The sequence below is a fragment of the Oryza brachyantha genome, chromosome 2 (genome assembly GCF_000231095.2).
Source record: "Oryza brachyantha chromosome 2, ObraRS2, whole genome shotgun sequence".
In the NCBI taxonomy this organism is placed as follows: domain Eukaryota; kingdom Viridiplantae; phylum Streptophyta; class Magnoliopsida; order Poales; family Poaceae; genus Oryza; species Oryza brachyantha.
Window position 1 is genome coordinate 18,436,095 of NC_023164.2, and position 71,259 is coordinate 18,507,353.

Here is a 71,259-nt window from a genome sequence, read left to right on the forward strand (position 1 = left end):
TGCGCAGTATGCATGTGCATTAATTAGAATCATCTCTAGTTCCTTGCAAAAACAAAAACAAAAAGGGTCAGCTCTAAACTATTGAATACAAAATTTCGAATTCAGGAAACAATGGAATGAAACAATAGAATATTTTTGTGGGTCGTACTGTGCTCATCTTGACGTTACTGCTCAGTACATAATGACTAAAAAATTATACTAACGCAGAGGATGTAGGCCGCGTTCGCCTCCTCCGAACCTATTCCCTTCTATTCATTTTCCGAACTACTAAACTATATATTTTTAAAAAATTTCTATAGAAAAATTATTTTAAAAAATATATTAAATATTGTATATTTTATATAATTAATAATTAATTAGTTATGTACTAACACCCACTTTTACTCAACTGAACGCGGTCAACCGCATTAAGCAAGACCGGAAGTTAGTTATTCGATACGAAAAACGTAGTAATAAATTAGTACATAATTAATTAATTGTTAATTATTTAAAAATACATAATACATTAATATGATTTTTTTAAACAACTCTCATATAGAAAATTTTCGCAAAAAATACACCGTTTAGCATTTCGGTAAACGTGCGCGTGAAAAACGAGGGGATCTAAGTTATTTAGCTGAATTGTCAAACGGAAAAACGAGGGGATCTAAGTTATTTAGCTGAATTGCCAAACGGCCCAAACATGGCCTTGGTTGATTGAGTAGCTCAAATTGCAAATTAAATTGTGCTATTTTGGAAATAGGGTCTCCTTCCTTTGATATATATGAAGAGAGAGCGTTGATTGTACTTTCTACATATATGATAGATGTGTGACTTTCATAAATTCATGCAATTGTGTATGGTCCAATACTCCCTCCATCCAATTTAATTATTTTATCCATTTTCCCTACCACACATATACCAAAGTAAAAAGTTTCATGCAATAATTGTTTAAAAGTAAAGTATTTGCATATGGATCGAGGTATATACAGTAGAATATATTTATGCAAAGGTTACATGATTTTCACATATACGACCCTGTCAGCCCAATCATCGAATATACGCATGCTATGTTACCCAATGATTAATTTTCATCACCTAGGTTATTGGTTTAATTTCACCGCATGTATAGTGAAAATGTACTACTAGTGTAGGAATCATGCTAGGGCCAGCAAGCAAGCAATCAATCAACAAAGGAAATAATAAAAAGGATGCGATCAGGGTGCAGTTCGCAACTTGAGCACGAAAGACAAACTTAATTATTGGTGCCAAGAGCCTGGGTGCAATCGTTGGGCCACCCCACGTGCCGCTTGACCCATATTTTTCGACGAAATTGAAATGGTTGATTTAACCCTACCTCTGTTCATGGCGTTGCAATCGAATGATTCTTCAGCCGCTGATTTCACCAAAATAAAGTTCCAAAATGGACACATATTTAATACTGCAATAATCTATTATCTCAAAATAAATAATTCTAGGACTTAGTAGAATACATCCTATCTCCTACCACGAATCTGGTCGGACAGATATGCTAGATTTATAGCAATAGAATGTGTTAATATATTCCTAGGTTTGTTTATTTTAGCGCGGGAATTATCATATACACATGTGCTTGTCTTTTTGGAACATTTATGATTATTTTGCCTTTCAACTGCTATTTTTGTCCCTCCACTCCTATGACAGGTAACGGGGATATAAAACATTTTCGTCATCTTAAAAATAAAAAATAATCACCAAAATATTCTACTAGAAAAAAAGCGTTGAGTAAAATTTCTCGAGAAGCTGACTTTATTTTTTTAGTTTCTATGATCATCCGTCTTATTTAAAAAAATTATATATTTTTTAAAAAAGTTAGTGACATGTATAGTATAATTTATATTTTATTATCTAATAACAATAAAAAATATTAATTATAATTCTTTGAAAGATAAGACGAAGAGTTTGTATCTTAAAAGTAACGTCACGTTTAGTTCCTAAAAATTTTTTTAAAAAACATCGCATCGAATCTTTGGACACCTAAATAGAGCATTAAATATGATGAAATAAAAAAAAACTAATTACACAGTTACGTGAGAAACCGTGAGACGAATTTTTTGAGCCTAATTAGTCTATAATTAGCCATAAGTGCTATAGTACATACATGTGCTAATGACGACTTAATTAGGCTCAAAAGATTCATCTCGCGGTTTTTAAGCGAGTCGTGAAATTCGTTTTTTCATTTGTGTTCAAAAACTCATTGCGACATCCGGTCAAACGTCTAATATCACGTCCAAAAATTTTCGTTTCCGCGACTAAATACCCCTAAACAAATTATTTTGGAGACGAGAGAGAACGGAAGCAGGGCGGTGTACGGGCATTGACTCTGGGCGTGGCAGCAATAATTTCCAGGAGCAAGCTACTGCTAGTAGCTAGCTCCGACAAGAGTCTTGAGCTCGCATCTCGGCCTGACCGGCTAAAAGATTACGAGGTCGGGGAAAAGGCCGGAACACCTGCCACTTCGACTGGAGTTCATATATCACGAGCTTTTGGCTGCCTGCTGCTAGCTCGAACTCCATTGCGCAGTCAGCTTGACATGCGGTACACGGGCTACTCACTCGCTGCTCCTCCTCTCTGCATGCTGCCTCTCGCTGCAGCTAGCTGCTGCCCTGCCAGGATGATGTATGCATAGTCCGTGCACAGAGTTCCGAGCAGAAAAAGGTGGCTTCTTGCTGGCGAGCTTGGCGATCGAGACGACGACCCTCTTCGTTCTCGATCCCTTTCTCTCTTTTTTTTTTTTAAAGACGGACGACCATTTCAGTTTTTGACCACGTGCTGTAGCGACTGTTGCCGTCATGTTGTAGATGTCCATTTTTTAAAAATATGTTTCTTGTGAAGGTTTAAATGTTTGTTTCTTTGACGCTTTTCATCTAGTTCGATGCATAGTACGCGCAGCAACGAACATATTTTTAAAAGGGGTTTAGGGGGTGTTTAGTTGCGGAAATGAAATTTTTGGGTGTCACATCAGACATTTAACTAAATGTCGGATGGGTTTTCGGACTCGAATAAAAAAATAAATTTCACGGCTCGCCTAGAAACAGGAAGACGAATCTTTTAAGCCTAATTAATTCATCATTAGTGTATATGGGTTACTGTAGCACTTATGGCTAATCATGGACTAATTAATCTCAAAAAGATTCGTTTCACGATTTCTCACATAACTATGCAGTTTTTTATTTCATATATATTTAATGATCTATTTAGATTTAGATGTCTAAAGATTCGATGTGATATTTTTGAAAAAAAAATTTTATGAACTAAACAGGACCTAATAGTAGGTTTCGGGCAATTAAAATGATGATAAAGTAGACGCCGGCCTTCAACCAGGGAGGACGAGAGGAGACGTCCGGTTCCTACAGAGGACTGCAGAGGATTACTGTTTATACGAGAAGAACCCTAAATAGATACTGTGAATAGTACCATGATACTATATCTACAGTACTTTAAAACACTATTCACTAATACGATGAATCTCAACCTTCTGTTTTTGTCAGGGATATCTCAAATACTCCGTCTGTCCAAAAAGAACCAATTCTCTAGTTTCCGTGTGCAACGTTTGACCATTCATCTTATTTGAAAAATTTTTAAGAAATTAGAAAAAAATAGTCACACGTAAAATACTATTTATGATTTATCATCTAATAAAAACAAAAATATCAATCGCAAAAATATTGAATAAGACGAAGAGTCAAAAAATGTACTCCCTCTATCCCAAAAAAACCAATTCTCCGGTTTCCGTATCCAACGTTTGACCATCCGTCTTATTTGAAAAATTTTGAGAAAATTAGAAAAAAATTAGTCACACGTAAAGTACTATTCATGATTTATCATCTAATAAAAACAAAAATATCAATCGTAAAAAATTTTAAATAAGATGAAGAGTCAAAAATTGTAGGTAAAAAGTGAAAAAATGATTTATTTTAGGACGGAGCGAGTAGGTAAAAAGTGAAAATTTGGTTTATTTTGGGACGGCGGGAGTACATGGTAACGTAGCTAATGCGTTGGCAATAACAATGTCCTTGACAAGCCTTGTAACACATGAACTCAAGCGAGCCTCGCTAGATTAGGTTTTCAGGGCTTTAGAGGTATTGCAGTGGTAACAAGACATGGCGAGGCACTAGACCCATGAGGATGAAGGACAACAATAAATGGATGGGTCAGCAATAGGCGTGGGAAGTCAAGTTATTGCACATTATCTAAAGACAATTCATGGGGAGTAGAGCGGAGGAAGATAAAACGAATGTCGTTGAACTATTTGGGCCTTTCAATAGTAATTATTTTTATGTGATTGAAAACCCAACAATCATATTAAAAAATTTCCCACTCTGTACTTGCATTAGCCACTTTTATTCCCAGCAAAAAAATTAAAATTGCTACATGTACTATGATCATTCTTAAAAAATAATGGTACTCGCTGTTCTTATTATTTTGTGCACACCATACATGGAGTCAAATACTTGTACCTTTTCATCTCTATTAGAATTTTTAATGTGAAATACACTTAAGCCCTCAAAAGCTCAAACTATCCAGTTTTAGCAATCAAGGCTTTTTCCTACTTAATTAATTATTTGCGTCAATCGAGCTCCTTTAATTTTCAAACTCTTCCCAGTAACGAATTAAGATTTGTGTGAAACTAGTGCCTACAAACTGGGGTTACTTCAATCCATAAAGTGGCTGAAACTACTAGTGGGGTACTAGAGGTCACCTTGGATAGTATTTCTAGGAGTGAAAATAGTTCGGGTACAAGAAGAATTTAGGAAAATCACATTTGAAATCCTGATTAAAAATAAAAACAACTAATATTTAGAGCATATAGAAAAACAATTTTAGAATGACCTAAACTGAAAAGAGTCTGTGTGGAAATACCAATAAGAATTATCTAAAATTTAGATTAAAAATAAATCTTATGAAGAAAAGAGTTAACGTAGGAGTATAGTTTAAATAATAATTAAGGTCTTCTTTAGTTCCCAATTTTTTTCCAAAAATATCACATCGAATTTTTGGACACCTAAATAAAGCATTAAACATAGATGAACCAAAAAACTAATTGCACAGTTACGGAAGAAATGTTGAGACGAATCTTTTGAGCCTAATTAGTCTATGATTAGCTATAAGTGCTACAGTAACCAACATGTGCTAATGACGAATTAATTAAGCTTAAAAGATTCGTCTCGCAGTTTCCAGGCTAGCCGTAAAATTTGTTTTTTCATCTGTGTCCAAAAACCCCTTCCGAAATTCGGTCAAACATTTGATGTGACACTTCACCCAAAAATTTTCTCAATCTAAACACCCCCTAATATTAAGAGAAAGAGTTCACACAATACTACTTAGAATCCTGTTAAATTTGTGTTTAAAATAAATAATATTGAGAAATGATTCCGTGCACAAGTACAATTATATTAAATATGGATAAAAATAAATTCTTATCTTGTCAAAAAAATTTAAATTTTTATGGACTATTTAGGTGACAAGCATGTAAGAAAGGAGAGGAGATATTTAACCAAGTGATGAAAATACTCTCTCATATATGATACAATAAATGAAAAAGAAATTAAAGATATACAGTTTTTTATCTCATTTTGCATGTATACAAATGCTTGGATCTAATTGAGAAAATTATACATGAGCCAAGATAAGGATACTATAACACGGCCCCAACATGCGAAACCACACGGTGCCTCATGTTGGGCACCATTGGCACCACAGAGTCGATCCAGTCTTTGGGCTATACCATTGCCACACGGTGGTTGCGCGGCACCGGCCAACGGTGGTGACAGTGCTGGGAGATTTTTTTATTAAATAAACATTTTTAGCGAGTAATTTTATTACAAAACCACTAGACATTTTTTAAAAAAATTGAATCTTTTAGTACGCCAATGTTAATGGCGTGGCAAGATAATGCTGACACGCCGCCTGATCGGCATAGCATGGCATGATAGTCTTGCTGCCACGCCACCGAACAATAGCGTGGCAAGCCGTTTCTCTACGTTAATGTTGATAGCGTGGACAAAAGGTTCATAGAGTAAAAATATTTTCCACCGAGGTTTAGTAATAAAATTATTTATTAAAAATGTTTTAAAAAATAAAAAAAATCTAGTGTAGGCTAGTGTCATTGCGGTGACGCTAGATGAAAGAACGTCGTTATATATATATATATATATATATATATATATATATATATATATATATATATATATATAGGGAAGAGAAAAATAATGCGTAAGGTTTATATATCTTTGTCTTATTTTATTAGTAAGAGAATTAATTCTAAAGTATTTGTCATGTCAGTTTTTTTAGGTCGGACTTATTACATTAATTCGAATACTCGAATATAAGTTTGGTACTGCAGTTTAAATTTAATTTGTTGTTTTTAATTTTATTTTCATAATAATTTGTGAATTTTTTGTAGTGACCGAAAATTAAGAGATTAATTGACAGAGGACGTGGACTTGTGCACAATATTAAGAAATGCTGAGTTGCTGACTACCGAGGTCCCTACGCGCATGCAAATTTTGATACATCAATTTTAAGCTTTCAACATCTGGGGTTGATTTAGGATTTTTTTTCATCATAATTTATTTTTTAACATTTAATTTTAGATAACTAAAAACAGATATATAAAAATTTTATTAATAAATTTTAAGCTTTCAACATTAAATCCGGAGTCGACTACCGGAGATGCTAATATACAAACCAATAATCACAAAGCGATTTTATTCCGGACAGAATTGAAGGAGAGAGGACGCCTGCGGCAGCAGCTTTGTAACAGTTTCTTGTAGTCATCTTGAGCTGTAGCGTTTCCTGACTGATGATCACTAACCTACGTGAGCATTAATTAATCCATCCATCCATCCCTTAATGCCTGCGCAGTCCGTGCCGACACATTCCTTGCCTTTTGACATGGACCTGATCTGTATAATTAAGCATGATTGGGAGAGCATATATAGACGCTGCAGAGATGAGTTTCAGTTATAGTTTCAGGTTCTAGTCTATGTTTCTAATTAAGCTGCATGCGTTATTTCCTACTGAAAGACCGAAGACGTAACATTTTTTTTTCTATCATAGATATATGCAATGGTATAGAAAACGAAATTAACTATACTAAAATATTTAAAATCTAGTACTTTAGAAAGTTGAACGTACGGTATCCCCAGTTTGCACGACGAGATTAGCTGCTGGATCTCGTATGATCATCAGCTAAGGGGTGTTTAGTTGGAGAAATAAAAATATTTGGTTGTCTCGTTAGATGTTTGATCGGATGTCAGAAGGGGTATTTGGACACGAATGAGAAAACGAATTTCACGACTCGCCTAAAAACCGAGAGACGGAACTTTTGAGGCTAATTAATCTGTCATTAGCATACGTGGGCTACTGTAGTATTTATTACTAATCATGGATTAATTAGGCTTAAAAAATTCATCTCACGATTTCTCACGTAACTTAATTAGTTTTTTGTTTCATGAATCTATGTTTGGTACGTCTAAAGACTTGATGTGTGTGTGTGTGGGGGGGGGGGGGGGGGGGGAATTTGGGAAGTAGAGAGGGCCTAAGAAGAAACCGGCGACATTCTGAAATCAAACAAAGACGCATTGATCGCTGGGCCAAACAGGAAAAAAAAAACAACGGAACCATGCAAATTAACATGCGTGACCGGGTGGACCAGTGGAATCCAGAAACCCCACAAAGACAACACACGCATCTCAGGATGAAGATCAATCACCAGGGATTCCATCCGACGACTGCATGCATCGATCAACAGTGACGGCAAAGCTAGCTAGCTAGAGGGAGTCCACAGGCAGGGCCGGCCGGCCCGCAACGGCAGACTTATCCGAAGTTCGACTGATGGAGCTCGATCACAAGCTAGGGCCAGGCCAGTTCTTGTCCTCGTGCTCTTCTCTAATCACAGCAGTGAACGCTGTGCCCGGCTCTTCACTATTTCTTTTAAGATTTATATATCTTTTGCGGATTTATTTTGAGTGCTAGAGATAAGTAGTGGTTCCTGGATGGACGGATATATTTTTCTCCTTTTTCGTTAACATGTTTTTCAAACTATTTTTATATTTTTTTAGATGTTTTCTAAAAAAATAAATTTAATTTTCACATTTGCAATAGTTAATACTTAATGAATCATGTGCTAATGTCTCACCTTATTTCGTGTGTCATAAAAAAATCCATTTAATTGAACCTTAACTGAAGAACTGTGCCCAAGTGTTTTCTGAAAGGCTCAGACTTGATCCGAAGCTCATGAGCTTTGTTAAGTCAAGCTCAAGCTTCTGACGAGCTTAAGTTATGTATGTTTTTTTTATTTTTTATTTGGTGAGAAAGTAGATTAAATATAAGTTAGTATATATTTAAATAATAAATCAATATGTGTTGGCATTATGTATTAATCTTAAGTCCTACTTACCTTTTTATTTAACATAATTGACTTAAAATTATGTTTTTTAGGAAATTATTGTAAAAATATACTTCACCGCGTACTCGAGTTGAACTTGCGAGAGCTGAGATTGTGTCGAAGAGCTCGAAGGTTTGATAGGCTTGATTTAAGCACTACTCAAGCTTGTGTCAAGCTCAAATATAGACCGGTTGGCTTGCTCGAGCTCGGCTCATTGGCAGCCATACACACTAGTCACTAGTAGTAATTTTTTTTATTTGACATCATTAACTTTTTTATTTACGTTTAATATCATTCGTCTTATTCAAATTTTTATACAAATATATAAAGTGTATTAAATAATAAATTAAATTATAGAAAATAATTAATAACTAAGAAATTTCTTCGATAAGATGAATTATCAAACATCGATAAAAAAATCAACGGTATCGGAAAAAAAAAGTTAAACGAAAAGTTGAGCGAGCAGTAGCCAGGAGCTAGGCCCAGGATCAGCGGCGGCGCGATCCAGTAGCCATCAGGCGGTATTCAGGTGAGGCCGACGAGCCATGCATCATTGGACCCCGGCCCACCCAGCTGCGAATCTGCGGTCCCTTTCGCCCTGCCGCGCGCGCGCGGTTGCAGTCGGAGCGGTGGGTGGGTGACTGCACTGCCGCTGTTGCAACAACGGCGCCGCGCGTCGGCATCGACCGGCCGCCTGCGCGCGGTTGGATGCACCTGAAACGAGTGATCGGCGGCGTCGCGCGAGGGACGAGTTCGCCGAGGTGTCTTTCTGCGGCGGCAGACTAGCTAACAGTACACCGGACAGGATAAGGGCCGGGGCAGGGCAGTGGATAGGGGCAGCGGCAACGACAAAGAACGCCAGGAACATGCGCGACGGACGACGATCGACACGACCCCGGCCCCTGCAGCAGGCACACCACGGATCGATGGACATCGCTGTTGCGTGCGTGTGCCACAGTGCATATGATCAGGGCTGCTGGCTGTAGCTGCAAGATAAGGGAGACACGACAGTTTCGTGTGCGAGAGCATGCATGTGCTGCCGTGTCGATCACCTTGCACCTTAAGAGCAGTTAGACGAGGATAAACATATTTTAAAGAGATAAGTGGGAGAGAAGAAAAATGAGTTACTAATTTATAGCCAAGTGCAACACGTGCTCCAAGACACATCTTGTGTATGACATACAGGACCTATTAATATTTTATAGACAACTATTGTATGAATTAGCTATTGTTCTAATTGGTAGGACACGCATGGCAGAAACCATCGCTCTGAGGGAAGATCTAACAGCTTGCCGCCGTTTTCGGCTTAGAAATAGACGCATATTGCGGACGGCTTGGCTATTCTCAGTACATGTTTTATTGGAGTATCATGCATATTAAATATGATATTATATCAGCAAAATTGCTGGCTTAATAGGATTATTAAATGAGAAAGTTTTATAAGATGAGAGAGGAGTCTTATCCTTTTAAAACTTACGTTGTTCGGTTACATAGTTTACAGTCTTGGTAGCTATAGCTATGTTATAAAACTATGCATTAAGACTGGCCTTATAACTCCGTGAGTCCGTGCAGCGTGTAATACTTTATTATACCTTCGAAATGTAGCGGCAGTTCATTAGCCGAGGGTGGATGGAAACCTGGATGACGAACTATCTCCACTGCTTTAAAAGCGTAGCCATCGGTATACTTAATATTCAGTCCTCCCCACATCACAAGTGGCGCACTGCATGCGTGCGCTCGTGAGCAAACTATTTCTTACAAAAAAGAAGAAAAAACAAATAATTGGTTAAAAAATATTTTCTACTATAGACTCATGTTCAAGAAGCATTCATTTTTCCTATGGACCCGTGTAGCTAGTTCATATATACTTATTATCCTGGTTACAATGCACAGATTGATATGTTATCAGTTGTAAAAATAATTTAAATATAATGTCTATATTGCCTATATCTGATTGGACTTTCCACTTAGCATGCCATATAGTACCTCCTTTCCTAAATGTTTGACGCCATTAACTTTTTTATACATGTTTGACCATTCGTTTTATTTAAAAATTTACATAATTAATTAATTATTTTTATATCATTTTATTTATTATGAAATATAATTTTATGCATATATATATATATCTTTACATATTTGATAAAAAAATTTGAATAAAACGAATAGTCAAACGTGTATAAAAAATCAACGGCGTCAAACATTTAGAGACGGAGGGAGTATTCATTTAGATTCTACAAAGCGAGTAATGACTATAACTATACAATCTAGCTAACAACAAAAAAAAAGATGATGGCGTGATATAATTTGGTTCAAATTAACAACCATATAATGCTAGGTGCAGTGCTAGCGGTGATATTGGGTCAAATACCCATTTGCTTTTTTTAAACCCAATTCAGCTCTTATATATTTTTGGCTCAAAATCTATAAAATTTCAGCTCACTCTTCTTTTAACCCAACCCTTTAGTTTTATAGGCCAAAATGTTACTAACTCCATCACATAATAATTTCATTTTTCGTTTTTCCGCGTACAACGTTTGACCATTTGTATTATTTGACAAATTTGTAAAAAAATTTAAAAAATAGTCATTTATGTATTATCCATGTTTTATCATTTAGTAAGAATAAAAATATTAATCGCAAAAAAATTTAAATAAGACGTTGAGTCAAAAAACATTGTATCAAAAAACTGAAAAATGATTTTATTTCAGGACGAGACAGTAATTCTATTACCACTCCTAAGTCGAGAGCATCTCTTCCTGCAAAATATGTCGTCCCAGGGCTATATCTCTTACCCAAGCAGAAGTGATATTGCTGAACCTTGAAGACAGGAAAGGCGATAACACCCTTTTAATGCTCGCAAATTCTTGTGTTGCGATTAAAAATTACTTTAAGTAAATTTTTAAACAAGATAATGGTCTAATATAAATATGAAAATCAACGGTGTTAAATAAAAAAAATACACGAAGCGATGAAGTGGAACAGAAGTCGTGGAAATAACAAGGTGCTTTCCACATAACTCAAAACATTCTCTAGCACAGAATACTTTCAAAGAACCAAAGTTGATTGGTTAAATGGAGCTGCCGAATTCACGTACTTAATGGCATGGTGGCACCCACTGCTAATACCCGAATTTGTCAGCTTTGCCAACAGGGCCGTTCCTGGGCCACACCAAGAGGGATGGTGGCCTAGTAGGGCCGATGTACCCAGCATGAAGAATGCGAATTAACCTATGATATTAGGCCCATCAGTCCACTAGAATAGTAGGAACAAAGGTATCATTTTTTCTATGTAAATTTTGGTACTTCTGGGTATCTTAGGTATTAGGAAGTATCAAAATTTTAGTACTTCTGCATGTAAAATTTGGTACCTCCTAATACCTTCCCGAGGACTGTAAAATTGTTCATCCACAGAAGTGAGCGGTCCTCCTTAAAGCAAGATTGAAGCTTGTGAGTAATATCGGTTCGTATATACAGCTAGACTCCAAATCTCGAATTGACTCGAACTTATCGTCTTTAATGAGTTTGAGTCATGTGCCGTTAACTTATGAGCTTAATAAACCAGATCACGAGCTGTTCGTTTAGCTCGTCAGTATATATTACTTATAGTTACATGTATACATCGAAACTATATGTGAGTTCTAATGTTTATTATAATTAATGACAGTATATGAATTAATGAGATATAGCTCGTTAACCAGCCTCGCAAGCTTAACAAGTGAGCCAAACTAAGCTTTTATTTGCTAAGATTAATAAGACAAACCAAGTTGGCTTGTTAAGATAACAAGCTCAAACAAATGTAGATGTCTCGTTATTCACTCTACTTGAGAGGGAGAGACAAGCCAATAAGTCTTGATAAGCCAGCTAGGGATCAATTCAAATCAATAGACCATGAGAGACAACTATAAGCCCATACAACACAAATTCCACCAACCGGACATCGGACAAGACCGACAATACTGAGCCACTAACAACCTTTCGTGTTCCCATGTGACATAGCTGCAAACTAGATTATGGTTTCTTCTTGTATGTTGTACTGATATAAGATTAATATTTGACGATACCAACTACAATCGATATGAATAGGAATATTATCTTCTCGTTGCTAATGTCTCACGTGTACCATGCTAGCTGGCCAAAACTTATATCCTCGAATACCTTAATTCGTATCTCTATTTCACTATGTGACGATATAGATGCATAATTTTTCTAGAATTTTTGGTGATATTTGTTAGCTAATGTGCATGGAAAGCTCGTGTCACATGATATGTTTCCGTAATTTCAGGCAAAGTTAAGTATGACTTATCGAAACCAAATATAAGAGAGCCTTTTTAGTATCCTTGAAAAAGTACTTCGAGCAATCAAATTTTTCAGTGTAAAATGTTTAGTGCCTTGAGGTATCATATATCTTAAGGTACCAAAATTTTGAACTAATTTATTTTACCTCAAGCTACATTTCATGATAAAAAAACCTAATATAATATAAGTGGCTAATCCATAGCTTGTAGATCATGAAATCTCTAGTGTGTTTTAATTTGTGCTAGAGAGAAGTTGTAGGTTTGTCCTGTAGGTGCTGTAGATCATTGGACAATTCTTTTGTTCTAAACACCCATACTTAAGTTTTTCTTATACGCAACGATGACAGCCTACTCTAATTTGCAGAGATTGCACATTCTCTCTCAATGCATTTCTAGCATACACGTACTCCCAGTTCCGTTTACAAAACCTGCGATCGTGCAGTAATCCGGATCTAAAGTACAGGAGGATAAGTTGTCTAAGAGCAAATCCAACTGCTTATACATATTTGATCATCTAAATAGCCATTTGGATGACCATCCAAAAAAGATTTCTCATCTATATCATATTGCACTCCAAGAGATCATCAATAATACATCATCCATATTTATTTGATTAATATTTTATAACCATCTACTGTTGATATTGCTCTTTTCCCTTGTCATTAGATGTCGAAATATAGATTGAGCAGAGAGAACATCTAAATTTAGATGACATCTCTCCAATTTGAATTACTACCTATTTTGGCATAATGAGATGCATGATTTATTGGAGTCTGGTTTTCTTTTCATATCACTATAGACGATGGGATCCTGAGCTGCTGGATTTGCTCTAATGGCTGAGAAAACACCGCAATTATCTATCCGCAAAAATGTGCCGTCAACGTGGTGATCGAATCCCTATGTACGCCGTATCGCTGAAACTAATGTTTCTCGTGCTGGTGCTAAGTTCGATCTGATCGGAGTCCATGCTCGGCGATCCACCGAGCAATGCCGCGAGCTCCTCGGAGTTGTGCTGCCCCCATGGGTGGTGCATCGACAGCTTCCTCAGCCTGTCGAGCTCTTCCGCGACCTCCCGCATCGTCGGCCTCTTCTCGCCGGAGATCTCCAGGCACTGCTTCGCCAGCTCGGCGACCTGCTCGAGCAGCTCCATGCCCTGCTCGTCCTTGGCCTGCGCGTCCAGGATGTCGCCGAGGCGGTTCTCCCCGACGGCCAGGAGGAACTGCGACGAGAGGTACTTCTCCTCCTCCAGCTCCTCCTCGAGGCTGAGCGCCTTGCGGCAGGTGAGGAGCTCGAGGAGGACGACGCCGAAGCTGTACACGTCGCTCTTGTCGGTGAGCCTGCACGTCCGCATGTACTCCGGGTCGAGGTAGCCGCAGGTGCCCTGCACGAAGGTGACGAACTGCGCCGCGTCCGTCGGCGCCAGCGTCGACGCCCCGAAGTCGGACACCTTCGCCGTGTAGTCCTCGTCGAGCAGTATGTTGGACGTCTTGACGTCGCCGTGGATGATGGGCGGCGACGCCCAGGAGTGCAGGTACGCGAGCGCCTCGGCAGTCTGGTGCGCGATCCTCATCCGCGCCGCGAACGGGATGCGCCGCGCCGGCGCCGCCCCGCCGCCGCCGCCGTGGATGAGCCTGTACAGCGTGCCGTTGGGGATGTACTTGTACACCAGCATGGGGACCTCCACCTCGAGGCAGCAGCCGTAGAGCTTGACGATGTTCCGGTGGTTGATCTGCGACAGGATCAGCATCTCCTTCCCGAACTCCTTCTTCTGCCGCTCGCTGGCCAGCCGGCACCGCTTGATGGCGACCACGGCGTTGTCCTTGGCGATGGTGCCCCTGTACACCGTCCCGTTCCCGCCCTTCCCGATCACGTTGCGCTCGTCGAACCTGTTCGTCGCCTGCTCCAGCTCCTCCTGGGTGAACACCGCGAAGGACAGCCCCTGCCTCGACTTCATCTCCTCGAACAGCGCCAGCCCCCCGTGCTGCCTGAAGTGCTCCCTCCTGATCTTGGCCAGCCTCCTCCTCTCGTGGATCATGTACACGCACGACGCCGTCACCATCAGTACCACAACACCTGTGCTGACCCCTGCGGCAAGCACAGTTCATCGGTTACTACTCGATCTGCCGCTAGAACCAATGGCGATCTTCCATGGATGCATTTTTTACCAATGGCGATCTTCCATCCGAGTTGGGATTTGTTGCCGCCGCACGTCCCGTTGTACGCGTTGCCCGTCGTCTTGTCGGGGCAGGCGCAGATGAACCCTCCGGCAGTGTTGACACAGGTGCCTGGAACAGAGCACGGGTACCTGAACCTTGTGTCGTCGCACTCGTTGACATCTGCGAGGGCAAGAAACCAAAGCGGCGCTCATGGATTTGGCGGCAATGGGCACGCCGGCCGGAGCAACTGGCGGGGGGTAGGAGGAGGAGAAGAGGTCACCTTGGCATCCGTCGAGGAGGTAGGGGTTGCCGTCGTAGCCGGCGGAGCAGTTGCAGAGGTAGCCGCGGCCACGGCCGTACTTGGAGTCGACGCACTCGCTGTTGGCGCTGACGCAGGCGTAGGCCGACGCGTCCCGCTGGGCCTCCGCGCACGTCTTGTTGCCGATGGCCCAGTCGAGCACCAGCGGCAGCTGGCCGCCGTTGGCCGTCATGAGCTCGTCGGAGGTGACGTACGCGGTGCGGAAGTCGAATGCCGAGGCCTCGACCAGCAGGGCGTAGCTGCACGGGCTGAAGCCGGCGATCCCGGAGGTGTTGAACTTCTCCTCGAAGGAGACCTGGTACCCGTTGAGGCCGCCGGGGATGGCCGTCTGGCAGCACCCGACGCCGGCGCAGGAGCCGTTCTCCAGCCGCCCCACGCCGGGGCACATGGCCATGCACCCCGTCATGTACCGCTCGGCGCCTGCGGTGTCGTTGAGCGAGAGGATGTAGGCGAGGGAGTTGCAGCCGACGACGGTGAACCGGTTCAGCGCGTCGTTGATGCGGAAGTTGGTGATGGACATGTCGTACCACCAGTTGTTCTGGCCGTTCATGGCCGCCGTGCTGGCGTTGTAGCACCACGGGTTGATGACGCTGTAGATGCGCAGCTGCCCGCGCCGCACCGACATGTCCACCACCTCGATCTGGTAGTTGTACAGCCGGAGCCGCCCGTCCGCGCTCCGGTTGCAGCTCAGCACGAACGTCCAGTCCCCCGTCTCGAGGTGGCACCCGCTGCCGACGCCGAACGGGTACGGGATCTCGATGTCGCCGCACCGCCGCAGGCACGCCTCGCTCGGCTGCATCGCCATCGCTGCCGCCGCCGCAGCCGCCGCCGGCGGCCGTCCAGGCACGGACAGCGCTAGCATGATCAGCGGAAGAAGCATTTTTTTGGTCGGTCTAGCTAGCGAGCTCGATCAACTCGGTGGTGCAATCTGCGATAATCAGGTACGTTGTTTATGTGGACTAATCGAGACTTATTATACTTTGGTGAAACCAAACGCCACCATTTTGAAGAGATCAAATGGCAAATATTCCCATTTGCGCGCGTGCAGCAAGGCCTGAAAACATGATACCGACGTGTGTGGAGAAGTTTTCAAAAGTGGCCGTACTCTGATGTGTTGTTAGGTCCCGCCACTTGGCTTATATTTATGCTTATGCTTATAATTCTAATTTAAATTTTTAACTTTAAATTTAAAATTCATTTTCGGTTTTTTTATTATAGGTTATTTTTCAGCCTTGTTTCTTGAATAACTAAAAACACAAATATAAAGATTTTATTTATAAATTATTTTTTATTTGTAAATATGTGGTTTGATTTTTTTTCCGCAAACACTTAAAAGATGACCCCATTAGCTGCTGATGCAGGTAGGTTGATCTTAAGGCTCAAGCCACAAGAGTGAGTGTCAAAAAGGATCGTTCTTGGTTTAGATATTGCTTCGTAGGTTTGTTCATTATCCATTTCCCCATTTGACGTATGAACAGAAGTGAGACATGTTATGTCCGAAAGATTCTTAAACATGACCAGCTAGTGCTGCCTAGGCCTGCTAATGGGTAAGATGAAAATGGATTAAATGAGTTTGATTTTAATTTGAATTATCTTTGATTGGATATAAATAAATTGTTACTTGAAATGATTTGGATTGGATTGGATTATAGAGACGGATGGATTGGTATGGACTGGGTTCGGTTACATGATTTTAGTTTTTAAATAGATTTAGCCCGTGGAGGGCAAAATGTATCCTTTAATTGGGTAGCTAATGGATAAGAGAATAGACATACATGGGACCCACATGTAGAAATTGATCAAAATTACACAAAGTTGCTCTTATACATAATAAATCATACCACCAAATTTCATTCAAATTTGATAAATATTTATAGCGTGAACACGAGTTTTAAAATTTTAGGTCCGAGTTTACACATACCAAATAGGCACATACATTCTATTAGAGTAGGTTGGATTTATTTTAACCAAATAGTTTGATGTGGATTGGACTAAAATTGAAGTTGAATTGGTTTGGATTTGATCCTAATGAAAAATAATTGGTGTGAGTTGATTTGGTAGACTACCTAGTAAAGAGATGGATTAGAGTGTATTTGGATTGGAATGAAATACATTGGAAGGCTTAGGCCTCGTTCGACCCCCTCTTAGTTAACTTAGCTCTCTCGTTTTCGCGCGCATGCTTCCCGAGCTGCTAAACAGTGTATTTTTTTAAAAAAATTTCTATAGGAAAGTTGTTTTAAAAAATCATATTAATCTATTTTATATTTTTTAATAATTAATAATTAATTAATCATGTACTAATATATTACTACGTTTTCGCACCGGGTAAGTTAACCTACCGGCACTCAAACTAACGTGGCCTTAGTGCTGCCTGCAGCTGCCGTGGTACTGTTGCATGAGTAAGGGTCAAGCCGTTTCGATCCCACCTATTTTGTGACCAGGCTAGTAAGGGTCAAGCCGTTTCGATCCCCAGAAATTTTTTCAATCACGGAACTAATACCAATAGATTAGATTTATTGTTTTGATACCGAATCGCACCAGATAGCTAGCCGCCACCAGATGCAGAAAAAAAATTCAGGCTGCTGATAAAAAGCGCTGCATAAATCGAAGTCAGCATCTAGGCTCTAAGCTTTACTATTCGGAGCTTGATTAGCTCTTACACCCAGTTGTCGGAGCTATGACCTAGCTTCGGTAATAGTTGTTGGGGGTGGAATTGGAACAGTTCCTCAGTCACAAAGGAAAGCAGGAAAATGATACAGATAACAGGTAATAGTAGCATCACTGCCTCTAGTGGCATGATGCATACATGTATTCAGGAATTGATTCATTTAACATACAAGTGCTCTGTTTTTAAGCTAAACTACCAACATGACCAAGATGAACAAGGACAGTGCACTAGCTTTACATAGCTGTAACTGTCGCAAAGCTTAGAAGTTTCTGAATTTGCGCGGTAAAAAACTAGGGAGATGAGTGCTTCTTCTGCATATAAAATACAGACATCCAACAAGTCCTACAGTTAGTTGGTTTTAATTTCTCGCAGCCAACCAACCAGAGAGGACAGGCAGTGTAAACCCTCAAACCCACGTGCCCATCGAAACCCAGGATGTCAAATCTAAAGGGTTTCTTTGATTCTTTCAGGCGAGAACGGAGTTCACACCCACCCTGCATGTCCCTGTCGTCTTTCTAAATTTTTTTTCCAAAAACATCATATTGAATTATTAAACACCTAAATAAAGTATTAAACATAGATGAACCAGAAAACTAATTACACAGTTATAAAAGAAATCTTGAGACCAATCTTTTAAGTCTAATTAGTCCATGATTAGTCATAAGTGCTACAGTAACCAACATGTGCTAATGACGGATTAATTAGGCTCAAAAGATTCGTCTTGCGATTTCTAGACTAGCTGTGAAATTCGTTTTTTTCATTCGTATCCGAAAACCCCTTTCGATATCCGATCAAACATTTGACGTGACGCTTCTCCCAAAAATTTTCTAAATCAGCTTGACAACGTACAATTTTACTTATCCTTTGTGCAAATGCCATCATAAATTATCAAGACCGTGCTGCCACGACAAACGAATTATCGTTAGCAACACACAGTATATTATCCGGCGAAGACAGCTTCTTGAGCAGGGATAGCAATGTTTCGTAGGCTGTGACGTTGTGTTGTATGTGTTAGTTTGTCGTACGATTAGATGAACAGCTTTGACATTGGAGCTGCAGTGTTCTGGATTTAGGTTAAAATTTTACCCCCTGCACTTTGACACGGGACTATGCAGGAGCTTAAAAAATTAACGATGCATTCATGATTCATCAAGGTTCTCTTTTATGTGAAATAGAGTGCAGACTATTATTGTTCAGTTTGCAACTCAGTAGATCTAGGTGATACATTCTTTTTGTCCCCAATGAACTTGTGGCATATCCATCACTGTTACTATGAACGTTTTGGAGAAAATCATCTTCGATGGTAGATCATTATCATCTTGTTTCAGAGTCTTATACGACATCTATTTGCACTCAGTGCTCCTTCTTAGACATGTTTACTTCCATTTTATCGATTTTGGATGTTGCGAATGTTTGACTGTGATACACAGTTCCAAGTCTACGAGCACCATGGAAACAAGAATACCACCAATCTACCATACTGACAGTGTAAATATTTCTTTCTAGGACTTCATTGTTACTCCATGTATGAGCTATATATTGTAGCTGTACTTTATCTTGTTCAGCTATTGTATTTCTCTGCGACCTTTTCTTCAAACAGACGGAGAATACCCTGATTCTGGAACAGGGAAACAGATTTGGCCATCAATTAAAATTATGACCATTAATAATATCAGCTCATAGCAAGCTTAGTAGAATAAAAATTGCAGCTCAAATCAAACTCGGTAGAATAAAATTGCAGTTATTGGTACCTTGCTTTATCAGTTAATCACCACATGATTTCCTAATAGGCTAATAGCACATGGCAATATACCATAGTTTCAGAACATGCGAAGACGCTGGAATGACCTCAAGCTCATTGATCATACGGGAGTTAATATGGTAGAAACGAGTGCGATTTGTAGATAGCATGGCGATTGACTGATAGAGATAAATAGCAAGGCAGGCAAGACTGTTTTTGTCTAGAGGAAAAGTTTCTTCTTCAGTACTTAGGGGCTGGCTTTTGGGTTGGCAGCAACCCGAATCTCTTCTTCAACAGGTATCTCTGCGGTGAGTACTTGTCATCTGGAGAGAAGCGAGCTGCAGCACAAATACAATGTTGGTAAGCCTTTTTTTTTTTTTTGCTCAAGAATACATGTAGAACATTCAGAAACACATGGCAGCAACTAAACAAAGAACACAAATTATTTCAATGGCGTATGCACATAAAGAGCTATGATATCTCTAATCTCCTATCTTTTAAGCAATACTGATAAAAAAAACATTCTAATGAGAAAATTGTCCATACAGGTATAAAAGAGATGTCATAAGGCTGAGCTAGCATCTTATAAACTACCTTATGCATTAAATGCTACTATGCTAGAGCTAGTCTTAAGCTTATACATACCATCTACAATGCCTTAGTGTTGGAAAATTCCCAGCAGACCAACACAAATTAGCCAGTGTTATTTTAAATAGCCTTTGATAACTTACGGCACATGAACCAAATAATATCCATGTATAAAATCTTCAAAAAGAAAAACAACTTTCATGCTTCAAACTCCATCCGGGTTTACAATTAGCCAACAACAAGATTGGCACACACAAACATCGAATGTTAAATCCTCATTTACAGTACAACAGCTTGAAAGTAAACACATCGGCACATAAACACAAATTATGACTCCACAGCTGACAGCAGAGGCAGAAATCAGAGTAAGAGACCGTACCTGGGTGAGCAGACTGCGTTGGCACACCGAGAGGAGATTCCTTCTGCAATACAAGAGCAAAAAGATAAGCCTCATTCAGCATGGATCAGCATTCCCAAATCATGCACTAATCAGTAACCACTAACCAACAAAACAAATAACCGCAAGGCGAAAGCCTATACGACCTTGGTGGTGTACACCTTGTCGCCCTTCTCGTTGATGTAGTACTGGAGATACATCTCGGACAGACGAGACGATAAGCCCTGAGAAATCCGTCGAGACGGGGAGCGAGGCCACTCCTGAGACTACCACACGCGGCGGCGGAGACCTTCGACGGCGGGGAAGGATCAGAAGAAGTGAAGTATTGGACCAACCGGAGAGGGATTCCGGGGTCCAGGCGGCGGCGGCGGCGTCCGGGCGGCGAGCGACGGAGGAAGGGGAGGGGGGAACGCGACGGGAGAGAAGGCTTGTGGCGCCTGCGGGGTGGCGATTGGGCCGGGGCGAAAGCCCACAAGGTGAATGGCTTTTTCATGGGCCTTGCTTACTGAAGTTGGGCTGGGCATTAGCTAGTACGAAAGAATACGGCCCAATTATTTGTGGAGAGTGAATTTCGGCCCATGCTGCTTCCAGATTGGATCGATATGCAGTGCTCGGCCTGCAGGCTGGCCCGTCCGCCTGAATTTTTGAGCCTAATGTTTCTGGCCCAGTTATTTCCGAATTTTACGTTAGTTTTTCTTACAGACGGGGTCCGGCGGTGACTACGAAAACGCGGCGGTCACTTCATAGGAAACATATTAGTAAATAAAAAGTAATTTTTAAAAAAATTTCTAAATGTTTATTTATGATCTAAAGTCAATACTGAAAAATAAAATTTAGTGAATAAAAATCTCAAAATTCGTTTTAAATTTAAGGTTAAAAATTTAAATTTGAGCTTATAAGCAGAAACGGAAGCAAAAAAAAAAAAAGGGGTAAATAAAGATGTGTGTGAAAAAGCCCAGCAATCTCGTTTGACTTTGTGATGATGATATTTTTATTCCCAAAAGGAGGGACATCGAGATATGGCATCACCGTGGCGATTGGATTCCTATGTACGCTGAATCGTTCAAGCTGAGGTAGCCATTGCTAACTTGTAATTCAGAGTACGTGTTTGGCGACCTTCCGGCAAGCAGTTTCTCCAGCTCGTCGCTGCTTCCCCGCCCTCCTCCTCCTCGCCATGGATGCCGAGACAGCTTCCTCACCCTGCCAAGCTCCTCCGCGACCTGACGCATCGAGGGCCTCCTCTCGCCGCTCATCTCCAGGCACTGCCTCGCGACGCCCGCAACCTGCTCGATCACCTCCATGCTCTCCTCGCCCAGTATCTGGGAGTCCAGTATCGCCTCCAGCCTGTTCTCGCCCAGGGCCTGGAGGAAATGCGACGAGAGGTTCTTCTCCTCCTCGGGGGACTGGAGGTTCAGCGCCTTCCGGCACGTGAGCAGCTCGAGGAGGACGACGCCGAAGCTGTACACGTCGCTCTTGTCGGTCAGCTTGCAGGTCTGCATGTACTCCGGGTCGAGGTAGCCGCAGGTCCCCTGGACCAGCGTGACGAACTGGGCCTCGTTCGTCGGGGCCAGCGTGGAGGCGCCGAAGTCGGAGACCTTCACGGCGTAGCCGTCGTCGATGAGCATGTTGGGCGACTTCACGTCGCCGTGGATGATCGGGGGCGACGCCCATGAGTGCAGGTAGGCGAGCGCCTCCGCGGCCTCGTGCGCGATCTTCAGACGCGTCGCGAACGGGATGCGCGAGCCGTGCCCGTGCGACGCCGCGGCGCCATCGCCATGGATGAGCTGGTACAGGGTGCCGTGCGGGACGAGCTCGTAGACGAGCATGGGGACCTCCACCTCGAGGCAGCAGCCGTGGAGCTTGACGACGCTCCGGTGGTTGACCTGGGACAGGATGAGCATCTCCTTGCCGAACTCCTTCTTCTGCCTCTCGCTGACGAGCTTGCACCTCTTGATCGCGACCGCCCTGCCGTCTCTCAGAGCGCCCCTGTAAACGGTGCCATTGCCTCCCTTCCCGAGCACGTTCCGCTCGTCGAACCTGTCCGTTGCTTCTTCCAGCTCTTCCTCGGTGAACAGCGTGAAGGATAGCCCCTGGTTTGACTTCATTTCTTCGAACAGTAGTAGGCCACCGTGTTGTTTGAAATACCTCCTCTTGACAGAGGCAAGCCTCCTCCTTTGTTGGATCATGTAAGCACTAGACAGGATGATCGCCAGTAGAGCTAAGCCAACGCTGACACCTGCATTAACAAGGGGGATGGTTACCCATAAAATGAGTAGAATTCCACACACGCATGCTCAGCAGGTAATCACAAGTCAAATGCACAAGCTAAGAGAGCTGAGATTGGTGTACCAATTGCGATGTGAACTCCGAGCTGAGATTTGTTCGCCTCGCACGTGCCATAGTAAGCGTTGCCTGTTGTTTTGTCGGGGCAGGAACATCTGAATCCACCTGGAGTGTTGATGCAGGTGCCGGGAACAGAGCACGGGTACTTGAACCTCCTGTCCTCGCACTCGTTAATATCTGCAGAAACAAATTACTCCCTTTTTATCTTCTACAGATAGCCAGAATCAATGGTACAAATTTTACATGAAGATCTGAACAAGATTATATTCTTTAATTTAATGAAGTAATTAAGAGGAGCAATGCAAACCTTGGCAGCCGTCGAGCAGGTAAGGGTTTCCTTCGAAGCCGGCGGAGCAGTTGCAGAGGTAGCCCGGGCCGTTTCTGGAATCGACGCACTCGCTGTCGCGGCTGACGCACATGAAGGCGGTGGCGTTCCGCCGCGCCTCCCGGCACGTCTCCTTCCCGACCACCCAGTCGAGCACCAGCGGCACCTTGCCGCCGGTGGACTCCACGAAGTCGCCGGTGGTGACGTACGTCGTCCTGAACTCGAAGGAGGCGGCCTCGAGCAGGACGGCGTAGCTGCACCGGCCGAAGCCGGCGACCGCGCCGGAGGTGTTGAACTTCTCCTCGAACTCCACCCAGTAGGAGTTGATCCCCCTCGGGATGGCCGCCTGGCAGCAGCCCATGCCGGAGCACGAGCCGTTCTCCAGCCGCCCCACGCTGGGGCAGGTGGCCATGCACCCGGTCATGTACTCCGTCTCGTTCACCGACGTCACGTACGCCAGCGAGTTGCAGCCGACGACGGTGAGGCGGTTGTCCTCGTCGGAGACGTGGAACCACGAGTCGGAGACGTCCCACCACCACGTGCTCTGCGCGTCCATCGACCGGGACGTGGCGTTGTAGCACCACGGGTTGATGTCGTTGCGGACGCGTGCCTGGCCGCGGCGGAGGGAGACGCCCAGCACCTCGTACTCCCAGCAGAAGGGGCGGTAGGTGCCGTCGGCGGTGAGGTTGCAGGTGAGCCCGAAGGTGACGTCGCCCTCGCCCGTGTAGAGGTAGCAGCCGCGGCCGATGCCGAACGGGTAGGGGATGTCCACGTCGCCGCACCGGCGCTGGCACGCGGCCGCTGGCTGTGCGGCCGTCGCTGCTGCCTCTGCCGCCGGCCATGCCGAAGCGATGAGCACGGCGATCAACGCAAGAACCATCGTCCTCACGGATCAATCTGCTTGCTTTTGCTGCGCTCGATCTGCTGCCTCCCTCATGGATCAGGTTGCCACTTTAGATTGAGCACAGAAAAAATCTAAGAAAAGAAGTAGAGAGATCGAGATGCTGCCAAGCCAACCGCAATTTCTTCATTCAATACGAACGCGATCGTTTGACTAGATATGTGGACACAGACAGGTTAAGCTGACAAGGAGAAGATGATATGTATCAAATGGCAGGGATTGAAAATGATTGATTCAGCATTTCATTTGAAAACTTCTCCTCAGATTCATGTGAAAAATGTTAGGTTCCTACAGGCTGCAGAGTACAGACACGCATTTGGCAGAATATGGGAAACTTTTTTTTAAACCCACCAAGAACATCACCTCATTCTTCTATACCATCTAATTAGATTATATGAATTTTTTAATGCAATAAGATAGATTAACGTGAGATGTATCACTACGCAATTATATAATACCAAATTTAACTTATACAGGTTGCAAAAAATAACAAATATGAATATATATAGAGAGAGTCTAGCTATGGTGAGTTGCAACTTACGGGCTGCTCTGTGAGTCGGGATCTAAAAACATATCAAATCACTTTTAAATTTTGATTTATATGGCTTACTAGATTCTTCGTATCAAAATCTTGTAGCACGTAAAAAAATTTATTTTTAGAGATTTTTAAGTATTTTTAAAGATTTTTTTAAAAGTGACTATACTATATTAATAAAATAATCAATGTGTTATGTATCACTTTTAAAAATCTCAAAAAAACTTAAAAATCTCTAAAAACAAAAAAATTTGCGTGCTATAAGATTTTGATACAAAGAATCTAGTGAGCCATATAAATCAAAATTTAAATGTAATTTGATATGTTTTTGGACCCCAACTCACGGAGCAGCCTGTGAGTTGTAACTCACCGTATCTAGACTCATAGTTTTAGTTTGTTCTAGACATGTATGTGATATATATGTGACTTAATATCACATATTAATCTAGCTTATGAACATGTAAAAACCAAGGGACATCCTATTGACAAACTAGAATCCATTTCCGCATAGTATTGTACAAGAAGCTTAGCGGCTTTGGCTTTGAAACTGCACGCTGGTAGTATCAGGTAGATGCATTGCCGAGAGGGAGCAAGCGCAAGTTTAGGACTTGTTTAGTTCCAAATTTTTTTTCCAAACACGTCACATCGAATTTTTAGACACCTAAATAAAGATTATGTTTAAAGATTAAACATAGATGAATCAAAAACATAATTGCACAGTTATGGAAAAAATCGTGAGACGAATTTTTTAAGCCTAATTAGTCTATGATTAGCCATAAGTGCTACAGTAACCAACATGTGTTAATGACGGATTAATTAGGCTCAAAAGATTCGTCTCGCGGTTTCTAGTCTAGCCGTGAAATTCGTTTTTTCATTCGTGTCCGAAAACTCATTCCGACATCCGGTCAAACGTCCGGTATGATGTTTTTGCTAAAAAATTTTGGCAACTAAGGGGTTGTTTAGATGAGACTAAACTTTTTAGCCTCATGTCACATCGGATGTTTGGACACTAATTTGAAATATTAAATATAGACTAATAAAAAAACTAATTTCGTAAATGAGAGCTAATCCGCGAGACGAATTTTTTGAGCCTAATTAATCCATAATTAGCAAATGTTTACTGTAGCATCACATACGCTAATCATAGATTAATTAGGCTCATTAGATTCTTCTCGCGAATTAGTCCAAGATTATGGATGAGTTTTATTTATAGACTACATTTACTATTTATAATAAATGTCTAAACATCTAATATAACTAGGAACTGAAGTTTAGCCCGTGTAACCAAACACAACCTTAGTTCAGTACGATGTCTGAATTGAACTCTGAACTGGAAGTAGCGGCGTACAGAAAGCTTCCGTTGACCGGTGATCAATCAGCTGCGAAAAAAAGTCAAGAGCAAAGAAAACGGGAGATATAACGCATCTTCTTAAAAACGACGGTCGCGTGTCCGGATTCACATGGCTAATTAGCTTTGTAATGACGGGGCAGTGTCATCATACGTACGTCTTTTATAACTTTTTTTTCCTCTGGCCAAGTGCTTATGCACGTAGAACGGTAGACGACGAATAGATTATCAAGCCGTTCCAAACCAATGTCGAATAGTGAATATGTCGCTCTAACTCCTTATCTTATCTTAAAATTAGAGTTTTAAGATTTATTTATAATAATTTATTTTTTAACCTTAATTTTTTTATTATTTGAAACACATATATAAATGTTTTATTTATAAATTATTTTCCATTTACATCGTTTGGTTTTTTAAGCCAAACAACGATTACACCCCTCCTAAAATTGATTTGAACTGTGATCGCATATGACGATTTTGCTAAACGCATGTGTAGAGACATAAATGTAGATACTTCCCACACATAAAGCGGAATCTAATAGAAAAACAAGCCACCACGTTAATTCTCACGGGCTAGAAATTCCGAGATTAATCGAAAGAAAATAGGAGAAATGAAAAAAAAAAGAAAATATCAGTTTTTTTTAGTCGGACAATGAACAGACCGTATACTATAAGAGAGAGAGAAAAAAAGAAAATACCGGATATTTGAGTCGGACTTCCTCCTTCACGCGAGAATATCTTAATCGGATATGCTCAATTATTTGGTTCAGCGATGGATCAACGTACAAATATAACATAATATGGCGCTTACAATTGGTTTCGGAGTTGAACACAATCTACATATCTATTATAATATACGTTCGTTCTAAATTGTAGAAATTATCACGTTAATCAAAGAAAATATAGATCATAAAATATCTAGATCATATGGTCTAAATTTAAGGCTAGAAATTATCACGTTAATTGAAGAAAAAAAAGAAAAATCTACACTATTAGAACATGATATATCTCATAGATCATACGATTAGGCACAAGCATTACGTTCACTCTAGAGGGTACAAATTAACAACATACGGACACAATGACGTAATGATTCTGGCAGCCAGTTGTTTATAATGCTTACATATAATTATGTTTCTATATATGCATGTTCAAAAATCTCACGTTAATAAAAAACATAAAAAAATCTAATTAGAAATACAATTTTAGAGTCCATGTGTAATTAAAAAGAATCCGATTAGAAATACAATTTTAGAACTAAAAATAACGAAAATAATAAAAATAATAGATGTGTAAATACAGTTTAGAAAATCTAAATATTGAATTAAACCCACGTTAATCAAAAAAAGAATCCAATTGGAAATACAATTTCAGAATTAGAAATAACGAAAAATAATTAAAAAGAGTATACGTGTAAACACAGTTTAGAAAAAAAAATTTCGGAGTCCATCCATAAATACAATTCGGAAACATCTAAATCTAAAATTATGATAAAAAATTCGATTAGAAAAACAGTTTCAGAACTAAAAATAAAGAAAATAATATAAAAGAGTCCATGTGTAAATACAATTTATAAAAAATCCAAAATTAGAATTAAAAATTTTAAATTAATTGATATTGAGGGAAGAGTCCATCTATAAATACAATTTAGAAAGATCTAAAGTTCCGGTAAAAAATAAGTAAATCAAGAGAAGTCAACATATAAATATAAATTTAGAAATATCTAAAATTTGAATTATAAATTAATTATTATGTAGAAAAGAGTGTATGTACAAGTATAATTTAGAATAGAGATAAATAAGGTTCGATGTAAAAATAAATTTAGATAAATTTTATTTTGAATGAATAATTAAAAGTTAATTATTATTAAGATAAAAACCTTATATACCGATGCTAGCCGCGCAATATGTGCGAGCTAGCGTCGGAGCGTACAACCTTGGACTTTCTTCGGGCTGGCATTGCCCGCAGAAGCTGAGTTTTCGGCCTTACAAGAAGAACTTGGTGGGCTACGGCAAGTCGGCAACCCGTATGCGATCTGACGATATGGGCTGGGTCGGCGCGCGGTGGCTCCGCCTTCGGGCTTCCGACTGTGGCGCCGCCGCCCATTAGGCTTTCAAGGGATTCGGCCCGCGTGGTCGCCCGTCGATAGGCCCTGCAGGCTGTATGTATCTGAGTCGCGACGGGCCTCGGCTCGCTGCCGCCTGCTGCTGAAAGCCCAGCGCGCTCGGCCACCGCGTCTGCGTCAGCGAAGCACCGCAAAAGGTTTCGCTCGTTTCCGTCGGGTGTTTCGCTGTGGATCTGGAGCCCGTGAAGATAAACACGAAGGAAGGGAGTTCCATTGGAGGCGGAAGCCATCGCGATCTCGGCATGGGCCGTCGAAAGCAAGAGCGCAGCAAAACTGTGGCTAGTTTGCAGTATGCACGGATCCGGACCAGGGAGTACTCCCTCTATTTTAATAATTATTTTCTTGTTTTGAATAAGAGTATATTCCAACTTTAACTATTTAATAATTTTTAAAATATTTAGTTTAAATTACTAGGATAATATGTATAGATTAGTCAGAGATATTTTAATAAAAAAAATATAGCTAAAGATATGTTTTAAAGACCGTATAATATATATATGTCTAGATTTATTAGCATCCATACAGGCAATACTTCAAAAGGCATATGGTTATTATTGAAATTCTCTATATATGAATACCTCGAACATATTCGAGGCTTATGCTTATAAATCAAAATTTGAATTATAGAACTTAGATATTTTGTAGTAGACTTTAGACTTTATTTATCGTAGTTTATTTTACGACATTTATTTTTAATAGGACAACAAGAACACTATACAAAGGTACTACCAATAAATTATTTTAATTATTAATATAGTTTCGTTTATACTTATTATAAGCCAAACGGCGAGGTGGTTACTTTCGCTTGGCCCCTAAACAATCAGATACACAATTAATTAAGCATAATGTACCCTTAAGTCTTAATTAATTTTTAGTTGCACGTGGATGCTTTATCTACAAAGTAAATTCTATCAGGAGAGTTCAGAATTGAGTTGACGCAGTACAGAAAATTAATAAATTCATAACCATGACACACGAATTTGGTGGTTAGTGCTACGTACTACCACGTCTATTTCAAGATATAAATATTTCTAAATCGTAAACCACGTCTATTTCAAAATATAAATATTTCTAAATTATTTACAAGAGATTAAAGTTAAGAAAAAAATATAACACTTCTCAATAAATAATGAATAAATAGGGATAGAACGGTAGGTGGGACAAATTGAGAATAATTTTGAATGTAGTACTATAAATAATAGCATAAATGTTTATATTATGGTGGAAGATTTAAAGCGTAAAAATACTTAAAGTTCATTCGTTTTGAAGGAAAAGCAAATGACTTGGATTTATAAGAAATAATTTCTATGTGAAATACGGTTTATAGAGAATGTTTTACATGAAAAATGAAAGAATGAAAGAAACTTTCCTCGAATTTTTACATCTATTCTAACCTCTTGAAAAAAATCATATGGATTGATATGTGTATGAATTTCTGTTTTTTTGTTCTTTTTCTATAAACTAAAATTCCACCAAACCAAATAATTTTGAAACGGAGGGAGTATTGATTGCTCCCTTCTACTGGAGAGCTCATGATCTACTAGCTCCAGGTGGAGAGCTTCATCGTGTTTTTGTTCTTCTCTCTTTTTTTTTTTGGAAAGATTGAGAACTTTTGTTCTTAGAGTTGGAGCTAGCTGTAATATATTAGTGTTTTTTCTTAACTATATTTAGCCTATAAGGTTATATGACATTCATATTCATAAATCATAACAATCTAGTTCTCATCTTTTTGCTTATATTTATTCTTGTAAGTCAAAATTTAAATTTTAAAACTTAAATTTGAATTGATTTTAAGGTTTTTTATTGTAGTTTATTTTCCGTCTTTGCTGATAGATAGCTACGGACATGTATATAAAAATTTTATTGGTAAATTGTTTTTTAGTCATTAATAAGCTATTTATCTTATGCTTATAAAAAGCATAAAAGATGAGGCTGTAGGAGTTATAGTTGTACCAAATACATCCAAAATGTGTTAGATTTTTTTTAAAAAAAGAAACCGTGGCGTCTGGTGCGTGCAAATATTGAAATTTTGCTCTTTCGTAAAGGAATCTCACAAGGCATCGATCTGGAATTTTAGATCATTTCGCCTTTCTCTTTCGATACAAGAAAATTTCAGGGGTCAAAAGTTTTGACCAAAGTGTATGCGCCCAACACTGCGGCGCAGACATCTTACTTTCACCGAGTTACGGCGCTCAGTTTTTTCTCTCCATGAACACCGCCATGAAAGAAAAGTTTGCTTTTTTTTCTCCATTTTCCATCAAGCTTTCCGCTTCGTAAAGATGTACACAGCTCCAAAGATTCAAAGAATTGTGGTAAGAAAAATGAACAGGAGATCGACCCAAGGGGCCAATTCTGTCTGCCTGCCTAAATCTGGGGCAAATTCTGCATGCCACCGGCCTGGATGAACAGCTTGAGCCAGAAGTCCATGTCGTCGTCGTTGCTCGACGCCGGCGGGGAGGCGCTGTCCACGCAGGGTGGTTCGCTGCTCTCCATCCCGGAGTCGGAGCTGTCCACCGTCATTGCCAGCGTCTCCGACCAGAAGCTGTCGTCGATCTGGAACTCCTCCTCAGAGGTGAAACTGTCCGTGGCGTTCTGGTCCGCCGACGAGGCCATCGAGCAGTCCTCGGTGCCGGCCGACGACGTCGTCGTCGAGAGTGACTGCTCCGGCGACACCGGCACTGGCACCGCCACGGCTACCGCCTCAGCCTTCTTGGCCTTGCGCTTGGGCGCGGGGGCGGCCGCCCGCTGCGGCTGGCCGGACGACGGCTTTGGCTCCAGCCGCTTCTTGAGGTGAGTGTGCCACACGTTCTTGATCTCGTTGTCCGTCCTCCCCGGCAGTCTCGCGGCAATCGCGGACCATCTGCATCATTCGCACCACGAGAGTTAATTAATCGCTAAAACATTAAATCTAACACAATCTCGCGCGTATCCACTCCACGGGCGGCAAAGACTAAATTAATTATGTACTAATCTTGTTCCAAGGAATTAATGGACGGAAAGGAAAAGAGTAAGTACCGGTTGCCGAGCAGGTGGTGGAGGTGGATGATGGCGTCCTCCTCCTCGCGGGTGAAGTTGCCGCGCTTGATGTCCGGGCGGAGGTAGTTGATCCAGCGGAGGCGGCAGCTCTTGCCGCAGCGGAGCAGGCCGGCGTGCCTGGGCAGCGCGCGCCAGTTGCTGTGCCCGTGGCGCTCGATGTGCGCCACCAGGATCCTGTCCTCCTCCGCCGTCCACGGGCCCCTCTTCAGCCCCATCTTCTCGCAGCACGGCGCCCTCCCCATTTAATCTGCTCGCTTGCTGCGCCGGCCCTAAGCTGTGTGTGCTCGTTGGAGCCGGCGCGTGCGTGCGTAGAGTACGTCGTGTTGCTGCTGATGCTTCTGGGGAGGTGAGGTGAGCTGCGGCCGCTGCGTCGTGTGCTGGTGCTGAGGAGTGGGAGGGGAGGGGAGGGGTATTTATGCGCGGGGCGCGGCTACAGCCAACGTGGGTCAATTGGGGGGCTGGGGCGGCTTCGTCGGAAGGTGGGGATTTTGGGCCACGGGGGGCGACAGAAGTAGGGGTGGGAATAGCTAGCTGAGCGGAGCCCTCGTTTCGGCTTCTTCCTTCAGTTTTTTTATTGGCTCTGATCGAGTCGCGGCTGCTCTGTTCGTTTTTTAAAATTATTAAGGGGTTTGTTTGAAGCCATTTGTACTTTGTAGGGTACTGGAGTACTGGGCACGGGAGGGATTGAGGACGTACCCCACGAGTGTCGGCTCGTACGTACGGCTAGCTGTGAGGTTGAGATAGGGGATTGAAAGAAAAAAAAAAGATAGAGAAAAAAAAAGAGATTTTGTAAACCAAGAGTATTGCGCTCTCCACTTTTTTTTCCATATGATGTAATTCATTTTTATGTTCATGGTTGATCATTCATCTTATTAAAAACATATAACTTATTAATTACTTTATAATAATTTAAATTATTATTATAAGAGCTTTAAGTATGACTGGTAATTTTATATATTTGGATAAATTTTTTAAATATAACAAATGGTCAAACGTAAAGATCAACAACGTCATATTAAAAAAAATAAAGGGAACACAATAGATATATGAACGGTCATTTGGGTAGACCACATGAAAAATGCAAAAGGGTGAAGGAGATATAATCAGAAAAAAAATATATATGACATGGGTGAAACAGAGTATTGTGAAACACATAGAAGATATAAAAATGGTTGTTTGAGTATACCACACAAAAAATATGAAATGGGTGAAAGAGATAGACTCGTTAAAAAAATAGTAGGTTGGAGTTCTTCCTAGCTTTTCTCTAAAATGTACATACATTGTATCGTTCCTTACAAATTTCATAGGATTGGGAAGATTCCAATCCTTTATTTTGAAAGGTCACGTAGGAAAAACTCATATAGGATTTAAATCTTACAAAATTCACACACAGATTTTTTAATCCAAAGGGGCATAATGCTACCTGGGTGCTAGGATATCTAGCAAGGATCTACTCGCTCCATCTCAAATACAACTATACTTTGGTCTTTTTAGGGTTTAAAGTTTATTCAAGATTTCAAGTAGTGTTATGATCGCTTGAGATTAGAAACAAGGTGAATTAAGTAAATGAGATACTCTCTGTGTTTTATATTATGTAACTTTCAATTTATCCTAATTCAAATATTTTTTCAGTTTGACCAAGTTTATATAAAAATATATTAATATATACAACATCAAATTAAATTTATTATACTCAACATTAAATATATTTTATAATATATTTATTTTAGATTGAGAATATTACTATAATTTTCTATAAAATTTGGTCAAACTCGAAGAGATTTAACTTTGGACAAACCTAAAGTGATTTTTAATATAAAATGGAAGAAGTATGATTGTGATTCGTTGATATGGAAAAGTAGCTATATCGTGAGACATGTTTTAATGCTAAAAGTAGTTACATTTTGATAGCAGGGAGTACGTGCTATGATAATTTCAAATAATTATGCACTTGTCTAGATTCATTAAAAATAGCCATATTTGTATTAAAATATGTTATGTTGTTGATTTTTTAACATCATGACTGTACCTATTATTAATAACATTAGTGCCAATATGAAAAAATATTGGACATGCTTAAAATATTCTTAATAATAAAACATGTAACATGTAATGAAAAAAATAAATTATACTACTTGCATTTGTTTTTCAATAAGACTATGGTCAAATGTCATATCTAAAAATTAACACAGCTGCATATTTAAAAATAGAGGTAGTACATATTATAATCTTTTATTGAATTACGTTAGAAACACCCTTACGACTCATACAACTAGTGGCTTTCCTACTTTCCGACGTGCATCCACTGTCGTACGAGGGATCCAATAAAGGGTCTTAGCTAGGTTAATTATATATAATGCTTGACACTACTCTTTTTAAATAGAAACCCAAAGTTTTGGAATATGACTTTTTGGACTATGGATTTTAGGAATAATCTTAGGCAGGTTTTTTTATTCATATTCATGGCAATCATGAAAATAGGCCCGTGCAATATAAAAGAACGCCTAAAATTAATAACGTTGAATTATTTTCTAATCTTCAAAAGATATCCACTTTTGCATCATGGATTGCTTAGTGCATTGAAGCAACTCCTGTTGGTTCACCGGTCATTGCTAAAAGTAAAATAGTCCTATCTTACACTCAAACATGCCAAAATATTTGTGTCAATAGATTGACATCTATGTGATGTCTAGAGCGTCTTACTTATTTTTCTTGACCTTCTCATACAATTTTGATGAACACATCTCCTAGGGAAAATTATTTTGTTCAAAGTTACGTATTGCAAAATTTCAACCCCATATAAGCTCTCTCCTGTTTTTTAACTTATGTCGTTGACTTTTTGGATTTATGTTTGATCTTTCGTCTTATTAAAAAAATTATATAATCATTGATTATTTTGTTACAATTACTAAAGTAACTTTTAGTATGACTTATTGGCTTATAGTTTTGCATATTTGAAAAAAAATTAAATAAGATGAAGAGTCAAATATAAATTTAGAAGTCAATGACGTTAATTAAAAAAAATCGGAGACACCGAGACAGTATATCAAATTGTCATATGTTCACCAACGGATGGAGCAATGTCATAGCCAGATTTAAATTCGTCAGTGTTCACACCTACGCGTAACGAGCTACTAATTGACGAAGATAAGGATTACTATTTCAACACTAGGATCTATTAGATTGCGTAGCATATTACGTTACAGCACAAATTAAGACAAGCACTATGATCAAACGCTTGATCGATACGTACTTAAACTAAGCCCACATTAATTAATTGGCTACGCTTTAGACCATTTCGGCACGTTTTAACCTTTTCGGGAAGACTAACTGATGAACGCCAGGCTGAATCATTGACATAATCCAACCAGTTCAGTGGTGCATGCATACATGCAGTTTGAACGCGCCGTTGCCAGAGAAGTGCTTGTCGATCGAGGATTAGGATAAAAAGATGCCCGAAAAGGAAGCCCAAAAAAGTCGCATTGATCTTGTATGTTTTCTCTCTTTGGAAGATCCATTCACGATTAATCAAACGAATGATGGTAGATTTTTTTAAGCAAGCGGACGAATCCAATCCAAGCGAGACTGCGAGAGTGCACTGTATCTTGTTTGTTCTACTTATCTTTCATTACGATGAAAGGGCTCAGTCATCAGGCACTGTGGTTTGAAATTAATCTAAACGACTTTTCCGTTTGGAGACCTTGTGTGCGATTACGACGATATATGCGATCATCCCGTGGAAATTTCTTCCGACGAGGTCTTTTCATGATTTCATCTACGGGTGCAGATCGGTTCAATCGTTTCTCTGTTTTTTTATTTCCAGAAATAAAAGAGATCGGTTCAATCAAGTGGTGTGTGGGTATTCTGCTGGATTTGGTCTAATTAAGTCGCCTCATCACCAGCTCGAATGTGAGCTCTTGCTTCGTGGCGCGCGCGCATGTGATCCGTCGGCGTCGACGACGACGACGACGTCGATCGCCGTCGAAGAGGCAGGCGTCAGCGAACGCTTCGGTTTTCAACCCAGGAGATAGAGATGATGTGTACGTCCGTCCGTCCATATCGATCGATCTCTAGCTGTAGCTCCGTTTGATTTGTGATTACTAAAAGCAAGGATGAAACTGTGCTAATTAATTAACTAGCACAGTATGATAATGAGACGTGTATCAATCAGCGGATCGTGCAAGCTTCCTCTTAGCCAAGACGCTTTCAACAATGTTACTGCCTCTACATGCTTAACTCTGCAATCATGCAAGTAATTTAACTATATATATCCTGATCATTTCCAATACTACGACCAAGCAAGTAAGCTAAGTTCCGGAACGCGTAAAGGAATTCTAGACGGAGGATGGATGGCCGATTATTGCATACTAATTCTTACTGGAAGGTGATTTAATTAGCTAGCACGGGAAAAATATCTTGTGATTTCTGTTTTAACTGTATAACGCAATTGAGAACGTGACACTGACACCGACACCCCTGTACGTTCTGCAATCCGCATACTACAGAGAGAGGAGATTATCGATGGCGAGATGTACACCTAGGTGCAAACCTAATATTGGATAAGATATATTCTTACATTACGAATATGAATAAATATTTATTTAGATTTATAATATCGAATGTGTTATTCGTTCTGTTTTATATTATAAATTTTCTTATCTTATCTAGATTCATATACGTGCTAATGAATATAGATGAACCTAACTAAATTAAAAAATCTTATAATATGGAACCGAGAGAATACGTTCAACACTCGATTAATTTGTTTATTTTTTGATGGAGAGGGAGTAAGCAACTAGCTAGCTCCTACTGGCGCCGGCCGACATGCTCTCATCTCGGCTCATGCAATGCACGCACACGGGCGGGACAAGCAATATTTATGGCGAAAACGATCGATCGGGTGCAAGGGGGGACGATCCAACTGCGAGCTGGCCGGCGTACGTCCATCTCGGCACGGCGCACTTGAATGAATTCTGCCTCGTACGTGTGACGACGTACGCGCGCTTGCTCCAGCTAGAAATTACAACTAAACGGTGAGAGTGGATAGCCACGGCCATGAGTGCGACCTGAGCCTTTTAGCTAGAAGAAAACTAGTGTTATTACTTATTACGTGTGTGTGCTAGCTTTTCGTCTGTGCTTGGTACTCCATACTTAGTTCGATCGCTTGGTCCCAGCAATGCCACGTATGAGGAGATATGTCGTATTAACTTCCTTTCCCATTATAAAATATTATGATCTTTTTTATATATATGAGAACTGATAAATTTAAGAATATATATATATATATAATATTTATTAGTTATGAATTAATCTAAGTACAACCAAAATATTTTATAATATAGAACAGAAGGAATAACTACGAATGGATTCTGGTGCTGCCATATATATGTAGTGACAGGCCAATGGTTGTGGTCATAAATCCTAACTACTTATACTACCAAAATTAACATGTGGTTCCTAAGTACACTAATGCATATTTGATGACATGAATATACATATGGAATTGGATAAATTCATTTGACACATAAAAAATACAAAATGTTTACTTAACCCCATTCACCTTCTAGTGCTAGGTCAAGTACACCCTAGAGGTAGTTGCTCAGCTAATGGGTGGTATTGGACTGTTGGTGGCTCTACCACGGTATTACAACGAATACAGACAATCGACACTTAGGACAGACATGAATATGAAACTCATTATGATGGTGTAACTTCATTTTGCATGACCTAAAAAAAGCATATGGGTCTTTTGATTAGCTCCATGAGGTGATAGGCAGTTGTTTAGGTTCGAAGTCTCACTTCTACCTATTTAATTGGTATATTAGGTTATTCCTGAACATCTATGTTTTTTACACGGTGGTGTAAATTATCCTCGTCAAATTAAGAGAGTTGTCTTGGTAGAATTAATCTAGATTGTTATCTTTTCAAATTTATTGATAATATCTATTTATAGTTTTATACATCATCATAACTGCTAGTAATCAATAGAATATTTTTATTGATAATATAGAGTAACTTATTATTAATCAACAATTTATATCATTTCTATCAATGATATTATGGTAGTATAACACTACCAGTAGAGATCATCGTAACAAAATTCAATTAAGAAGTTCATGATGCCAACATTAGGAAGCTCATCTAATCCAAATTATTGAGATTTTCTTATGAGAATCCTATAAACATGGCAATAGCAACAGAGCTACATTAGATCAGTCTTAATAAGGGTTTCATGGAGGTGCCATGTATATTAATTAAATGACACATCAGCATAAAAGTGAATATTTGCATAAAACTATAAGAAGAGAGGGAATTAATTTCATGGCTATAAAACCTTTGGGCACCGTTACCAAGTTCTCAGTAACGCAGTGAAACTCGCATTGAGCGGGTTGAGGCGTTTCATGCGATCAAATGCTCTCTGTATGGGCGCCCTATAGAAAATCAAACAAGTTACTGGATACGCCCAAAATTTCGAGCTGTTTACAAAAAAATTCGGCCGAGGACATCACAGAAGTTTCTTTGCACGGCAGCACGTGCGCGTGTGCGTCCCCAGGTTGACCAAACCAAGGAGGATAGAGCGACGATGGCAATAATACCAGTAGGCAACATATAGTCCCCAGGAGCAGAGCGGACGAACGGTCGGTCAAACCGTTCAACAGCCAACAGGGGCCCCTTCTCATGAGCATGTGTCCCCCTGGTGAGTCAAATTGGCTGCGAACGAAACGAACTATCCTCCTGCCCTGTCCCATTGGCTTCCATGTGTTCCCATTCGGCACGAGTGATTGTTTGGTTTTATAATAAAAAAATAATTTATAAATAAAAGTTTTATCTACATATTTTTCATGATATAAAAGATAAGGCTGAAAAATAAATTTTAATGAAAAAACCTCTAAATTTAAAATTAAATATTAAAATATTGGTTTATATGCATAAGCGGAAGCAAAAAGATGGGGTGCCAGACTGTAGCCAAGGAAGGCCGAAACATCTCTCGTGCAGTGTTTCTCCACTTTTGTGATAAAGTCTTTGCCCCTGTGTGGGCGAGTTTCTTGCAACACAGGTTCTCACAAAATAAAAATTAGAAACTCACTAATTTTGGTAATCTGTCATTGCTGAATTCAAAAAAAAAACAAACACTTTAGATGATTAATAATTGTACATATTATATATTATAAGGAGGGAATATTTAGGTTAAAAAACCTATAACGCAAAGTCCATCTAGCGCACTCTAAATTGTTATAGAGCCAACGATCCGGCCCTGCTTCGAGCGTTAGGTTAAGTACACCCTAGAGATGGTTGCTCCGCTTAACATGTGGTTTTAGAGTGTTGGTGGCTCTACCACGATGTTATAACCAATACAAACAATCTGCAAACATGCAGGACAGACATGGAGATCAAACTCGTTACGTACCAGCTCTAATGGCGTAACTTTATTTTGCATCAGCTTCATGGCGGTATAAATTGATCGTCTAGATAGCGTGACTCCTCGTCAAATTAAGAAAGATGTCTTTTGGACTCTGGGTAGAATTAATCTAGACCATTATCATTTCTAATCTAATAAATGATATCTATTTACACTATTATTTTAACTGTTTTCTTCGTTTCATAATATAAGATTTTATAGCATTAATCTGCGCATAATCTTAAGTTTATCCAAAGCTATCCCTTTTGACGAGGAGAGGTCTGCTTGTGCTCGAGGAAAATAGTCTAACGAACCGGATGCTTCAAACATGTGGGACTGTTGACCGCTGTCACGTTCATACGCTGTCTCACTGTAGGAGTAGTCGTACGGTGAAAGTGTTGACACTCTCCGGGCGCCGGCTGTGGTCGCCGTCGTCGTCCGCGACGTTTTTCACGGCTGCACGCAACGTGCGCTGCTTTGGAAAGGTCTAACGTGAGAGAGACGGAGTAGAAGGGGGTGTTTAGTTGGGCTAAATTTTTTTTTTTTGGTCACGTTAGACGTTTGACGATCCTGTTTAATTCCCAAGAACATCACATCGAATCTTTAGACACCTAAATGAAATATTAAATATACATGAACATAAAACCAATTAAACAGTTATGGGGAAAATCGTGAGACAAATCTTTTGAGCCTAATTAGGACGTGATTAGCCACACAAGTGCTACAATAATCAACATGTGCTAATGATGGATTAATTAGACTCAAAAGATTCGTCTCGTGGTTTCCAAACGGAATATGAAATTTGTTTTGTAATTAGATCACGTTTAATACTTTAAATGTATGTCAAAAATTTGATGTGATGTTTTTACAAACTAAACAAGTCCTAAAAGGGGTTTTTGGACACAAATGAAAAACGAATTTTATAGTTCGCCTGGAAACCGTGGGACAAATCTTTTGAGCATAATTAATCCGTCATTAGCATATATGAGTTAGTCTAGCACTTATGACTAATTATGGACTAATTAGGATAAAAAATCCGTGCCATGATTTCCTCCCTAACTATGTAATTAGTTTTTTCATGTATGTTTAATGTTGTATTTAGGTGTTTCAAGATTTGATGTGATGTTTTTGAGAAAAAAATTTAGAAACTAAATGGGCCCTAAGTCACAGAGCTAGCCGTATATTTATTTTGCATATGGCTGTATTATTTGCTTGATTAGAAGATAGAATATTATTTGATTTTTAATAGAAATTTAATATGATAAACAATAAAAGTATATGTTATAAGTTAAAAATCTACTTTATAAAGGTAAGAACGTAAACTTTTATATAACATTTTTTCTATAAATTTTTTTTTATTTAGTTGTTTGAAAAGCGCAGGTGCAAAATACGAAATAATTTGCCAACGCGCCCTATGTGTTTGTCTATGTTAAGTGTGCAAACAAATTTTGTTTCTGTGATTATGGACCACTATGTCCTGCAGCTTTGGTGTACTATGCTTTTATGCTAGTGCATTTGGATAAAAGAAGACGCTCGTACGTACGTATAATTAATCCAAACAGAAAACATCCCGTACAGTTTAAGCAGAAAAAAGGAGATAAAGAACGACAACAAATTCGGTCAGTTTTAATTAAGACGCTCTTGTGCCCCTCGTTTTTCTCCTGTGCTCTGAATGGTTAAATTAATTGCAAAAGGCTAAGAGACATATGCAGCTAACACTGATACTACATCATAACTAATAGTGTCCTACCATTATTTCTCCATTTCTCTGAACGAATGTCCCGTGAGGATATATATATATATATATATATATATATATATATATATATATATAACACTATACAATAACACATGCGCCATTGATCGATGCATACAGGACAAGACACAGGTCCGTGCAAATTGCAAAAGCGTAGAGATTGGAGAAACTACTGCTTTTGCGGTCATCATCACGCACAATCGTCTCTTTTTCTTATGCTTACCATTATAAATCAAATTTTAAATTAATTAATTTTAGGAGTTTTTTAATTATAGTTTATTTTATAGTGTTGATATTTAGATCGCTAATAATATATATATATATAAGTTTTATTTATGAATTTTTTTATAAATATATAGTTTCGCTTTTTTGTGTTTAAAAGACAAAAGATCAACTCCTGTACGTGGTCGTCGCCTTCTTCGATATATCCATACCACTTGTCAATTTGGTCATACATCAAGCCGATCACTTGCTGGTAGCAGCTGCAAGGATCGTTCCTAACTACACCCTGTGTGATCCACACAGCTGAGCTGACAAAGTCCTGCGAATCTCCACGGTGGATCCGCAGCCGTCACCAATCATGCCCGGAGTAGGGTCTGTCGCTGTACAAAATTTCGTCCGATTTCACAAGTAGCATACTGTGATGATGACCCTCTCATGCTAGGGCCCGGTTCTTCACCCTCTAACGACATCACCAATGTTTATTACCTACCTTATAAATAAGGGTGGGCTCTGCGTAAGTAGATATTAGTTATTGTTGTAGCCACAATGATGAAAAAACAAAAGTAGGTAGTAAGCTGAACTCCACTACCACTAGCTTGAGAGAGAAAAAGGAGAGAAATCATTTGTTTATTCGTTATAACTAGGTAGTAAGCATATTACCTGGTATTAGCTACTTACTACTCTCACAGTGTATACAACCTGGTAGTAGTACTATTTTATTTCTTACTACCTACTTTATATCCACATTGTGGATGCCCTAAGATTGCGTTCGCACCCCTCACTAGTTAACTTATCCTCTCTCGTTATCCGTGCGCACGCTTCTCGACCTACTAAACATTGTATTTTTTACAAAAATTTTCTATAGAAAAGTTGTTTTAAAAAATTATATTAATCTATTTTATATTTTTTAATAGTTAATAATTAATTAATCATATACTAATCTATTACTATGTTTTCCGTGCCAGACCATAAGTTAACTTACGGCCAAGAGCCGAACGCGGCCTAAGTTAACTTATCACCTTCATTTTTCATCCGCACGCTTCCCGAACTGCTAAACGGTGTATTTTTTGTAAAAATTTTCTATAGGAAAGTTGTTTTAAAAAATCATATTAATCTATTTTATTTTTTAATAATTAATAATTAATCAATCATGTACTAATCTATTACTACGTTTTCCGTGCCAGGATAAGTTAACTTACTTCCCACTCCACGAACGCGGCCTAGCTACACGACATTGTTTTTTTTTCTATGCTTCATTCGTATTATCTAAAAAATTATATAGTTATTGTCTATTTTGTCGTGATCTATTTATCATCAAACAAATATTAAATTTTACAAAACTACATGTATTTTGACCAAATTATCATAAAATTATAGATTTAAGGTTGTGTATCATAGAACTACAAATTTAGCAGCAAGTTTTTCATAAAACTACGGATTTGAGGCTCTTTATACTATGGGTTTACTGGTGAAATTATCAAAGAACTATCTAGAACCTCACTATTATCTTTTTTATCTTAAATATATAGTTTTATGATACAATGTTTTAAACCTGTAGTTCTGTAAAAATAATTTGGTTTTAAATATATATTTTTGTGATACATACCCTTAAATTTGTCATTTGGTGATAGTTTGATCAAACTATACGTAGTTTTGTAAAATTTACTCTTAAATAAACTTTGATCATGACTTATATTTTTACATACTTAAAAAACATTGAATAAGATAAATCTGACATGTCTCAAAGTCAATAGGGTTAAACACTAAATAACGGAGTAATTACTAAATTCTTCTACTAACTGCATGTCCCACAAAGACTTTTCCTAACTTTGGAGGAAAAATTAAATTAATTAGTGACAAGGATAAAAGACTAAATCGAAAAGTAGTATTGTAAAGTGCTTGATAAGAAATATTAAATGAATACAATTCTCGATTTATGGACAGAACATAGGCAAGAAATCAAAAATAAATTCATTTAATGATAAAGTTGAATGGTTAATAAAATCTCTCTAGTACGGAGGGAGCACTGTTGTATACTTGGTAGCATTGACCGGATTGTAGCTACGTTGAACCCTAAGTTGTCAACAACTGATACGTACGTACTCCTACTTAAATGGGTACATGATAATATCAATAATATAAGCTTACCAACAAATTAATCTAACCATATGACTCTTACATATTCTAACCATACAATAGTATTATTAAAATAAGCTACCACATTAGTTTTAAAGTCCACTCCAGTAGACATTAGTATACTACTGCCTTCAGTCACATATAAATAGCTTATATATGGATATCAATACAGACACCATATACATTAATTAGTTCGATGATATAAAACTGATGAAAATATTGCAACGTTGAATTATTTTGAAACTTTTTAATACAAACATAGCCATAACATTTTCAAAAGTTAAATTAAAGAGAAATATTATAGTCTTGAGAAAGTACTTGGAGATACTAAATTTTTTAGTGTGAAAAATTAATACCTTTAATATGTCAAGTTTTACACTATAACACGTGACTATCTTCCCAAGGAATATAAAAGGCCTCTAAACTGAAGTATTCAAAGTGATTCTAGTGGTCAAATTTTAAATGTATTGAGTATGCACATTACAAACATCATTATTTATGACGGGAGGAAGTATCATACCAATCAAAGAAAAAGAGAGACAAAATGTGCATCATGTGATCTTGTTGGATCTAGATCACATCAGCGTAGATTAACCGATATTTTTTAGATAAAGGAAGTTTTTATTAATCTCAGATGATTACATCAAGTAATCACTCTTTACCATTTTTGATCTTTGCATAACTAAGATGCACACAACTAAAAACTAAACACAAAACACAAGCATTACCAATTATTACAAAATAGAGTAAATCTTGGCTAAGAAGAAATCCAGACTACCAAATATATCTTTTAAACAATTGCATTCACGAATAGTGTAACAAGAGTTGTAATAAATCAATACCAAATATATCTTTTAAATTTAAGTCGTGTAAATTAAATAGTGAAAACCCTGCTAGTCATCGATTTAAGATTCACACCTCAAGTTTTCGTTTATAGCTAAAATTTGAATTTTTAATCTTAAATTTGAGTTAATCTTGAAGTTTTTTTTATCAAGATTTACTTTTCAGCCATTGCTTTTAGATTTTAAAACACGTATATATTTTCTTCTCGTAAATTATTTTTCGCTTGTAAAATACCGTTTGCTTCTTTTATAAAAAAGCTAAACAATCTCAAAAACCCGTGACGTACTGACATAGAAGTACTCCATTTATTAATTTAGCAACGAAGGGAACGGATCAACAGAGGAAACACAAAATTATGCGCCGTTACATACGACCATATCAGCAACCACATATACTGTCGTCATTACGCGGCGCAAAGCGAGCAGCGCTGAATCCAAAGACCAAATTAATAAAGCAAACGTCGCAGGGCAAGGCTTGCTGCCACTCGTATGATACGCGTAAGGTAAAGAGTCCCCGTCGAGGAGGCCACAATACAGCAGCTGCAGCACAGATCAGTGAACAAAAACTTGGCCACGGCAAAAGAGCAGCACGTGTATTCACACTGGCTCACCTCGATCGAGTCTTCTATCTATGTAGGTATATGCAATTATGCAGGTTGGTACACCTCACCAAGATTTTGTTACTAATTTCTGACGATGCGAAAAATCTTTGCAGTTTGACATTTTGACTAACACGTCGATATATATGAGAACAAGAATTCGTCTTTAATAAAGAAAAAGAAAAAAGTTTGGAACATATTTATTATGCGCATGTAGGAGCTGCTGCGCCTGCACGTATGCATAGATAGGTGTTCACATGTCCTAAGTGTCTTGGTTAACGTCAATTCCATCGTCATCTGATCGTCACTTGTCACCATGGAGTTTCAAGTCCATCAGTGACGACCATTACAACGACGCTGTTCCTTTGGGTTTTCTTTTTTCCTGTTACCAAGCGAGCAAAATGGTTAACTTTTTTTTAGTCTACACTAATCAAACGAGTGCCGAATCTAATTACCTTTCCGGCATTTTAGATCTTCGAGAGTATTGTGACCTTGACTTGAGAAAATAGAGGCTTGAGGCGACGAGATGTTGGGAGTCGCTTTTACCTCCCGTTCCATTTCCAAAAGTTTCAGGTCTCTGGATGCAGCACGGGTAGAAATTTGGCTGAATCGGCATGCCCTTTTTTTTTTCTCAGGTTTGATTTTTGGGACGACCATAGGGTTAAATCCAGTGCTTGCATCAGTTAACAGTGAAAATGAGACGATAGAAAACTTGCAAAGCTACGGCGTAGCTCGAAAGGAATTAGTTACCACCGATCTAGCAAGCATCCATGACGAACAGTCGCACACAATTCCGAGTGCACAACCAAGTGTGGGTGGTAAGCGGGCAGAATTTGGGAGTTAATTGGGCTCTTGGTGCGGTCCTACTCCGGTACTAAGGCTGTCTCTTTTTGTTGGATTTTTGCTAGCTTTTTACTCGGTAGTAAACGCTTTTCGAACTACTGTATAATACGTTTTTCTATGTAGTTTATATATATAGAAGTTTACTATTTTATCTTTTAATGTAAATTTTTGGTTTTATAGAGATTAATTTTACCGTTTATATAAATAGTTATTATAAAATTTAGATAAACTTTCATTTTACAGGACCAAAATGAACGCAACCTAAATACAAGAACCAAAGTGTTCTAGTTTGACCGGCGGTTTACCGAGGGCAAGATCATTTTGACAGTTGGAGGAGCTTACCAAAGTAGAAAAACTCTCGATATCAACCAGTTTCAAAGCCGAAAAGAGAGATGCTCTCCAGTATCCACTCTCAATTTTTTTTTCTGTATGATTTAGGAGTTTTCTCACCATAGTTTATTTTTCAACCGTGCCTTTTAGATGGCTAAGAATACATATAATTATTTTCTACTTGCAAATATACCATTACTCTTTTTATAAAAAAGTCAAACAACAACCCCTTCTCACTTATAGGTAAGGACCGTGTGTTTGGATTTGCATATTATATACGGAGGTGAAACATATTTTTAAATAGAGCTTCTATTATTTTAAAATTGAGCAAAACCGTTTAGGCCGAATGCACACGAATTCCAAGTCAACAGAGGGATTGATTTCCATTATCGAAAAAAGAAGTCAAACCGTTAATTTGGTTAGATTTTACAAAGCTGGTTAAAAAGTGGAGATTTTCGCCGAGTTGAAACCAGATGCTCATTTTTGGCCCGGAGAGGAGAGGGCCATTCCGAATGGCCTTGAGCCTCTTGCTCACTGGTCAGCATTCTAGCTCAGGCCAGCCCGTGCAATATTTACACTTTGGGCTGGAAACATACCAGCAAGTTGGCCCAGTCTCTGGGCTTAGCCGGGCCCGGCTGTTGTCGTGATGACTTGCTAAGCTGGACCATGAGTACGGCGGCCTACGGGCGGGCCTGTCGCGTCCTAGTGTGTCCTATTCTATTCTGGGCCGTATAAAATGGCCGAGGCTGACGGGCCGAGTTCATGGGCCCAAGCATCTTTCTTTCTAGAAGTGGGCAGCGCAGGCAACATGCTACGGTTCCTCCCAGCTCACGCGTCCAACGGGATCCACGTGTCGCTCGCGGTCGCGGCCTCGCCGCCGTCGATTTTGAACGTCAACGGCCCACAAAAATTCCAAATCAGCGTCTCCCTCCCCGAACCTGCAACACAAAAAAACCGGCAAAAAAGAAAAAAAAACCAATGAAACCAAACCGCATCACCGCAGACGAACGCGCCGGCGAGCAAAGCAAACTCCGGTGAGCCGACTGCTGCTTGCTTCCTTTCCTCCCTCGGCTTCTTCGCCGAATCAGCAACAGCGGGTTCTGGTCTCTCTCTCTCTCTCTCTCTCTCTCTCTCTCCTCTCGTCGCGGGCGGCGGCAGCGGGATCCGATCGGGCCAACCCCGATGCGGCGGCGGGCGCCGTCAGGGATGGGGCTCTGGGCCGCGGTCCTCGTCGCGGCGGCCTTGCTGGCGGCCGGGGGCGGGGTAGCGGGGGCGGGGGCGGACGAGGCGTACGTGACGCTGCTGTACGGGGACGAGTTCGTCCTCGGCGTGCGGGTCCTCGGGAAGTCCATCCGCGACGCCGGCACCAGCCGCGACCTCGTCGTGCTCGTCTCCGACGGCGTGTCCGAGTACTCGCGGAAGCTGCTCGAGGTACGTCCGGCGCCCGCGGTGAAAGTCCTTAGTCCACGAATTCGGTCGGTTTATTATCGGTGTACATGGATCGGTGGCTGTGCGTAAGTTTGGTTTTGGGTTGGGAAATTGAGCAGGGGAAATTAACTTGATCCATTTTGCCCTGAGCTTATGTGCTTTAGTCAAGTTTAGTGGGATTGTGCGGAATAGTAGTTAGTCCAGTTCTGAAAACATGTTGAGAGAAAGTTGGGGAGTTTGTTAGGAGATGCGTATTATTACTTGTTAGTGTACATTTAGCATAGTTTCTTTGAATTCAAAAGGATGCCTTAAGATGTTTTTTTATAGATTAGTTGAAATGAGAGCTATTTTATTTGCATATGTCCAATCTCTGAACACACGGACCAAGCGTAAGGAGCACCATTACACTGTCTTAAACGCTTGCTTTAGCACTCTCCTCAAATACTTTTCAAGACATCTTTTTCACTGACTGCACTGTCCAAACTCGATGAGATCTATAAAATCTCTTTTCAGTTTACTATCAATAATTTATCATGTCAGTGGTAAGTGATTATTGGTTTCTGAAAAATCTGTTCAGATATTATCTCAGATAATGCACTATTAAACAATCTGATAATCAAAATTTGACCTTATGGCATGTAAAACTCCCACATCCAAACTCTTGGATCCCTAACAGTAGAAATAATATCCAACATGAATACAGTCTGTTATAGTTCACTTTGGAAGTCACGTGTTTTTTTTGAGGTCACAATAATTCCTCAGTGGTCATAATTAATGCTCACACATGTCATTTTAATTAAGATAAAATAATCTTGTCATTCCCTATATTCTTATGATATTTGAAATTCTGTTGTGGTCTGTAATATTTGATGACAGGCTGATGGATTTATAGTGAAGCATATAACATTGCTTGCTAATCCTAATCAAGTAAGACCATCGAGGTTTTGGGGAGTTTACACGAAGTTAAAAATATTCAACATGACAAGCTACAAAAAAGGTATGGTTGGATAATGCAGTCTGCTTTCTAGATATCATGGGCATTTTGTTTGTTTTGGTTTCATTTTAATTGCTTGATTGATCTAACTATTCTGATATGTTTTACCACACTTATTTTCTGAGGTCAGTATTGTGCTCATGATTTTTTTTGTTTTCCAGTTGCTTACCTTGATGCAGATACCATTGTGGTGAAAAGTATTGAGGACATTTTCAACTGTGGGAAGTTCTGTGCAAATTTGAAACATTCTGAAAGGATGAATTCTGGAGTAATGGTTGTTGAGCCATCTGAAACTCTTTTCAGTGACATGATGGACAAAGTAAACAGTTTGCCTTCTTACACTGGAGGTTAGTACAGTTTGTTACTTATGATGCTTGTTCTTTCTGGAGCTATGTACTTATGTTTGCTTAACTTTTCTGAACTATTTGACAACTCAATCATGTTATGTCACTTTCCTAGAGGCTTTACCATAAATGAGAAACTCTTTTCCCTACCGCCTTCATGATTCTGCATATGCACGATTTGAGTTGTGTATTGCTATTTATTATTGTTCATATTTTACATCTTATGACACTGATCTTGGATATTTTCTTTCATGCAGGAGATCAAGGTTTTCTCAATTCATTCTATGCTGATTTCGCTAATTCTCGTGTTTATGAACCCAATAAACCTACAACGCCTGAACCTGAGACTCAGCGCCTTTCCACACTGTATAATGCTGATGTTGGTCTTTACATGCTGGCCAATAAGGTTCTACTCCATGCATCACCCATTGTTCATGTAACCCTGTAGTGCTTTTTAAATTTTGGTGGTTTTGTTGCTTTAGATGACCGGTATATTATAAGAAATATCACCTTATAATAAGGATCACCGTATACTCAAATCATGTATTTGATTTTTCTCTTGTCATAATAAAAAGGGAGAAAATACCTGAATTTTACCTTTCATACTGGAGTCTCGTCATTCTGAAAGACCAATGAAAATTTATGCAAATGTTTTGTCCCTTCTTGAAAACCTTGTGTTCTTGAAAAGAGGGATATTATTTTCTCTAGATATTCCATAGTGTTTTGTCCCTTCTTGAAAAGCCAACTTGGTGCTCAAATCTAACTTCCCTTGGCTTGAATCCAGTCTTTAGCAAATTAAAATAATATACAAGTCCATACCATACAGAACTGGCTTATTTTTCCCATTTTTACAAATAATACCAGGCAGTGGTTTTTCATGAAGAACAAGAGGAGGAGCGATCACAAACTTTTGACTCACTCACTACAGGATGTAGCTCAGTATAATTGGCAGCATCTCATTCATGAGTTTCCTAATCCTGGCCCTTTTCTAGAGATTTGCATATTGGTGGAAACCAACCTGTTGCTTCCTTACTGTTTTTTTTTTGTGTGTGTGAAGTAGTTCTTAGATAGCATTGTCTTATTTAGTTATTTTTCTATGAGAACTTGATTATGTTGCACAAATGTTTTATTAGGGGTTTCAAACTGCGTTAAGAACAAGCATTTGATTCTCAGACAAAAGATGCAATACCATGTGCTAATACTATCTTCAGTCTTAGAACGTTCTAGCACCCTGTGATATTTAACCATATATCATCTACAGCTTGCTGATTATTTGTGAATCTCGCCTTCCTTACTTTGCTGTAGTGGATGGTTGATGAGAAAGAGCTTAGGGTCATTCACTACACGCTTGGACCACTTAAGCCCTGGGACTGGTGGACAGCTTGGCTTGTTAAACCTGTGGCAGTATGGCAGGTAATTTGTTATTCCTTGTGTGATTTTAGTAGGGTGTTTAGTAGAATGGTGCAATGAACTTGTGTTATCCATCGTTGCAGGACATTAGGAAAAATCTTGAGGAATCTCTTCCTGGAACTGGTGGAGGGGGAAACCCTCGTGATCAATTTGTGGTCAAAATTCTTTTCTTTCTCCCTTTTTTCATGCTGCTCTGTGGTTATTATGGATCATGCTTTCAGGTTAAAATTTTCTCTTGCTGGAAATATTTTTCTTTAATTTCATGGACGCGTGCGCATAAATGATCTTCCAGTCTTATGTACTTTACAGACTAATAAGGAGCTGCCATGCATGAGATTTCTGTGTGCTTTTGCTCGACGTGCTCGCTACAAATATAAATCTGAGGAGGCACTGCCTTCTTATTCAACAGTTGGAGCTGCTTCATCTTCCTTTGGTATTTCACATCAAAAGGTTGATTGCCTTTCAAGTTTAAACTATGAACAATGAATCTTTGTTAAATGTATGTAAGATCCACCATGTACATCATTGCGTTCAGAAAATCTTCAGTAATTTCCCACCGATTTGAATTAGATATTTCTTTACTCTTTTTGTCCAATTCATAGGCATCTTTTGATTTGGCATAGTGGCCAAACATAGACTTTGATCACTAATTTTCTCTTATAATATATCCAGTGGCTACAAAAACCAATATCGCATGATAGCACATTGAATAATTTGTATGCATTAAGCATGCATATAATTTGACTAACTAATGAACTTTCAAAGTCTTGACCTTCCAGATAGATGTACTCATGGGCACCTTATAAATTAAATGGAGGGAATAGTATATAGTATATATTAAACATTTATGACATCAATAAATCAGTGAGCTTTTCCTGTTGGATAATGTTTTCTAAGACCAGGACTGCTTTAGGTTTTACAAACTTGCATAGCTTCGATGAATGTTGGTCAATGACTAGGTTTTGTTTGCCTCAAAAGAACTATTGTGCACAAAGCCACATTTAGAGGGCCAATCTTTATATTATTTCTGCTTATCTAATTAATTTCTGAATCCTAATTCCACATATCATATCTCATGTATATTTTTAACAAATTGAATTTGCTTTCATGATGATAACTCTCTGCGTAACTCCCTTGCAGTTACATAATGGAGCACATCTGAACCTGCCTTCTTATTTCAGTGCAATCACCATACTGACCTGCTTTATTTCTGCTTTAATATCTCTTGCCTTCGCCTTTATTATTATTCCACGGCAAGTGATGCCATGGACGGGTTTGCTGCTGATGTATGAGTGGACCTTCGTGATGTTCTTCTTGTTGTTTGGGAGCTACCTCCGTGTTGTATATAATTGGGGAAGTTATATTGCAAATCATGTTGGATATAACAATATGGATTCTTCGGAAAATCATGCTAGTGCAGGTTTGTAAACTTACAGAGCTTCCTGCAAATTTGTGTTTCTTGCTTAGGCTAATGTGGTCTGATCATCCAGGACATCAGCGGAATACATCGGACTGTGACACAGATGCAGCTTTCTATTGGTCAGGGATGGCTATAATATCTGTTATAGCATTATTATCACCAACAGTCCTGGGAATAACTGCTCTTTTTGCAAAGTAAGATAGGAAATAGGCAGAATAATTTTTGGACTGTAGCTACTGCTCAGCTGGCTCCATTTTTAATTTCTCAAAACTGTGCGAGCTAACAAATTTCATTGTTCATTTGGCAGGCTTGGGTTTATGGTAGCAGGTGGTGTGGTGTTGGCGTCGTTTATGACGTACGCTTCGGAGCATCTAGCTATCTCGGCCTTTGTCAAAGGTCAAAGAGATAGGAACGCCTCGAGAGGTAGCATTTGTTTTTTGTTCTAGTCATTCTTTGACCACAGCAATTTGGTTTTTTGTGTCTGATATGTACCTGTTGTAATTTGTATCATATATCGATCTATAAAGGAAATTTTTGATGATTCGTTTAGTAGAAAATGATTTTCAGGGAAAAATACTGTGATATGTTTGATAGGATAGAATAGAGCTGCCTTCGGCTGCAGTTTTGGTGACTCGTGATTTGGATGCAAGAATTGACCGTTTTCTTTGTTCCTATCTGCAAACAGGTCAATAAACTATGAGATCGTATAATTGTGTAACAAACTCATCTTATCTAGTTACCTAAAAATGACAAAAGCAATTGTAAGCATAGCTTGTTTGGTGGATCACTTTGATCTTTAACATGTTTACCGGAGAATTGCTTAGCATGGTTAGTACTACATCCATTCTTAAATACATATGAGATGAGTTCAAAATATAAATTGTGTGCGGTCAGAGTTCAAAATATAAAATTCATGAATATATTAAAAATTAGAACTTGTATGTAAAAAATATTTTTAATAGGTTTGTGTCAAAATTAGTACTTACATGTAGTTATGTTAATCACGACAATAATTGAAACGCTAATGCTCTTTAGTTTTGATTAACTTTATATAAAAAAGTACTAATTTCTATGACACAGAATTTTATTAGCTCCATCATTGAATATATTTTGATAGCATATTCATTTTGTGTTGGAAGAAAAAAGTTCATTTTACTCGCCGAACTAATTGATTGGATTACTTTTAACTCCTTAAATGTTGGCTCATTTTACTCCCTAAATGATTGAAAATAGTTCACTTCACTGCTTAATAACATTTATCTCTGTTGCTATTTCTAATAAAAATTGTGTTTTTAGCTGAATTTCTTAGAGCCATGGATGACACCATTATCAAAATTTAAAAATATTTTCAATTTTTCCACGACTATTTGCTTGAAATTTAAAATATTGATGTTTAAATTAATCTAAGGTGCTTCCACCTATGTAAATAGTTTTATAAATTCAATAAGAAAATGCTGAGGAATAAGTTACAATGTATCATTCGTCCTAACAAAATTTCCGTGTAAATCCATTTTCAATAGTTCGGGGTGTAAAATGAGCTAAGAATCGTTTAGCGGGTTAAGTACTCAAATGAGATAGTTCTGGGGAGTAAAATACACTTTTTCAAAATGTTATTATATATTTTATAAATTTAATAAAACAAAAAATATAGAACAAATCCAAAGTAATTTTATAGTAGAAACGGAGTGGGGAGTAGTTATCTCCTTTATTTGTTCCGACAGACAGTGAGTGATATGAGAATAAAGCTCCTATGATATACTCCCTATGACATGGTCATATGTGGAGCTCACTACTGTCGACTCCACGTATCAGCTACCATGCACCTCTCAAGTCAGAATCCCAATCCCAATTACACGAGCAGCTACTAGTAAGTTTGGCCAGCACTATACAGATGTTCGTTAGCTTTAAGGAAAAGCCGGCCGGCCGGCCAAGCATGCACCAATTAGGACGCTGCACCGTATCACATTTGTCGTCTCTCGCGCGCGAGACGGTGGTGGTGCCGTGGCGACATCAAAAACCTTTCTTCCCCCGCCCGGGCCACCCGTCGTCGATTTGGCTGCAGCTAGCTGTCGCCGTTGCCGAAGTTTTCCACCCGCCGCGCGCCGCTGCACGACGGGGCCGCGCGTCCGTGCCTGGCTGCCTCTGCGTGCGGCCAGGCCCGGTCACCTTCGACGACTACTCGCCGCGCGCGATAAATTGTGTTTTTGCCGGTCACTTTCGACGAGCCTCCTTACACTGCACAGAGTACGGTAGCTAGCGAGGAGCTGCTGCGACTTGCAACCTGCAAAAGGTTGTGACAGGCTGCTGTCGAGAGGAGTGGTAGGTTGGGACGATCCTGGTTTTTGAGTGGCGTCGGTCCAGTGGTAGTGGGTGAGCACCCGCCCGATCCGCTAACCTGTACGAAAGTTCTATACACGAAATATATGTATCTTTTTTTATTTTGTGTTTGAATATATTTTTTATATTTTAAGTTTGTATGCATAAAGTTACATCTTTACATATTGAAAGTTTAAAATACCTATATTGAAAAACTATCTTTGAAAGATATATCTATAAAGAAAATATACACTAAAAATTTGTACTTTATACGTAGGAAGTTAGTATAAATGGAGTTACGTTCACATTGGCTAGCGGGCTCGTAGGCATTCCCGTTAGACTTTTCGCTAGTTGATTGATGCTTCATATAGTTCTATTGAGGCCATATAAATGGTGTAAAATTAGTACATAGTAGTAGTAGTAGTAGTATTACATGATTTTATAACGTTGGGTTCTCAATACACACAAATAGAAAAACACGTATTGAAATGACGTGACATATTAAATCTTACCGAGAAAGGAATTGCATAATCGCTTAAACGGCCCCGCTTAAACCGTGTCTTTGGATATATCAAGAAACACAACAAATTTAAGATTTTATATTGATTTGTAAGGGATAGATTAATGGAGAGACACAGATAGAAGATAAATTGGAAGTCTCATAGGAATTTGATAGTTGGACCTCATGCTAGAATTCCTCCAATATGTAGAATAATTTTTCCAATCATTTGCCCTTTATTTTTCTCCAAAAATCATTCAACCCAAGCGAGATCTAAATGTCATTTTTTTTTTAAAAAAGAAGTTAATTACATTCACTCTGTGTGCTCGAAAATAAGGTGGAAACGGCAATGGCTGTGTAACTAATTCGATGAGCTGGTAGCGGCAGTTAATTGCAACCATTGTATATGTACACCCTTTTTCTTATGCCTATAGGCTAAAATTGAAATTTTCAATCTAAATTTGGAGTTAATTTTGAGATTTTTTTTTTCACCAAAGTTTATTTTCTAACGTTAGCTTATAGATCGCTAAAAATACATATATATAATTTATATTTACAAATTATTTTTCACTTGCAAATATACCGTTTAACTTTTTCCACGAGCCACCCAAACAATCATCCTGAAGTTGGTGGCAAAAGAATTGTGCTTGCCTATTCAAGTGCATGCTTGGTGATCACCAGAGATGGTGATTCGTCACGAACCCTAAACTTCCTCGCGTGGGTCGATCTAGGCACGCAGCCATGGAAGCTCAGTGGAAGGATCTAGGCCTTCGGGACTGTTCCAGACGAGGAGGCGACGGCGACGGGGAGGGAAGGAAGGAGGGATCGACATGATCAGGCGAAAAAGACGGGATATTGATCCATGACGACGATGATCCTCCCATGAAAAGACGCCGGCCCGTCCCGCCCCTCGGTTCACTGAACCGCATCACCGCATGCGCGCGCGGGCGCCAAAACCACCTCTGGTAATGCAAAAGCAAAGCACCCAATCCCGGCGAGCCACCGCACCGCGCACGTCCGGTCCGGTCCGTCCGTCCGCCCGTCGTCTCGTGGGGTTGCGTGGTTGCGCGCGATTCACATGCGTGCATGGGCAGCAGCAGCAGCATGGCTGCCTACTCTCCCATCCCCCACTGCCACTGATCAAGCGATCATCGTCGCATCATCTTCCCCGGCGGTGTGCGGTGCGTGGCCTGACCTGATTGCCGCTCGCGCGCGTCGTCGGTCGCTGCGTGCACCGCACGCGCGCACGCAGCGTTTTCCTCTGGGTGGCCATGAGCGCCACGTATGGGGGTCCCTCCCGCTGCTTCTCCCCCACAAGGTCACAACACAAGTCAGTGTGCAACAGTGACCGAATTTGTCTGCTTCCTTCCCCTCCTCTGCCTTTCGCCAGCTCGCCTAGCCCCCACGGCGGGATGCGTGTAATCCTCGCGACTACTACTACCACCGGAGACGAGGAAAATCCGGCTCGCTGTAGCTCGCAACTGGGCCAACTGGCTGGGGGAGGTGAACAACTGCATGAACACTGCATCGGGACGGACGGGCGCGGCGGCGGCGGTGGCCTAGTAGTAGTTGCTAGTGGTTTAAAGTATACTACTATCTGGCCTGTCGCCATCGGCGCAGCGAAATCGCACCGGCCGATGAAGCTCCGGGTTGGGCTGGCGACGAGGAGAAGTTGCTGATAAATCAACGGTATCATTTCGCAAATCCCGATTGGTCCCCCGTGCCGGCGTGGCGTGAGATTTCGTGGTACTACTAATTGGGGAGGGAGGGAGGAGGGGAGCGTGGTGTGAGTCCTCCTCTTCTCTTCTCAAGTAGTGAGGGATGCAATCGGCGAGAAGTCGGTCGCTGGCCATCATCAGGTGGGGCTCCGCTACCGTACGCGCCGGAGCCCAGGCCCCGGCAACGCCCATGCTGCGGAGCTCGTGATCCTGCGCTCCTGGCCACAGGCTGCGATTCGGCGGTGGTGCGCCCGCAATCTTGGCAGGTTGCGCTTCCCTGATCTGAGAAATCTTGTCGCGTGCCAGGGGGGGGGATTATTTTACGGCGACGCGCGCTCATCTTCTTCCTCCTTGCAGGGGCGGCTTCTGGCTTCTGGCTTCTGGTCTGAGGCGGCTATCAGGATCCGTCCTTTTTGTCCTTTGGTCCGGACGGATTGAGTCCGATGGTTCCTTGAGGACGCGCGCACGGGACATGCTCGACGAAATGGCTGTGAGGGGAATTTGCGCGCTCTGAGTTGTGGGGGGTGGTAGCTGTTCTTGGTCTGGTCATGGTGGATTGAGTGCTGTGGTGGGAATTGGTCCCTCAGCATGGCCGGTCCGGAGAGGACTGTCGTTTGGTTCAGAAGGGACCTCAGGATCGACGACAACCCGGCGTTGGCCGCCGCGGCGAGGGACGGCTCTGTGCTCCCTGTCTTCATATGGTGTCCTGCTGATGAAGGACAGTTCTATCCTGGTCGGTGCTCTCGATGGTGGCTTAAGCAGTCGCTCCCCCACCTCAGCAAGTCGCTGGAGTCGCTCGGGTGCCCGCTCGTGCTGATCCGAGCGGAGAGTACCCTCGAGGCTCTTCTGCAGTGCATCGATTCTGTCGGTGCCACCAGATTGGTTTATAATCATCTGTATGGTATAGTAACTTTCTCATGATGTTTCATACACCAATGGAGTTTCTTATTTGTTTTCTTACTACTGTTTTCTGTTTGAAAAGATTTCCTTTTTCTCTATACACTTTAGATGCGAAGAAATTTGACCATCACAACTTTGAAAGTTTTAGCTAGCTACATCATGTACTTGTATGCTTTCAAAAGGTTCAACATTTGATCAAAATCTATTCTGCATGAAGCTTTGTAAACAACAGCGTAGATCACCCCAGTTGCAATTTACATGTTATGCTAAATGTAAATTGAAAATGAAACGTAGTCCTAATATGTCATTTACAATAGAAAGTTCTCATTTATCCATGGCTATGTATCATCAGTCAGTTTCTTTGATTGGTGTTGATACAATATGTGCTACAAATATCGGTAGTACACATCCCCCCCCCCCCCACACACACACAAATGTAAAGGTAAGTGAGCTTCACAAAACCACAGGTATTATGGTCCACACAAAACCATAGGGATTTTGGCATGTCGCATATAATCCAGGTATTGTGTCTAAAGGTTTCACAAAAATATACCATTATCCAATTTGATTTGTTATTGTAGCAAAGTAAAAATGCTTAAACTTAGATAGCTACAACCAATATATGATGGGTTGAAGAAGTTATAAATTTAACATGCAATGTTAGAACTCATAGTAAAGATGGATCTACAAATAATTGGTCAAATGTGGAATTTTTTGAATCTATGTGGCTATAAAATCCAGGGTTATGTGCCACGTGCCAAAAACCCTGTGGGTTTATGCAATTTGGACCATAATATCTATGGTTAGTTGAAATTTACACTATAAATTGCTTTCCAAATTTCATGTCAAAAGAAGGAAACTGGCATTAGTTGCAGCAAACTTGCAGTCTGGCAGCAGTTTTTCATTTCAAAAGTTCATAACAATAGTTTTCAAAAAGAATAACAAGGCAATAAACACACAAATGAAAATACAAACCATGCATACGTTTAACATAAATACATGATAAAGTGCCAACTAAATATTCAGGGGCTAACTTGAACCAACCGTAACTTATGGTCTTATCTGTCATAGTCCCACTCTTCAAATACAAAATACCGTAAACTATCACGCTAGGGGGTAAAAAATCAAACTCCAAGGTTTGGCATCACAAAGGCCTTTTCCATTTGAGCTCATACAGTATTGCTATGAAATAAACAACTTCAATTTTTCTAGTTCAAACTTCGGAAATGTGTACCTGTAAAGTTGGTATGGAGTACAGTTGACTCATCTATTGCTCCGTTCCACTGCCAGTATTGTTTTACTTTTATTCCTTTCAGATATCCTGCTCTGATCTTATTTATTCTCACCTTTCTAAATTTTAGACCCTGTTTCACTTGTGCGTGATGACAAAATTAAAAAGGAGCTTTTGGCACTGGGAATTTCTATCCAGAGTTTCAATGGTGACCTGCTATATGAGCCATGGGAAATTTATGATGACAGTGGACATGCATTTACAACCTTTAACATGTACTGGGAGAAGTGCATGAAATTACCTGTTGACATATCGCCATCACTTGCGCCTTGGAAATTGGTGCCAATCCCAGGTAGATCGTGGCTAGTGGGATATCATTATTTATCTTTTTTTTTTTTGAAGATTTGCTGTATTTTAAATTTGTTTGTACTTATGGAATTATTTGTAGATCAAGTTTACTTTTTGGGGGAATTAAGTTGTTTACTTGCAAGAATTACTCATTTCATATTTGCAGATTTAGTAATCTGTGCCCTTCAACCTTTACACTCAACAAGTCATTATCTATTTTGTCAATATATAGCTACTTTAACCCTTAACAATTTTTCAGTTTGACATTCAGGTGTGGAGAATGTCCGTAGTTGTTCTATTGATGACCTAGGCCTTGAATCAAGCAAGGATGAGGAATCAAGTAACGCTTTGCTAAGGAGGGCCTGGTCTCCTGGCTGGCGTAATGCGGAGAAGATGCTTGAAGAATTTGTGTGCCACGGTCTCCTAGAATATTCAAAACATGGAATGAAGGTTGAGGGAGCTACAACATCGTTGCTATCACCATATCTTCATTTTGGTGAGGTGAGCGTAAGAAAAGTATATCAACTTGTCAGGATGCAACAAATCAAGTTGGAAAATGATGGTACATTTGAAGCTGAGGAGAGTGTTCACTTCTTCATGAGATCAATTGGTCTTCGAGAATATTCACGGTACTTGTGTTTCAACTTCCCATTCACACATGAAAAGTCGTTACTGGGGAACTTGAAACACTACCCCTGGAGGGTAGATGAGGAAAGGTTCAAGTCCTGGAGACAGGGAATGACGGGATACCCATTGGTAGATGCTGGCATGAGGGAACTTTGGGCTACCGGATGGACTCATAATCGGATAAGAGTTATCATTTCAAGTTTTGCTGTGAAATTTCTACTTATCCCATGGACTTGGGGTATGAAGTATTTTTGGGATGTGCTATTGGACGCTGATCTGGAAAGTGATATTCTTGGTTGGCAGTATATATCTGGGAGCTTGCCTGATGGCCATGACCTTGGTCGTCTTGATAATCCAGAGGTATGCAGTCAATAAATCAAGGCATTATAGTGCAAAATCATTTTTTATCTATATGGTAAGCTTTATTAGGTCATGTTTGGTCCTTGCCATATTTTCTATGGCTCTTCTGCCCAAAATGTTGCTTGACACAGTATTTTTGGCAATCATTAAATAAATAAATGTGGACAAAGTCTAAAAGGAATTTAGGGAGTTCTCTTCATGAGAAGGTTTATAGAATATATGTTTGTATCTGTGAACTTCTCTACAGATTATGCACATTTCATTATTCCGTTACAAGATGTTGAATAGAAACAACTAAAAAAAACATTAGTTAACTTTAAAAACTATGACTGTAGTCTAGTTACTAAACCAATGGAAAATATACCTTGGCTTGGCTGAGGCTTAAAACTGAGCTAGGATTTGCACCCTTGGAGTGGGAACCAAATGATTTTTAGGTATGACACCTTACCCATTTGGTTTCTGTAAAATGCTATGTGATGCGTAAGTGACATTCTAAACTTTATTTATTCACAAATGGTGTGACAGTCAAATAATTGTACAAAAAGGGCTTCCCTCTAAAATACAGTAGCTGCCAGCCCAAGCTTACCCAACTATAATTGCGTCGTGCCGAAACCATACCTTAGCAGCCCCAGTCAACTTGAAAAATGACTTGACGTGGCCAGTATATGCTGCCATGTCCCCCCTTTAATAAGGTTTGATATGGTAAAACTAAAGTTGGCAAAGATAGTAATTTTGGTTCTTGTAGTTTGGTTTTCATTGTTCTTGTAGATTACAGAAAATGTGATGGATATGTATTATGCCTTGTGCATATGGCATTAATAAATGTGATTTTACTGTTTCAACACATCCACCTAACAATTTTCCCTCACTTATATTATGTATTGTCTATAATCAAAATTTTGCGATATGTGATTTACCTTGGTACTTCCTACAGATGCATTCACGTGACTTTGTAGCCTTCCTTTATGCTTAGTTTTGAACTTGTGATATTTGAAGTGTCACTATATTAGTAGGCTGAAGAGCTCACTCTTGTGTTATAATAATTGTATGTCTGAGTACCAAGTACTTTATCCATGATGCACAAGATATTATATTTTACCTATTTTCCTTTTTTAATGCAAAACTAGGTTCAAGGTCAAAAGTATGACCCGGATGGTGTATATGTAAGAACTTGGATACCTGAACTAGCTAGAATGCCAACAGAATGGATTCATCATCCATGGGATGCACCAAGCTGTATACTTCAAGTTGCTGGAGTTGAGTTGGGGTTTAATTATCCTAAGCCAATCGTGGAACTTCACATTGCTCGGGAGTGTTTAGATGATGCCATCTCCACGATGTGGCAATTGGATACAGCTGCAAAACTTGCAGAATTAGATGGTGAAGTTGTGGAAGACAACTTGAGCAATATCAAGACTTTTGACATCCCAAAAGTTGTTTTGAAGGAAACATCTCCACGTGTTTTGCCTGTTGATCAAAGAGTGCCGTATGCTAGCAGCAAGGATCATAATTTAAAGTCAAACGAATTGAAGGCCTCAAGTAAAAGTTCTGTTTGTGTTGATATGATCAGGTCCTCTAAGATAGAAGCAACAAGCTCTGTAGCAAACTCACCAGTATCAAGGAAGAGATCCTGTTGTAACACTGCATTTCATGTCCCCTCTTATTCATCTTCAGCTGAAGTGCATTTGCAGATTCAAGATCATGGTGGTTCTTTAGTTGGGCCTTCAAGATGTATCCTTCAGGAAACAGAGAGAGACGGTGTTGATGAGGTAAGCTTAAATCTTTAACGTGAACTTTTCATCCTTTGGTGTTTCCTATCAGGCAAGCAAACATCCCACGGCATTACCACCACAAGACCTATAAAAAAATAATATTCAGTCTCCAAGGGACTAGGTTTAAATAGCTTTGAGCGCTCGATGATATCGATGGTGTTCTGAATTCTGTCTTCTACACTTTTATAGTTAAATGAACTGCATGGAGCGCTTATGTTATATGGCGGTCTTAGCTAATAATCTTAATTCTGAAAACAGCTTCTGCTACTATGGCAACACATGATTATGGTTTATGGAATTTGAACAGGCTGATGGCTTAAGTTGGTATGAATAGCTTATAGGATAATCTAGTTGCTCAGGATGGGTAGTGGAAAGTGGAAACCACGCATTTCACACTTCCACTGCTCCGAGATTAAGTCTAGATAGGATCAGTTATACCGTGCGAGTCTTTGTAGTCAAATATCATAGCATTTAGACTTTTGTAGATGTTGCTGGAGGGAAAGCCTGTATCGGAAAAGAAGGTAGCGCCTAACCTATGTTTGAAAAAAAATATTTCTGTTTTCTTCTTTGGGGAGCTTTTCTGCATGTCAGTAAATTCACAGCCACAACATTAAACCATCATTAACCAGGTCTTCTCTGTGCATCACATTCTATCGCACTAACTGACCATATATGTTACTCGTAGTTCAATAATTCTTATTGTTTTGAATAATGACCCTGTCTCCAAAATTTATCTTTAACTATGATTTTAATACTCATCTGTGCATGTTATTATAGTTCTCCAAACCAAAATATTTTAAAAATTATCAGTAGTGGAAGTTTTAAAAATCCGACTTATCCTTGTCCGAAAACGACAAGAGCTATGAAACCGAAGAGAGTACTACTATATACTGTTTGACTGCTTCATATCCAAACTAATGCCACTTTGCAGGAAGAAGATAGCTCTACCGCAGATAGTGGTTCAAGCATTCCAAGACCAACAAAGAACCGCATAGTCGCGCCGCCTGACGAGGAAAGTTGAGGCTGTGCTCAACAAAAGGGTGTGTAGGAGTGGAACATGTGTGTTGATAAGGAAATTTTGTACATTTTGTAATCTGTTTATTATTGTCTTTCTTAGACTGTTCTGTAACTAGCTGAGAACTGAGCTGACACGGTTTCCTCGCCCAAAAGGGAATTAAAAATGCAACATCTTGCTTTTGTTGCAGCTAGAGGAACTTCTCATCAGCGCATTCCAGGCTTCTATCTTTTTTCTGCTGGTTTGTACCGACTTAGGGCTGGCTCGGTTTAAAGAGATTTTAATCATAGAAATAAAATTGAAGGAATAAGAATGAATTTACACATCAGTCTATAGAAATTTTTTTGAGAGGTTTGATTGGATGAGAATGTTTCTATATTCTCTTTGCAACTATAGAAAATGAAATTTTCTTTTGTTTTCTTATATACTTTATTCTTACTAACCGAATGAATTTCCCAGGAATTAATTCCTAGGCATTCAAATTTTTGTTTTGTATCCAAACTAAATAAGCTCTTAGGTTAAGTGCCATTTTTTAAAATTTTTTAGAGAGGGGTATTTTACCCGGTCTCGATATATGGAGACCTATTATTATTTTTTTTTAATTTGTGAATCTTAGCCCAAGTTTTAAATATTCGATCTGAAATTCATGCTACTATCGAGATTTGAACCTAGAAACTTAGTGCTACTCATGCCGCTGCAACCACTAAATTACATATCCTTTTGTACGTGCCATTACAATTGATATTATTAAGAACTGCTCAGCAGCGGTATCTCCATATTTGTTTAACTGTAAAAAAAAACTGCACAGTTGTCACAAGTTTAAAATTCAACTTGTATTATTTTTAAATTTTCACAAAAAAAAAACGAGCGGCAAGTCATCAATCTGGTCTGGGAGATTCCGGTTTGCACCGGTTTTGTAAACCGTGTCTCCCCTCCGCTATGGCGAGCGGCGCGACCGGCGTCCGTAACGAGCAGCTCTCCTCGTGGCTCGCCGCCGTGGCCGCCAAACCGGCCATCTTCCGCCGTGCGCACGCCGTGCTCCTCACCTCTGGCCATCTCTCCTCCCGCTACTCCGTCAACTGCCTCCTCCGCTCCGCCTCCACCCCCTCGTCCTGCGCCCTTCTCCTCCGGATCCTCCTCAATCACCGCCTCCTACCGGACCACCTGTCCCTCTCCTTCTCCCTCCACCCCTGCTCCCGCCTCCCCAGCCACCCCGTCGCCAGCGTCGTCCACTCCCTCGCCGCCAGGCTCGGCCACGCGCGCGACGTCTACGTCGTCAACGCCGCCGTCTCTGCCTACTTCGCGGCCGACGACGTCGCGTCCGCCGAGCGGCTCTTCTCGGAGACGTCGAAGGATGTCGCCGACGTTGTTACGTGGACCGCGATGGTCACCGGGCATGCCAACGCCAGCGACGTCGAGCGGGCGAAGTGGTTCTTCGAGGCCATGCCCGAGAAGAACGTGGTGTCGTGGAACGCGATGCTGGGCGCGTACGCCCGCGCCGGGCTGCTGCCGAAGGCGCGGAAGCTATTCGACCGAATGCCCAGCAGGAACGCTGCTACGTGGAGCTCGATGATCACCGGCCTCGTGCAGTCCGACCAATACGAGGAGGCCTTGAGGGTGTTCAGCGACATGGTCGCGAGCGGCGTCGTGCCGAATGAGCCGGCACTGGTGAGCGCCGTCTCGGCGTGCGCACAGCTGAGGTGGATAGAGCACGGCGCGTGGGTCCACGAATATGCCGAGCGGGAGCTGAACGGGGCGATGAGCGTCGTCCTTGCGACGGCGATCATAGACATGTACGGCAAATGTGGGAGTATCCGTGATGCCGTCAGGGTGTTCGCTGCAATGCCAGTGAGGAACATCTACTCGTGGAACTCAATGATCACCGGGCTTGCCATGAATGGTAGCGAGAGGCAGGCCTTATCACTTTTCTGGAAGATGCAGCTGGCTGGTGTTCGACCAAATGACATAACATTCATCGGTTTGCTGAGTGCTTGCAGCCACTCAGGTCTTGTAGACGAGGGCCGCTGGTTGTTCGATAAGATGGTAAATCACTTTGGGATCCAGCCAGTTCCAGAGCACTATGGTCTCATGGTTGACTTGCTTGGGCGGTCTGGCCATGTCAGGGAGGCAGTGGATTTCGTCAAGAACATGCCTGTGGTTCCTCACCCTGGCCTATGGGGTGCCCTTGCTGGGGCCTGCAAGATCCATGGCGAGGTGGAGCTCGGTGAGGAGATTGCCAAAAAGCTCATTGAGTTGGAGCCTCGGCATGGCAGCCGGTACATCCTCCTGTCAAACATATATGCCACCTCAAACAGATGGGACGACATGGCCGATGTGCGCAGGATCCTGAAGGATCGCAAGGTGCCCAAGGGCACAGGCAATGCCATAGTTGGAAATGATTCGCAGTCTTCAGAACATGAGACCCATTCTTGATTAGTGCTTCTTTGGACTGATAAGTGCATTCGGTTTGACTTTGCACAAGATGGGTGCGGTATGAACCACATTCAACTCGGAGGCATCACTGGACTGAAAGGAGCCTCCTTGAGGATATAAATTTTATGGAGCATTTGGAAAATGCATAACGGGATATACCTTCAGCATTCTTTGTGGGTTAGTTGCAAGTGCCTGAAGAGGCACTCAGATAATGAAGAAATGGTATCAGTAAGCAGGATACGCTATTGGCAGTGATAGATCACTTTTCACTTCATTGGGGTTTTCAATAGTAGGGGGCATGACACTCGGCACCACAATTGCCTTGATGATGTAGTAGTGGATTTTGAGATTTGAGAATTAGTGGATAAAACTGTTGATAGTAGCCTTGGTGCTAATTCTGATTCTCTGTTCCTGTTCCAGTACTCCATTCAATACTTGCAATCATTTTGGTTTATTTTCTGGCAGGTAGCGGATTAGAAAGGTAGAGGTGCTGCCACTGGCATGATCTTTATGTGGTCATTGGACTGATACAGCGAGGTTTTGTTGTTGTACTTGAAACATCATGTTTCTGGTTTCATTTTCAGTTAAATGTTAATGGTACATGGGAGGCAGGGAGTCTATATGGAATTGAAGAGCAGGTGTGTTATATGCATGGAATATGAAGAAAAAAAATCAACGATAAGTTATGAAGAATTCATGGTGTTAACATAATCTGGTGGACAGGCTCTGATGGAAAAATATGTGTTGGTTTTTCTCACATGAACATACCATTTTCAGAACAATCTGCATAATGACAGAATTGGTAGAGGTTGGGGGCGATTGTCAAACGACATATTTACAAACGAAAAAATATTTTGTGAATAAAACTTTATTTATATATTTTTAGTAATCTGAAAGCTAAGACTGAAAATAAATTTCTGTGAAAAAATCATAAAATCAACTTCAGATTTAAGATTGAAGATTCTAATTTTATTTTATAAGCATAAGCAAAAATAAAAAGCTAAGAGTGAACTGATGTGTGTATCTCTGAAAGGTCATGGGCATCCTGGAACTGATTGTATCTCTAAGGCCGCGTTCGGCATGAGGGCATGTGATTTTTTAAAACAACTTTTCTATATTTTTTTAAAAAAAATACACCGTTTAGCAGTTTAGGAAGTGTGTTCGCGAAAAACAAGATGGCTTAGTTAACTAACTGGTGGTGCCGAACGTGGCCTAAGAAATACTTACTGAAACATCCAAATAGTGCAAGATTGAAAAAATACATTAAAAAAAAATTTTTTTCATTGCAACATAATCATGTGGGATCTTATCCTAAAGACCTAACTGTAACCAAATATAACGTTGCAATCAAATCGTAGACCGGATAACTAATTTAGGATTGAAAAAGGGTTTATTGATTGTTGATAAAGTATTACTCCCTCTATATTTTATGTATGACACCGTTCACTTTTAGGATTATGTTTGACTATTTGTCTTATTTAAAATTTATATCCAAATATGCAAAATTATAATGCATACTTAAAGTTCATATAATAATAAATCATATTATAACAAAATAATTAATAATTATATAGTTTTTTTAATAAGACGGATGGTCAAACGTGAACCTAAAAGCCAACGGCGTCATATAAAAAAAATACGGAGTGAATACGAGCTTGCGTAACAAACAAATGGTGTTGCTCACACATGCAACATGTTATCCAAAGAGAGAACATTGTGAGTGGAAGTCTGCTGTAGCTAGATTTACATAGAGAACATTGTGGGTGGAAGTCACGTCGTGGTTTGTTTTCGAATGTGTTTGATTTATTGTTGAAGTGGAATAGGATGACCTAAAAGGCAAATATTATACGGAGGTGTTGGATGAGTGCATTCATATAAATTGGTTGGATGGGCTCATAAACCTTCGCTAGCACTAATCATTAGTGATTGTTTAGTGATAATTAAGTATATTTTGTTATTAATTAGTCATTAATAATTTTAGATTAGTTTTATTTAGGTAAAATAGATATATTTTATTATTAATTTGTACTAATTACTATAATGCATGATGATTAATTTATATTACTATTTATTAGCCATTCAATTTGTTCATCACATCCACCCTTATTCATCCCACCAAACAAAAAAAATCATCGTATAAACACAACCAAATATATTATAAAATTATAGATGACTATATCACATCACATCCTAACCATCAACCAAAACACATTGGTAGCGAAAGTCACTAAGATCACCGGCTGCTATGCGCCAGCAAGCGTTCTCGATCATGTATCGGACGGATCCGGTTCACATGCAGTCCCTAGTATGACTGTAAGTTATGCAGTCACACTAGAACCATTTGATGTGAATCTAATGGTCAGATCATTCAAGATATTGTTTAACCAAAAAAAATACTACATGTGTACTATACATCATGGACTGTAGCTTTAAATCTAAACCATCCATACAAAAATAGATGGTCAAGATCACATGCAGTTCTATCTTGCAGTCACTAGTGTAACTGCATATGATCCCAGTCCGTATCGGACGCTCGGAAGTAAACGTTTTCATTCTAACTAATCCAACTAGATCCTCTAAATTAACATATGGATCACATATCTCCAAGTCTCCAACATGTCGGGGGCAGCATTCATCCACGTTGAATGCACTACTAGTACACCCCGTAACACGTACGTGGAACCACTCGTTGCAAGAAAACGTTAGAGAGGTGGTCGATCGGAAGCAGTTTTTTAGCACATGGCTGGATGTCTATCTGTTGCTTGCATGTCATTTAAATAGTCATAAAAAATATGAAAAAAATTGACAATAGAGATAAATATGAGTTATCTCACTCCACAAACATGCAAGTTTAAATTCAACTTTTACAAATTATAATAAAAATAAAAAAACAATTATGAATATGCGTATACTTAGTCTCAGTTTTGTTTATTTTTTTTCTACAACTTGTAGAAGTTGAATCTAAACTTGCGTGTTTATAGAGTGATATAACTTATATTTATCTATCTTGTCAAATTTTTTAACATTTTTATGACTATTTATATAGCATTTAAACGCACGGATAGATGTCTCCCCATGTGCTAAAAACTGGTCACCTCTCTAGCTCATCCGGCGAGCCACGTCGCGAGGCGTACAAACAAATCGGCCGGCCGGTCCGTCGAGCGGTAGGCGTTGCGTGCGGCCCAGGTGAGAGGGGAGAGGAGGACGGACACGCACGCTACGTACGGGCGCCGTACGGCGCCGGCGACGTGTGCCCCCGCGACTGCGCCGGCCGCCCGGCCTAGACTTGGAAGATCTCGACGTGATAGCGCAACCCGCAGGAGTTCCTTTGTACGCGAGCGGCGCACGCGTTGGCTCGCAGCTTCGCATCGCCTGCGCTGCGTCGCGAATGTATGTGTGGAGGAAACCGGTCGGCGAATTTTACCCGGAGGGTGCACGCGTGTAGCTGTCTTGCGGTTGGCTCGGGCCTCGGGTCGACTTGACTTTTAGTATGCTGCAAGACGCCAATACGGCCTACACGGGCTAGTCTGAATTTTATTTATCTGTTTTTTTTCTCTGGAGAGAAAAGACGACGGGGTTTTCCTGATATTTCAGCAGAACAAATCCCGCCTGCGTTTTGGGATGAATAAATGATTAGGCCATGAAACTAAGCTTCGTTGACTTGACAGATAAGTTAATTATCAGATCACCAACGCCTTACGTCCCCCCGCTTCTGTTTTTCTTTCCTTCACAACTGGTGGTACTTTCTTTAATTCTTTTGGCAACAAATTGAAAAGCCAGTCACTCCACCACGAGGTGTGACTTGGGAAGTCTGATTGCCATATCAATCACCATTAATTCCAATCTACACGCACGTAGGTGATGCTTTTCTGCTCCCTCCATTATAATATAGGACTTTTTTATATTATCTAGTTTTATATAAATGTTACTACCTCCGTCTCATAATATAATATGTTTGATTTTTTTCTAATGTTTCAACATTTGTCTTATTTAAAAATTTAGTATAAATATAAAAAAATGATAAATCGCGTTTAAAGTTATTTTGATAATAAATCAAGTCTCAAGCAAAATAAATGATTTTTTCATAATTTTTTAAATAAAACAAATGGTCAAATATTACAAGCAAAAAAGTCAAATATCTTACATTATGAAACAGAACAAGTAATAAATATAAACACATATATAAATCTCATACACCCTTCATTTCATGGTGTAAGACTCTTTAACCTTGCCTAGATTTATATAGATGCTAATGAATCTAGATATATATACAAATTATATATATGCATCAGTTGATGGATTTAGACAAAGCTAGAAAGTCTTACAATATGAAATAGATAAGGCATTTGACTTTTTGTCACTCTTATGAATGTTCATAATAGTTTTGTCACTAGACCCACATGCCATAGACTCATGAGGGTCCATATGTCATAGCCAGCAAGTGGTAAATATGTTTTAATCACTCGTAAGAGTGGTCAAAAGTTAAATTTTCTGAAATGAATCTCATAAGATAAAAAGTCTTACGATATGAAAAGTGTACTCAATTGCCACGGTCTTCCATGTCTGATCAGGTTTATCTTTTGGTTTTTTTAAGAAAAAACAAAACTATATATTTATAAACAAAAATTTTATATGCTATTGCTAATCTAAAGCAGATTAAAAAATAAACCCAGAAGATGCTTTGATCCACCGTTATAGCATGCCCTGACGTCAAATAAGGGGTGCCAGCGTATATACTTTCCCCGGAAGACCGCAATAACCCCGAGAATACGAGTCTCATCGCTGTTCAGGTGGTGTTTAGATTGAGAACATTTTTTTAACAAGTGTCACGTCAAATATTTGATCAGATGTCAAAAGGGGTTTTCGGACATGAATGAAAAAACGAATTTCACAGCTAGCCTAGAAACCGCGGGACGAATCTTTTGAACCTAATTAATCCGTCATTAGCACATGTTAGTTACTGTAGCACGTATGACTAATCATGGCTAATTAGGCTCAAAAGATTCGTCTCAAGATTTTTTTTATAACTGTGCAATTAGTTTTTTAGTTCATCTATGTTTAATGCTTTATTTAGGTGTCTAAAAATTTGATGGGATGTTTTTTAAAAAAAAATTGGAAACCAAAGAAGGCCTCGGAGGTTCAGCAATGGAACGAAACAATCACCGGTACGTTCGATGAACAGTTATAAGGCCATGTTTTTTAGGTTGGGATTATTATAATCCAGATTATTAAGAGTAAGCTGAAAGAAACAGACAACTTATTAAAGTAGCTTATTATGATTTAGAGTACAGCTTATTATAATCTGATAAGCTCATTTAGGTGAGCTTTTTCTAGCTTATTGGCTAAAAAATTACCCACCATGCCACCCCACTTCCTATTTAGACTTGTAAACCCAATAGTCTATGCTCTAATAATCTATAAAATAAACAACTCACAGCTTATTCCGCTACAGATTATAATAGCTTATAATAATCTGACTCAATAATCTAAATTATAATAATCTTAAGCCAAAACAAACAGGGCTTGTCACGCGTTTTCTTTTCCACTGCAGACTGCAGAGCGCACCATGTGTAGTAGTAGTAGTGTGTTCTTGCCGGGTGACATTTGACTAGCTGACTAGCTGCCCCTGTTACATCGGCATCAGGAAGAGAGATGCATGGGAGACCTTCGACGAGACCGCAACCGGGGGGCGTCACGCGTGACGTCAGCAGCCAAAGTTGCAGTCAAAGTGATACGTTGAAACTTGGAAATGATACCTAATAATATAGCCCAAGCTGGCCATAAGATTTTTATAGTTTTCTTTAGCTCATTTATATACTAGTTAGCTCTTTATTATTAATGCAGGACTCATATGTCGTTTCTCGGTTCCTGTGCTCAAGCTGACTATAAATTAACAACCTGCGTATACTCTCTCATTCTCTCTTCTTCACATACATATAATCAGTTTATAGCCTGGTCTTAACCTCGCTCCAAGCCGAAAATTTGGCGGGTCGACGTTTGTTCAAACGTGTACAGCTCCATGGAATTCTGCCATCGATCTGTTGTATAAATCATGTCTTGTCCCGCTTCTGGATGGTTCCTAGGTCGGGTCCGTCAACAAGTTTGTCGGGAGATCTTTTACTGCTTACTGTTTGAACGGGAGATCTTTAATTATCTATATCTTTATTTGGATGATCATCTAAACTATCTTTATCTTTCATATCTCTTTATCCTCCACTAGATCATTCATATATGACATCCTCTGTATCTCTTTGGAGGATAAAGGGAGATCATCCAAATATGAATATTCTCTCTTCAAATATAGATGACATCTAAAAATAGATGATATAATAGTCATTCTGTTGGAGCTTAATTTATAGTCTCCATCTTCTATTTTCTGGATAGAGGATGGAATGGATGAGCTGTTGGGATGCTCTTACTGTTGGAATAGTCTCACGTAGAGGTGGGTAACTGTTGACGTCAAAAATGTGATTCGACGTGTCACACACAAAGACTTGTGAGTCAATCTTAGACAGCTCCAGTGCAGGACCTAAACTCTTAGAATGATGCGCGGGCGTGCCAGTCAGTTTGATCCTGCAACTGACAAGATGAACAGTAAAACAAGCCGATCGGCTATCGAGCCGATAGGTAACAGAATATCCAGCCGATCAGATATTGATGCTGCAACGGTTAGCCGTAGGCAACGGTTAGCTGATAGGCAGAGCAATCGGCTGTGAAAATCTTAGATCGGCTAGAAACTTGATCGAAATAAACTTGAAATAAATATTAGACCAACGTAATCTGCCAAGTTACTTATTAATCTTAATCGATCGGACAAGCCCCTGTAACCAGGTCGAACTAGACATACAGAGATTGGACTTAACCAAGACAGTATGCAGCCAAGCATGATATGATTATAGGAAACATGAAGATCAATAAGGCTAACAAATAAACCGACGAATTTCTTGGAATAAATAATGAATCATGTGTTGCGATCGGCTAAACCCAATTTGCATGTAATTCTCATAAGCCGATGCAACATAAATAACTGCCGATCTAACTAAATCAAGTCGATTGATATAAAAATAACGCAGTAAGACAACCGGCTGTTCTATTAATGTAAATATGATAAGTATGTAGATCGGCTAA

The 71,259-nt window shown here is 39.9% G+C and overlaps 6 protein-coding genes across 6 annotated transcripts; 3 read left to right on the plus strand and 3 right to left on the minus strand.

Annotated features, from left to right (window-relative positions):
- Window positions 1-13,316: 13,316 nt before the first annotated feature.
- On the minus strand, window positions 13,317-16,062 carry LOC102714074 (wall-associated receptor kinase 5-like). The gene is made up of 3 exons (XM_040521351.1): window positions 15,144-16,062; window positions 14,873-15,043; window positions 13,317-14,792 (listed from the first exon to the last, which is right to left on the minus strand). Exons 1-3 carry the CDS (start codon window positions 16,060-16,062, stop codon window positions 13,585-13,587), a joined length of 2,298 nt encoding a protein of 765 aa, XP_040377285.1. The 3' UTR covers window positions 13,317-13,584.
- A 5,459-nt stretch (window positions 16,063-21,521) lies between these two features.
- On the minus strand, window positions 21,522-24,194 carry LOC102716290 (wall-associated receptor kinase 2-like). The gene is made up of 3 exons (XM_006647475.3): window positions 23,227-24,194; window positions 22,926-23,096; window positions 21,522-22,812 (listed from the first exon to the last, which is right to left on the minus strand). Exons 1-3 carry the CDS (start codon window positions 24,122-24,124, stop codon window positions 21,602-21,604), a joined length of 2,280 nt encoding a protein of 759 aa, XP_006647538.1. The 5' UTR covers window positions 24,125-24,194; the 3' UTR covers window positions 21,522-21,601.
- Window positions 24,195-30,374: 6,180 nt separating this feature from the next.
- Window positions 30,375-31,556, minus strand: LOC102716568 (transcription factor MYB30-like). Its single transcript, XM_006647476.3, has 2 exons — window positions 31,169-31,556; window positions 30,375-31,013 (listed from the first exon to the last, which is right to left on the minus strand). The coding sequence occupies exons 1-2, from the start codon at window positions 31,429-31,431 to the stop codon at window positions 30,518-30,520; spliced, it is 759 nt and encodes a 252-aa protein (XP_006647539.1). The 5' UTR covers window positions 31,432-31,556; the 3' UTR covers window positions 30,375-30,517.
- A 14,704-nt stretch (window positions 31,557-46,260) lies between these two features.
- On the plus strand, window positions 46,261-51,688 carry LOC102714351 (inositol phosphorylceramide glucuronosyltransferase 1-like). The gene is made up of 10 exons (XM_006648787.3): window positions 46,261-46,747; window positions 47,621-47,741; window positions 47,900-48,085; window positions 48,340-48,488; window positions 49,388-49,495; window positions 49,576-49,713; window positions 49,802-49,942; window positions 50,633-50,912; window positions 50,983-51,106; window positions 51,220-51,688. The coding sequence occupies exons 1-10, from the start codon at window positions 46,499-46,501 to the stop codon at window positions 51,356-51,358; spliced, it is 1,635 nt and encodes a 544-aa protein (XP_006648850.2). The 5' UTR covers window positions 46,261-46,498; the 3' UTR covers window positions 51,359-51,688.
- A 3,446-nt stretch (window positions 51,689-55,134) lies between these two features.
- Window positions 55,135-61,907, plus strand: LOC102716844 (cryptochrome-1). Its single transcript, XM_006647477.3, has 6 exons — window positions 55,135-55,711; window positions 55,803-56,346; window positions 57,707-57,928; window positions 58,196-58,911; window positions 60,039-60,680; window positions 61,615-61,907. The coding sequence occupies exons 2-6, from the start codon at window positions 56,034-56,036 to the stop codon at window positions 61,702-61,704; spliced, it is 1,983 nt and encodes a 660-aa protein (XP_006647540.1). The 5' UTR covers window positions 55,135-55,711; window positions 55,803-56,033; the 3' UTR covers window positions 61,705-61,907.
- A 685-nt stretch (window positions 61,908-62,592) lies between these two features.
- LOC102714623 (pentatricopeptide repeat-containing protein At4g18840-like) lies at window positions 62,593-64,848 on the plus strand. Its single transcript, XM_006648788.3, has one exon. It carries the CDS (start codon window positions 62,638-62,640, stop codon window positions 64,129-64,131), a length of 1,494 nt encoding a protein of 497 aa, XP_006648851.1. The 5' UTR covers window positions 62,593-62,637; the 3' UTR covers window positions 64,132-64,848.
- The last annotated feature ends 6,411 nt before the right edge of the window (window positions 64,849-71,259 follow it).

What these genes read in the sequence shown, in the direction of transcription:
- LOC102716290 (XM_006647475.3), bottom strand. Translation starts at nt 24,124, where the DNA reads ATGGTTCTTGCGTTGATCGCCGTGCTCATCGCTTCGGCATGGCCGGCG. An exon ending in CCTGCTCGACGGCTGCCAAG is followed by an intron (nt 23,097 to 23,226) that starts GTTTGCATTGCT and finishes TTGTTTCTGCAG; the next exon opens with ATATTAACGAGTGCGAGGAC. An exon ending in CGGAGTTCACATCGCAATTG is followed by an intron (nt 22,813 to 22,925) that starts GTACACCAATCT and finishes TTGTTAATGCAG; the next exon opens with GTGTCAGCGTTGGCTTAGCT.
- LOC102716568 (XM_006647476.3), bottom strand. Translation starts at nt 31,431, where the DNA reads ATGGGGAGGGCGCCGTGCTGCGAGAAGATGGGGCTGAAGAGGGGCCCG. An exon ending in CACCACCTGCTCGGCAACCG is followed by an intron (nt 31,014 to 31,168) that starts GTACTTACTCTT and finishes CGAATGATGCAG; the next exon opens with ATGGTCCGCGATTGCCGCGA.
- LOC102714623 (XM_006648788.3), top strand. Translation starts at nt 62,638, where the DNA reads ATGGCGAGCGGCGCGACCGGCGTCCGTAACGAGCAGCTCTCCTCGTGG.
- LOC102714074 (XM_040521351.1), bottom strand. Translation starts at nt 16,062, where the DNA reads ATGCTTCTTCCGCTGATCATGCTAGCGCTGTCCGTGCCTGGACGGCCG. An exon ending in CCTCCTCGACGGATGCCAAG is followed by an intron (nt 15,044 to 15,143) that starts GTGACCTCTTCT and finishes TTGCCCTCGCAG; the next exon opens with ATGTCAACGAGTGCGACGAC. An exon ending in CGGATGGAAGATCGCCATTG is followed by an intron (nt 14,793 to 14,872) that starts GTAAAAAATGCA and finishes TGCTTGCCGCAG; the next exon opens with GGGTCAGCACAGGTGTTGTG.
- LOC102714351 (XM_006648787.3), top strand. Translation starts at nt 46,499, where the DNA reads ATGCGGCGGCGGGCGCCGTCAGGGATGGGGCTCTGGGCCGCGGTCCTC. An exon ending in ACTCGCGGAAGCTGCTCGAG is followed by an intron (nt 46,748 to 47,620) that starts GTACGTCCGGCG and finishes ATTTGATGACAG; the next exon opens with GCTGATGGATTTATAGTGAA. An exon ending in TTTACATGCTGGCCAATAAG is followed by an intron (nt 48,489 to 49,387) that starts GTTCTACTCCAT and finishes ACTTTGCTGTAG; the next exon opens with TGGATGGTTGATGAGAAAGA.
- LOC102716844 (XM_006647477.3), top strand. Translation starts at nt 56,034, where the DNA reads ATGGCCGGTCCGGAGAGGACTGTCGTTTGGTTCAGAAGGGACCTCAGG. An exon ending in GGTTTATAATCATCTGTATG is followed by an intron (nt 56,347 to 57,706) that starts GTATAGTAACTT and finishes TCTAAATTTTAG; the next exon opens with ACCCTGTTTCACTTGTGCGT. An exon ending in GAAATTGGTGCCAATCCCAG is followed by an intron (nt 57,929 to 58,195) that starts GTAGATCGTGGC and finishes TTTGACATTCAG; the next exon opens with GTGTGGAGAATGTCCGTAGT.